The 72,089-nt window shown below is 41.3% G+C and overlaps 1 protein-coding gene across 1 annotated transcript; it reads right to left on the bottom strand.

Annotated features, from left to right (window-relative positions):
* Positions 1 to 29,142: 29,142 nt before the first annotated feature.
* Positions 29,143 to 60,139, bottom strand: HDAC11 (histone deacetylase 11). Its single transcript, XM_068419931.1, has 10 exons — positions 60,078 to 60,139; positions 58,155 to 58,303; positions 54,919 to 55,019; positions 48,336 to 48,452; positions 43,245 to 43,287; positions 41,852 to 41,928; positions 39,787 to 39,849; positions 37,594 to 37,690; positions 34,424 to 34,602; positions 29,143 to 31,119 (listed from the first exon to the last, which is right to left on the bottom strand). Coding segments are annotated over exons 1-10 (1,071 nt in total). The 5' UTR covers positions 60,080 to 60,139; the 3' UTR covers positions 29,143 to 30,876.
* Between the last annotated feature and the right edge of the window lie 11,950 nt (positions 60,140 to 72,089).

Genomic DNA, 72,089 nt, shown 5'->3' with positions numbered 1-72,089 from the left:
CAGCAGTGCCTGCGAGAGAAGGGGGTGTGGGACATGTGGGAGCAACGCTCCGTCCCTCGGCAGCCTCCAGAAACTCAAACAGGGGAAAACACAGCAAAAGGAAAACACCCTTGGAAACCTCCCATGTCCATTCCGAGGGGCTGAGCAGGGAAGATGCTCGCGCAGGGTGTGTGTGGCCCCTCCTCGCGCCCGAAGGGCAGAGGGTCCAGCCTGGGAGCGGTACTTTGCCCGGTAAATCGCTGCAGAGCTGGACATGGGTCCCCACCTCCAGCTCAGGGCTAAATTCACGCAACCAAGCGACAACCGCAGCTGAGACCAGCTGCTGCGGCGAGTCTCGACAGGTCTCGTCACCACAAACCCAAGCGTTGCACCCGACAAACACCACCCTCGGTCTCACAGCCGCCTGGGAAAAGTCCTTACCAGCACTGCTGCCTTGGTTTGCTGTTCTGCTGTATCCCCCCTCCCCTCATGCAGAGCCGCCCTGAGATGAGCCTCCAGGAGCGGGGATGTACGGGCAGCAGGACCGCCTGCTGCTGCCGCCATCACCGGGGCCCCACCGGCCAGCGCCTGCAGGTCACCCATCATGTCACCCATTGCTTCCACCTTGCAATGCCTGGTGAAGAGATACACGGAGGTACTGAAACAGTAGGAGGAGGCAGAATCCCAATTTTTACTCTCAAAATAAATCTTTGAACAATATACCACAGTTCTTAAAGCTCCTGTTATCGTGCACCGGTGAAAGGTGTGAGCACTTGCATGTGGCTACAGAAGATCGAAGGCTCCGACAAAATTCATCTCCAGGCCCGCAGTGAAAAGGAACAAAACCATTTTTTCCCCCCAGAGGTGAAACTGGCACTTCAGAAACCCTGAGCCTGCATTTCTTCGAAAGGCTGCCTCCTGCTCCCCAGGAAACCCCTAGACTAGGAAGTCACTCTCTGACTACGTAACAGTGGTGATAAAGAAGAGAGGAGAAATTTGTTTCAGAAGACACATGAGCAGGTAAAAGCAGGTATCGGCTGTGCAATTGATCCACACAGTGAAAACAACTGCCCACGAACAAATCCCGCTACCTTACAGCCTGTTCTTCTACAAGCAGCAGGGTCTTTTCCCATCAATAACAAATTATATTTAGGGATAACTCCCAAACATGGAGGAACGTACTAGGAAAAAAAAATTACTTTCTGCAGTATTACCTGTGAACCTCAGCCATAAACCAGAGCACGTGGCACAGAGTAAGTATGGAGCAACAGCATCAGCAGCAGTTCTGGTTTCATAGAATCATAGAATCATATAATATTTCGGGTTGGAAGGGACCTTTAAAGGTCACCTAGTGCAACCCCCCTGCCATGGGCAGGGACATCTTCAACTACATCAGGTTGCTCAGAGCCCTGTCCAACTTGACCTGGAATGTTTCCAGGGATGGGGCATCTACCACCTCTCTGGGCAACCTGTGCCAGTGTCTCACCACCCTCAGCATAAAAAATTTCTTCCTCGTATCTAGTCTAGATTTCTCTTCTTTTAGTTTAAAACCATTACCCCTTGTCCTGTGCGACAGGCCCTGCTAAAAGGGAGGTGCCTCCAAGTGAGCTGCAGCACCGAGGGCACCTCTCACTGTCAAACTCTGCAGCCAACCAGCGGCTCTTCCTACATACCCCAGCAAGAACCAAAGGTTCCTCCTACCAAGAGATAAAAAGAAATCAGGAGAGCCCGATGTCAGCATACGTGGCGTGGGAGGGCAGAGCAGCCTCGTGCCTTTCCTCAGCACGTTTGGCTCGGCCAAGGTCCCTGCCACTGATGGACTGCTTTCTCCACCACCAACACGGCACCACATCCACACAGGTGCGCACAGGTTAATAGACTTCATGGCTAGATTATGGGGACCTGATCTTCAGGAGGAGAGATGGAAATCCGTATCCGCTTCTCTACAACGTTCTCCCACAGGATTTTATGATCATTTGCTGTCCCTGAGACCCTAAAGTCTACAGGAGGCTGCAGAAGTGCCCACGGCACAGCTGCCACAGGACAGCCCAGGTCCACTAACAGTAACACATTCCAAGATCATTTCCATCTGAAGAATGTCCCTGGGTTGTTTGGGTTTTTTTGAAAAAACAAGCTATCCATGTAAAAAAAATCTTTTAAATAGAGGGGTTTAGCTACAATCTTTGTTTTTCTAAGAAATGACAACATAAAAAAATATTCTTCATAGTAACGAAAACCAAATGGTTGACCCCTTTTCCCCACCAATTCAGTGTTTAATTGTCAAACTACTTTCATAATTCTGGGAAACCAAAATTATTCTGACACTTCTACTGGAAAAAACAAATTTCATTCCTAATCTTTACCCTAGCGAGAACCAGCCTCCTGGAGAGGCTCCTTTCCAGTTGGAGATTTGTACCTAATCACAACCAAATAACCTACAAATTTGGCAAACCCAGTCCTTTTCAAAGACGTTTTTGAGGATCTTTGTTCTTTTCTGCATTTGCAAACCCACTTCACGTATAGAGCATTTCTGACAAGGTAACCTGTTAGTCTCTAGCGACGAGCTTTAAGCACAGCGGGCTCTGGGAAGCTCTTGAAGACACAATCTTGGTTTGCTTCTGGAAGAACTCACTCTCTCTCCTAGAACAGGGGAATTGCTCCCAGCTTTCTGCCGCTCCGCTTCATTTCAGGGCTGTCCCCGCTCCTCCGGCTGGAGATGCAGCGCTGATGCGCTTCCCGGCTCGCTTTCCCATGGAACTGGGGTTGGTGCTGTAAAAGACATTACCTCCGCAAAAACAGCCCGGCAGGATTTGAGCAGCTTTATATCCTTGTTTACATTAGCTTGTTGGATTCTCTGAACAAGAGTTTTGCTTTTGGTGAATGATATATTTCACCTGGCAGAAGAACTGATGCTCTGTTTCTTACAGAGGCTAAACTCCCATTGACTTTAATAGCTGTCTGGCCAGCACAAGACCTGGAAAACCATTTAATGGAGCCATTTAGTACTGAAAATGGCCCAGTATATGCATGAAAAGAAGCTTGTTTAAATGTTGGAGCCGATTAGAGCATCCCTTAAATTAGTCAATGGCAAATCTTCCTCCCTCCCCTCCGTGACTCATGAGCAGCATGTTTGACATAGTTCTTTTCCCCAGAAACTGAACTGCCTGTTTTTATTCTGGAAAAAAAAAAGTAAATGTGTTGTATGTTCTAATCAGAATGAGCCGTGTAATAAAAACGTCTTAACAACTCAGACTGCGGAGTTATTTCCTCGGACTGTATCTAAGGATTTCTGTAAACGGTTATAAACCAGGCTGTATCATCCCTTGGAAGCTCAGAAGTGCTATAATCTTTCAAAGCAATTCAATGCAACGCTACGGCCTGCAGACATAGCTCTGGAGTCAACCACAGCACCATGAAAGCTTTAGCGATCAGCCCCAAACCGATACTGATATCTGCCTCACATCTGGAGCAAACTGCCCCAAACCATCCCATACCAGAACAGAAAAGCCACGTATGGAAAAGCGCAGGCTGCAGCGGGGCTCGGACTGCAGGTAACCCATCGCTCTCAGGACTAATCCTGCGTTAGGATCGTGCTTGGATGGAGACCATAAAAAAAATACCTGGCAAAAGGAAAACAAGGCAACAAAGGTCCCTGGAGTCCCCTGGCAGGGTGAAGGTGGACGTGCCTCCCTGCGTGCAAGTGGGTCGGGACAGAGCCAAAACAGAGTCCACCCAGAAGGGCTGCCCAGGTCAGAGCTCTTCCAAGCCCACCGCGCTTGGAGCCGCTCCGGGTTTGGATGAGTCCGGAGCTCAAGCCTTCTTCTGGAACTGCAGCAGTCAACACAATAAAATAAAGCAAATATTGTTCAACTATCAGGAGCAAGTCAAACCGAGCAAACTGGTAGCCTTGCTGCTCTGGTCACTGTCCTGCTTAATCCCAGCTGCACCCTGCTGTGCTCCAAATTCCGAGTATTTTCCGTCGGATGCGTTAGGGTCATGGCACCGAAACTCCCAGAAAGCGACTCAGTGTGAGCAGACAGCGGCAGCCTGGCTCCATGGAGCGAACGCAGAGACCCGTGCCTGGAAGATAACCTTTGGGTATTTTGAGAGCACAGACTTGCAGCCCTGAGGGGGGGAAATAAAAGTCCGGGGACGCACTGTCTCTCGTTTTATCAAAATGCTTCCGATGGGGATGAGGAAGCCGCATTCTTTATAGCTAAAGCTCCTCTGCCCTGTGAGGACAGGGGCCTTCTCTTTGTTCTTCTGACATTTGCTTTACACTGGAAAAGACAAGAGGGACTGAATTTCTTAGGCACCTTCAGTGTCCAAGCTACGAGCCAGCTGCTGGACCTCTAATTAACAACAGTTTTCAGAAAACTCACCTCGGGTGTTTTCCTGTATCGCAGAATATCACGAGTCTGCAGCGAACCCCCAGCTCCAACACGTCACCCGGCGCCATCCAGAACGAGAAACAGAACACACACATTATGGATACAAACGTGCAACTTCTGCTCTGGGGTCGAGAATACACAATAACGCTTGGACTCTGCGTGTGACTGAAAATGAAGATGTCCGGTGTAAATACAAGAGACGCTTACGCTGCTGTTCAGGTTTTTGAAGCCTGCAGGGTGTTGGTTAGTTAGAGATTACCCTCCATATATTTTTACAGCTGACCCCTGGTCTTTTTGCTCTTCGCTTGTTCCTTTGATTTATTTTTCTCTTCCAAAAAGACAGAGCAATACAGGTTGGAAGCCCTGGGATCACACTTTCAAAAGTTGTCAGGGGTACAGAAAAATCCATGTTAACTTCTCAGCTTGACCCTCTCCAACTCACACGCGCAGCTCCAGGTTATCTTACCTGATCAAAAGAGGTTGTGTGCTTTAGGAAACTACATTATTGCTGATAAATAGAGTTTTTTTCTTTTTTTTCCTGAATAAACTTTTAGCACTGCTAAAAAGGGAATTGATATTTCAAAAGTTAAAATCTTCTCTGACTGTCCCAGAGATCAGAAAATCTCGCCCTACATGTACAAAACCACAAGTGAAGCACTGTAAGTATCAAGAAACAACTGAAATGCCAAGATGACAAGTATTTTCTGTAGAAAATGTTTCCCCTCCCTTGTTTACTAAAAGCTTAATGATTTCCTAAAACACACACAACCAAAGCAAAAGACACACCCCCCAACCTTCTCTTACAGAAGTGGGACCTGTTGAGCTCAGAGGCCCCTCTGCTTCGTCCTTCAGAGCACCCCCCGGCCTGCAATCTCTCCCCGCTTTGCATCTCTGACTCCCGACAGACTCGGGGTTCCTGCGTGAGTCACAAAAACCAAACAAAGGTGCCTGAAACACCTCCCCTGATGTGCAAATGCAGCTGGCGCAGCGATAATTACTGAGGACGAGAGTCAAGGCGTGTGTGCGCTCTCACCCTCGCAGCCGCTGCGCCTTTGGCCTCCCCTTCAAAGCCCCCTTATTTTCTGAAAGCTGCCCAAGTCCTACACTCAGCTCTGGCATTTCACAGAAGGAAATACAGCCAATGCCATGTGGCACGAAAGGGGAAACGGAGGTCAGCTTTTCGGTACTGCATACCTCTCTCTTAAAATTCTTACATATTACTTTTGCTTTAAAACCCTTCAAAGTTTACGTATTTTTCCAGTTGGGTGTAAAAGAAGACAACTACCTGGGGTACCTTTGATGGGAAAGGGAAAAGCCCCAACGCAACCGTGTTGTCCCTACAAAGAAGGGACAAACAAAAGGCTTTTGCTGATGAACACGGCACGTGAAGGACCGCAAGGTTCAGATTTCCTGCCAGAGTTTCGTGTCGCCCATCCAGCCGAAGCCAAAGTATTGCTTTAATAAAAAACAAACTCAGGAACTCTGATAAAAACCTGGGTTTAGTTGTGACCAAGGTAAATGTAGACGTGGAACAGAAACAGTGTTGTCGTTGGACTGGGCTGTACGGCCAGATCACCTGAAAGCAAATCCCTTGCAGCTATTGTGGGCATTTTAAAACGTGTTTGTTAACTTTGAAACGAATAATGAAAAATGTCTCTTTTCCTAAAAAGACAGCTATATTGTCGTGTAACGAAGAGCAGATGTCAAGAAGTATTTCAAAGACTTGGAAAAAAACCCTTAGAAAAACAGCACAAAGCTACCCTCGCTGGCTGTGCCGGAGCTCTCCCTTACAAACACCGACGCTACATGTGTTGTTGCTCTGCTTTAATTCGAGAGCGCGGCCCTGGGAGCGCCGGCACGGGCTGTCCGTGCTCGCCCACCCCTTCTGCCGCACCGGCACGGCGCGAGCTGGGAAGCTCTTGCCAGTAATGGGAAATTTCCCTTAGTGCAACACGCAGCAAACGGCCCGTCCTTCTGAGGGGAAAGAGCGAGCCAGACGTGCAGGGAAACCCATCGCAAGGAGTAAAGCGCGAGGCAGACCAAGCCCAGGAGATGCACAGCGGGGATGCGAGTGGCGCTCAGGGACGGGTGCCCTCCCGGTCGTACCGCTGGCCCCACGCAGGGGCTCCGGGCAGCCTCCCCAGCAGCGCTCCTGTTCCTCCTCATCCTCGTCCTCCCTCCTCCGTGAGCACAGCGGGGGCCAGGACAGGAGCCAGGACTCTCCCACCAAGAGGAAAGGGCTGGCTCCTCACCGGACGCATCGCAGCGGACTTGCTTTGGCGTTAGCCAAGATCACCGGTTTACACCGCTGAGTAACCGGCTCATTTTTTAAGAGTGTTTAAACTGCAAAACTGAGTTCAAGTTTCATGTACAATTTTATGAGAGGGCAGAATTGCGGCCAACTGCTTGTCTGGTGTCTGGCCTAAGTGCTGATAAAGACTTGGCTGAAATTTATATAATCTGCCATTAATAAATGCAATTTATGATAGTCTCAAGGAAAGACCTGACCACTGCTGGCTCCGTTAATGATACACTTAGCAGAGCCCAGGGATTTAGTCTGTACAGAGACAAGACTTAATTCATTTGTTGTCCCTAAATGCTGGTGATTTAGGTCAGGCCCAAGACAAGAGACTATGTAAATCTAAAGGCTCCACGTCAGAACTGCCAGGCTTTGCTAATAGGAGCTCAGTTGCTTTAATACAACCCAATGCCCTACTTTATAATTCCAGCCACCCATCTAAAGCAAATATTGGCTCCAATAACCACACTGCAGTTAAAGTGATAAGCCCCGGACCTGACAGGATAGATGTACGAGCTTAATTTTACACACTAAAAGTAGCTCTGTCAAAGCGCAGCGGGACAGAGCCCGGCTCATAAACACCTTTCAGAACTGGAGGCATCGAGATCAGAGAAAACCTATCACATCGTGTAGTCCAGGACCCCTCTCTGCTCTCTCCCCTCCCTGTTTTTTCCTGCACTTTGGTAATTTGTGAGCTGGCACAGACTGCCTTTGTGCTTTACCTTAGCCCAATGCCAGGATCCCAGCCCCGGACGGGGTCTGCTCGGTGCTCTCTGCGGGGCAGCTGCTGAACACCCCACTGCAAAACCCTGTAAGGAGAAATAGCACACACAAGGTGACAAAAAAAACCCAATATACAGAAATAACTTCAGTTTCCATTCATGATGCCTGATCAGAACAGAATTAATTCAAGGAAATCCATGTGTCTGGCAAATGCTGTCAGATTTAAATCCAGCTTAATATAAAGGTGCATATTCCATTGCCTATAATACATTTAAAATTCACGCTTACCTTTAACAGAACGTATGCAAATCTGATCCTCACATAAGCCCTGCATATTTAAAGGAACCTATATTTAAATGTACATACTTTTTATAGTTCGAATTCATCCTTTGAAAAATTCCATGGCCCTATCTGAAAGCCAAGAGACGTTTCTTTTCAAGATCCGTGATGAATGAGATCCAGACACAGGGCTGTTTCACAAAGTATCATCCATGCCAAAATCTTTATCCAAACTAAAATTCCAAGAATAATTATGATGATCTAAATATCAAAGACCTAGTTCTGCTCAATTCCAAGCAAAAAAGAAATTTATAAATGCATGGATAAATCACTTTAAAAGTTCATGTCAGAAGACATTAAAAGGCAGGCACCTAAAATAATTCCTAAAATATTACTGAGTAGTTTTTGGATTATCTTTTCAGTGTCTAATATAACATCACTGTGATTTAGTGCTAAAGGATCCCAATACGTTTACTCATTTTAACATGGAATTTAATCATCAGAGTTTAATTCCTCTAGATAATTTGACTCTGCAACAGGGTGAAATTCAAATGAGACAATGCAAGTAACAACAAATGCTGCAGAATTTCACTGAAAAACATTTTAAAACTCATCTAGGCTCTTTTCTCTGTCTATCCCCACCTACTCTGAACTACTCCAATACTCCCAACCAGACAGGACAAAAATTCTTGGCATCAAAGATGAGGCCACTGCTCAAATTTGGCTCCAGGTATGAAGTTGTCCAGAACAAATTTCCTCTGGCAGCTCTTGCCAAGAGACCCAGTTCACACGGCCTCTTCCTGGGCTGTCCACCCCGCTCCCCACCTCCGTCTCCTAAATACCTTCAGGTGGTGGGATCCCTATGCCCGCTGTCTACGGGTTGCAATTCAAGTCCAGACATTTCCAACACGCAGTCCCACCACTGCTGATCTCCAAAGGAAAGGGACCTGAGAGCAGGCAGAAAGCTGAGCTCCATTAGGCAACGTCTGAAACACCAACAACAGACGAACTGCTGAGCGTTTAGGAATTTGGGAGACCTTCTGCTATCAGTTGCACCTAATCCACAGCACTGCAAATGAAGCAGTGATGGAGATTAACCCCTTTTACAACCACTAAAGAGAGACGAATTTGGCCTTTTTTGAACCCAAGACAAAACCTGACCGTGCAGGGGGTGCACACGGTGTATCTGCTGCTTTCCAAGGAACTGTGCTGCTGCCGTGGGGTTTTCTGCCAGACACCTCGACCCCGGCGCTGCTCAGCCGTCCCTCACCACAGCGATGCAGGTGAAACGTCCAGTGGAAAAACTGGATGGACCAGAGCCCTGGAAATCCTCCTCGATTTGGGTCTCACACACGGGGGTCCCTCAGGTATTGAGGTGTGACTGAGACAACTCTCATTGGCATCCCAAGCAGAACGGCCCAACTAGTGGGTATTTCTGGGCTAAAAAACCCCACAACTAAACTTTGACGTACCTATAACCGTTTTTGTTAACATTGATGAGAACAGACCTTGATTAAAGGACAGCAAACATCACAGTGCTGTGGCCATTAGCCAGTGACTCGGTGACGGTGTCTAAAGAACAGAAACATACGACTTAGGTGAACCATAATACTCATATATCAAATCATTAAAACACTTTATAATAGCACTATGCTTGAAAAAACATTCCACCACTTCAGTAGTGAATACGCTTACAAAAAACTTGCAAAAACCAAGATTATTAAGTCTGCTTTGTAAGCTTTTCTCACACATGGCATAGGTGGTTTTCATTCCCATGCTGCACCCACACGGTGTGTTCGCCTGCAGCAGGTGGGCACCTCTTGGTAAAATGCACAAGAGAGAAGCCAGGACCGTGGTTAAGAGAATTACACGTTGTCTTGACCCAAAGGGACCAAGAACATGTTTGGTTACACAGAAAATAGATCACCATAAAGAAATGAAGCTGCTTCGACGAGAGCATAGAGGGAGAGAGCCTGTTAAACCCTGCCAGGCCCCCGCTGGCGCTGGCCGGTGGTGGGTCCCCCCCGAGCAGCCCAGCTGCCGCACCGCGGCGTGGCCGAGGGCGTCCCTCGCATCGTCCCTCGTATCCCTCGCTCTGCTCCAGGGGTGGCACGTCAGCATTTTACAGCTCATCCATTAAACGGTGCTGATCTGGGCGACTTGCCCATGTCTGTTTGTGGGGTGATTTTATTGTTTTTCTTTTAATTTTGTGAGCATATGCAGAACTTATTGAACATACCCGTTTAAGGCTGTTTTCACCACAGATTTAACTCGAGTTTGCTGCTCTCAAGTCAACCCCCCTTGCACTAGCCGCAGATACAGCACTACTATTCAAACCGCACGGCGATGGCACTGGGGGGCCGCGCTAGCTCAGCTGTAAGTGGCATCCCCAGAGAGAGGAGCCAGCTCCAGCTCAAACACACAAATAACTGTTGGCGTGTGCAGACGGGCCCGAGGTGTAACTAGAGGTAAACCTGCAGTGAACGCCAGCCCCGGCAAAAATCACCCATCATCGGGTTTGACACAGAAGAGGGTTTGATGCAGTCCTATAGCAAGTTTTAAAGACAAACCCAAATGCTCTCCTAAAAAGATGAACACAAGAAAAATCTACATTTATCATCGCTTCTGTAATTGATTTGGGCCTCCAGCTGTATAAAAGCGATCAAGCCCTATATATTTCCACACACAATTACTAGCTACCCATCCTTGATGTTCCCTTTTTCCAAGCAGCAGCGTGTTCTGAGCTCTCCCCATTTTTACCAGAAGCTTTAGGGCTACAAACCTCAGGCATCTGTCAGTCAAAAAATCTGTTTCCCATCTGGCTGTCTGTCAGTCAGACTCAGGCTTCAACAGACCTTTGCACTAAAACGATTCTCAAAACAACAGAAAAGCTGTTCAGCGTACGAGAAAAGAATTCACCGCAATTATAACAACGGAAATTAATGAAGCTATCATGCATTTGTAAGTGACGTCGTGCTTGCTGGCAGCATTCAGCAAGGAAACCTGCACAGAGACTTTCTGACTGAAGCACAGAAATGCTTCCTAGGAAGTGAAGAACGCGCCCGTTTACCTCGCAGATACAGACCCGGCCGTGGTGTTCACCGGGGTCATACACCTGGACTGCAACATTCATCTACCTTTAGACAATTCTACTATTTTTATTCTTTAAGTTCCACGAGGTTCTTTGCATCTCCGTTATTAATATAACAATACCACATTTTCCACGTAAAAGGGGCAGTTGGGATAGCTTGCGTTTAGGGGGAGCAGACACTAGTATGAGTGCTCCTCACGGAGGGAGCTGCTGGAAACCCGCGAGAGGCGCTGCAGATAAAAGCGGGTTTCATACAACGCGCACGGGTACACCAGGGCTGATGCTGCGTAGGAACTGACTGATGAATCCCTTCCAGACTGTCCTATCTCCTCATGGTTATAACACCACTTTATCACAGCTGAATTCACTCTCAGACACCTCAGTGCTTCACAGCGACTTAACAGAGCCAGTTCCGTAACTGAACCCAGCAAATCATCCCTTTCCAATCTGCAGGGCATGTGATGCACAAGGCACAAGGAAATAAGCAGCTCTCAGAGGAGATGCATTTATCTGATTCATGAGGGACAACTTCCCACCTCTGTAAGTTCATGATGCAATGGAAATGAGTTGTGGGATTTAACACAAGAACATCTACTACTATATTCAGGTATTCCTCATGGTTATAGCAGCTCTGTGAATGTAATCATGATACTTAAAAATCTAGAGGCGTTCCTGCTACCACCATGGGACTAGGTTACAATTAAATACTATGATCAGCGAAAGCAGCACCACATTCTATCAATTTACCCTGAAGCATCTCTATATTTTCCTGTTTTGACCCAACTACAGAAAAAAATGCTTTTTGAGGGACAGCCTACATCTGAAGCTCTTCTGAGCTGAAGACAGAAAAAGAATTTGTACCTTCTTCCTCCCCTTCCCAGAAGAAACGAAGCTCTGTCCCCGATGCCTTCACATGCCAGACGTGCACAACAGTCCAAAGCACGGTTCACTTGGCCTCCTGCTTCTGCCACAGGCAGCATCACAGGCTGGTAAAGCACGAGATCATCACACCAGCTCTGCCATCACCAGTCTGCCCTTTCAGGAGAACCCCAAACAGGGAGAAAGGTCCATGCTCCCTCTCAGGCAGCTGCCCTCTGCCTGTGGAGCTTCTCATGGGAGAGGTGGGGGACCTACCTTCTCGGACAGTCCTTGTCACTGTGCTTCAGAGCAAAGGCCAAAGCTTACCACACCCGAAAGAGACTGTAACAATAAGCGTGAGCCTGACCGATCGCTCACAGATGAGCTCACCCAACCGATGCACAGCTCTTAATATTGCAGGGTCTTCTAGTGTTGCTCTGCTTCCTTCGAGGTACTGAGCCATAAGATCAGGTATTTGCTTTCACCTGGGGAAGGGCAGCATGGCCGTCTTTCTTGGGACACCGACCCAGCTCAAAATAGAATGTGAGCATATGGCAGCACTGTGGATAGTTATGGTGCAAAATTAAAAAAATAAATCTTATCTGAGATTAAGTTAAACCAACAGAAAGACAACCCCTGTAATTTGGCATTTTAAACGTGCAACGATTAATTTCCCTAATAATAACGAGGCAGTGTCCTCTAGTGGTTAAAGCACTGGACACGGCGTTATGAGCCCAGCAGTCCACTCTCTGCTCTGCAGGTAACTCCTGCGTAGCCGTTGGCAACTCATGTCAGATGAGCTCCATAAAGCCACTGAGGTGCTTAACGTGCCTTTGATTCAACAGGAATCAGGAACTAACCGAGCCCAGGGTTCCCAAATATTTTCAGAAACTTGGGTCCCAGACAACACTTACTGATGACCTACTTGCAACATTTAGGACTTTTTAGGACCTTTTATTTCTTTAAGAAGTCATGAAGACACAGAGACACCTCCCAGTGCTAGCATGGCACTTCTGTAAGGACAGAACAGGCAGGATATTGAAAAGGGCATGGACAACCCTTCACCACATGGGGCCACATGGAGAAGCTGCTGGGAGGCCCACAATGAGGAATATTCTAGCGCCGCTTCCCAAATTTCTCCTTAAAAAAAAAGGGACATCAAGCCACTCACCGTGAAGACTCATGAAATCAGCTTGAATCATGCACGTCCTAGAATAAGGGGGGTCTAGGGGATTCAGCACATTGTGGGATCAAAAATATTGAATATACTGAGACGCCATGGAACATTAGTGCCCCGTTTTACTATGAAATTACTGTACTAACAACATCTTTAGACTGGAGTGGTAACAAAGGAAGAGCTTTCAGGTTCTGTATGCAAATCACACTGCTCCTTCAGTTGAAAATGATTCATTAAATAATTTGTTGGACTATCTCTTAACACCTTTCTCAAAAACCCCGTGCCAAGGCCAGTAAAGGTCCGTTGTGAGATTTCAGTTACACCATCAGTCAGATTTAGAGCAGAGAACAGGTGCAGTGCAAATCTTAACTTTGATTAAGTGAAGCTTTCTGTATTCTCACTCAGAAAAGTGATATCCCATAAAAAGACCAGCTAGATACAGTTCTTGCAAAGATTTAAAGATTAGATATACTGAAGTGAGCCATTATCACAGAGTTCCCCATTAGCTTGGTTATAACAAGATGAGTAGCTCAGGGATTTTTAAGATCTCCCATATATAATGTTTTGAATTATGCCAAGTACACTTCTGAAAGTACAGCTAATTTCTGCTTCAGCCCAGACTTAAGTGACTGGATCCTGAACATATTATACCAGGTTAGATTGATTAAAAATATTATAATTAATAGAATTAGACTAGATCAATACTCATGTAACTAAATTAATCTCATCCAAAGCATGTAACATACTGTAAAACTACAGCATGTAACATAAATGCAGTCTGAAACCAGAAGGGCTGGAAATTATTTTAATCAGACCTCTCTACTAGAGAATGCCATCCAGCACATAGAATAAATACTCTCAGCTCATTGCAAAGTTGGGGGATTTCCAGGCAATAATGATGGTGATACATGGAGACATGTTACTAGGGAACTTGATGAAATGCTATAGTTGAGAGAAAATTTTTTGACCTAGTGGGAGTCCTGGAATTTCTCAGAGCATTGCATATTTCTGTCTACATTTCAGCCAAAACCAGCAGGCCAGCCTTCAACATTAAATGTTTCTCCAGAGCACTTACAGCCTCTACGATGGAGACAGAAAGCCTAATCACATTTTAATTGAGCCAAATCAGACTTCCAAATTCAACACACGTTCAAGAGAGATTTCCTCCAGTTAAAATATAAAACTGTTAGGCCCTTCTGCAATAAGCAAGTAACTTAGAAAAGACAGATCGGAGGGTTTAAATAGGAGCACGCGCACAGATGAAAACACATCTTCTAATAGCGTTACCATACAGAGGATAATTGGTATTGCCTTCTCTTCAAGGCACTGGATTTCCCCCTCCGAGGTTATGCAACCCCTCAAAACAGCTGGGTTTCCCATTAGCTTATTGTAAACACTGGTCATCTTTCCCATTACCGTGTTTTTTCAGGCACTTCCCTGTGGAGTGAGGCTGAATAAGGGATGGCGGTGAGATTGCCACGGGGCCAGAGAGGCAATTTACTGGAAGCAAGCTGGACCACACAATTACGTTACATAAAGCGATGGACCAAGAAATCACAGAATCACACAGAATCACAGGATGGTTGGGGTTGGAAGGGACCTCTGGAGATCATCCAGTCCAACCCTCCTCCAAAGCAGGTGCACCTAGAGCACATGCACAGGATCACGTCCAAGCAAGTTTTGAATATCCTCAGAGAGTCCCCACCCTCCCTGGGCAGCCTGTGCCAGGGCTCTGGCACCCTCAAAGTAAAGTTTTTTCTCATATTCAGATGGAACTTCCCATGTTTCAGTTTGCGCCCATTGCCCCTTGTCCTGTCACTGGGCACCACTGAGAAGAGTCTGGCCCCCTCCTCTTGACACCCACCCGTAAGGTATTCATAAGCATTGATAAGATCCCCCCCCTAGTCTTCTCTTCTTTGGGCTGAACAGCCGCAGCTCCCTCAGCCTCTCCTCTAAGAGAGATGCTCCAGCCCTCTGACCATCTCTGTACCCCTCCGCTGGACTCTCTCCAGTAGTTCCTTGTCTTTCTTGAACTGGGGGGCCCAGAACTGCACACAGTTGCTCCAGGTGTGGCCTCTCTAGGGCAGTGTAGAGGGGGAGGAGAACCTCCCTTGACCAGCTGGCCACACTCTTCCTAAAGCACCCCTAATGTTCCAGTGCTTCTCCACCCCCAGCCCACAGATCCAGCCTGTCCAGACCCCTCTGTAGAGCCTTTCCACCCTCAAACAGATCAACACTCCCACCCGCCGCCTCCAAAGCTGCCCCACAGCCACTCGCAGTTTCCTCCCCCACCAAGGAAAGGCTCACACTGACTCTGAAAGGCCGTTTATTGCCATGGAAAAAGGCCGTTTCCGCCGTCACTCCCCAGCTCATGGTCCCGCTGCTTTTGTTCAGGAGGCAGCACATCACCGAAGCACTAAGGAGTTCAAGAGAGAGATGTTGGGCCACCTGTGACATCCTGAGATCCCGTGCTGTGCCCCAGCCACCCACCGCGTCTGAGGGATGGGATGTGTGAGCCCAGGCCAGGCTCAAAGCACCTTTCGGCCGACAGTGCCACCCTCGACGGCCGGCCCGGGGGCCCTGGCATTTGGCTCTGCACTGGCTGCAGGAGCAGCCACCCCAGCTACGTGGGTGCCGAGGGCTCGGGCCCCTGCCCTGGCACTTCACACCCACCCAGTGATGCCACCTGGGAGTGTGACAGCTGCGGTGGCCTGGGCACCGGTAAGAGGCAAAGCAGCCGGGTGGCCGTGGGCTGGGGGCCAGGCAAGGCCTGGCAGCGGGTACCCAGGGTGGGCTTGGCAGAGCCTCTCTGCTTCAGGAGGGCTGGGGGCACCGCTCTGGCCTATCCTGCCCCGGGCTTGGAGTCCGTGCCCTTGACCTTCCTGCTTCCCCTTACAGCCTCCACTGCCAGCTCGGAGCTCGCGGGCCCCAGCATCAGACAGACAGTATCAGGGTAGGCTGTTGGATCTCCAGCACTGCAGACCAGCAGCCCCAGCACCGGCAGCCATGCGCCATTGGGGTGGTCCTACGGCTCCCCAGTGCTTGAGGGCCGCAGCCGCTGCAGACCACCTGGGCCTGACCGCATGCGGCACCGCTCCCGCATGCAACGCCGGGCCCAGACATGACCCTACAGCCGGCCCCGAAGACTTTGGGCGAGCAGCCGCGCACTGGCACCAAGTGCTGAGAGCAGCACCCCCAGCCAGGCGGCCCTCCACCGACACAATGAAGTTGGCCGTTGATCTCTGCACTGGGAGATGCCACGCTCATTTGTCAGTTTCCTCCTCCTCCTCCTCTCCCTTTCTCGAGGGGCAGCATTAGGGGCTGGGCCCAGAGGATTGTCCTCGCCCCGGGGGTTGGCAGCACCTTCCCCGCACCTCCCTCCTTGCTGGCTGGCCTTGGCCAGCTGCCCAGCGTCATGGCCGTGTGCTTCGGGCCTCGCTGGCCCCACAGCCTGCTCAGTTTCCCTGGGGGAATTTCACACCCACCCCGGGACCGGGGGTCTCTGCCCTGACCCCCGGGAGGGTGGCCTGACCCAGCCCACTCAGCACCACCGCCCGTCTACCGGCAACGTGGGCTGTGCTCACCCACCCGGCCTGGCCCTTGCCGCTCGCCCCCCAAAACCACGTGCCCCGGCCCCAGCCACTTCTGACACGCTTCAGCTCTGTTTCCTTCTGGACAAGGTTGTACTCAATGTCCTGTCCTCGTTGCCTCCCTTAGTGAGAATTGTGGCAAAGTGGCAAAGCTACTTTAAAAGTTCAGTTCAGCGTCTCTTCTCTGCTCGTGCCAGGAAGATTTCCATAGATTGTGTCCGTACGGTAGCCCAAGGGCATTGCTTCACAGAATCACAGAATGTCTGGGATTGGAAGGGACCTCGAAAGATCATCTAGTCCAATCCCCTGCCGGAGCAGGATTACCTAGATCATGTCACACAGGAACGCGTCCAGGCGGGTTTTGCATGTCTCCAGAGAAGGAGACTCCACACCCTCTCTGGGCAGCCTGTTCCAGTGTTCGGTCACCCTCACTGTAAAGAAGTTTTTCCTCATATTTATGTGGAACCTCCTGTGTTCCAGCTTGCACCCATTGCCTCTTGTCCTGTCAATGGATGTCACCGAGAAGAGCCTGGCTCCATCCTCTTGACACTTGCCCTTTACATATTTATAAACATTAATGAGGTCACCCCTCAGTCTCCTCTTCTCCATGAAAAGAGCTACACAGTAGCTCAACACTTGTTAAACTGAGCACTTCCTTTTTTTTTTTAACTGCAGAGTACTTCATTTGTTGTAAATGTGATAAAATTTTAAATAACCTAATTTTATTAATATGCCTCTTACTTTATTCTACCTGTTCAATAGACCTGCAACATCTGTGTTATGGAGTAATGCTAATCCAAGACTGCACGCTTCTGACCGGCTCCATCCTATAAACTTCTGACTGCTCCTGACATAACACATACAAAGATATTTTTGACTCTCAACACACAGATGATCCCACTGAGCTGAGGAGCAAGGAATGCTTTCCTGGGAGCAGGTTTTAAGTGGGCCACTGTAGTCCATTTGCTTCAACACGATGTAACTAAGCCTCCCAAATTCAAAAATCAAACTGGACTAACCCTTCCCTTGTACAAAGCCAGGAGGGAAACCTGCCTAAAGCCTGTCACGTTAACTCCCGGCAGAGTCACTGTAAGCATGAATCTTGCTTGTACACTCAAAGAACTAGCTGCTTCCATCTTAAGAGGACACCAGTGCTGTAGGCATCGCTCCTGAGCGGTACACCAAGGCTCAGCAACCTCCAACGCTGAGCAGCTTAGTGGCCTACAAATTTACTTAGCATCCCCCCCCCAAATTTTCAACACCCCATGCAGCATCAAAAGATCTTTTTTTCCTCAGGCTGAAGTAGTAAAAAGGACAAGAGCTATAAAGGCAGCGATGATCATTATTGATGTTTAGCTGTATATATTCTAAATCCCTATCACACCTAGTTATGATCCTGCACTATTCCATGACTTATCCAAAGCTCTTCCCAGTTACATCCATTTTTAGTGCCACATGGAGAACTCAAGATGCATTTTATTGTAACAGAAGTACCAAGACGCAGTGTAGATTTCTTCCTGCCACACTTCTGTACAAGATGCAGTTGGAAAGGTGTATTACACGCTGAAGAACATACGTTTCAAAAACCATATGCTGTCAAAAAGCTCAAATGCAGACACATTGATGATACAGCACTGCCCCCCAACTCTGTTACTTGAAGGAACAAGTGTGGTTTTGTCCAAGAATAAGTGATGTTTACAATTGGTCTGACAGTCCAGTGACCACAAACCCAATTCAGATTCTGATAAACACTTCTATTTCTTTTTCTGGGGCTCTTATTAAACTTCTTTGAAAAGAGGAAAAATGCAATCCTCCACTTGTTGACTAATTTAACCACGTCCTCGTAGATAGCAGATTAAAGACATCTAACTTTTCCCTCAACTGCTTTGACAAAAGTTTAGAGGGAATTTATTTCCCTGATCATCATATGACTAAGTTTAAAGGAAATTTACCATTTGGTTCAAGAAAAGCATTGCTATTTCCCCTATGGAAATGGAAACACTAAATCATACATTTTTCTCACATACCAGATTTTGAAAGGTCTGCATTCTTTCACGTTTCAGGCTCAAATGTTCCCACAACTAAAGCTTATTATAAAAGCATTCACTTTTAAAGCACTCCCACCTCCCCTAACCAGTCAACCCAACACACACCCCAGTTTTACATGCAGCCTCATTCATCCAAAACAAATAACTTGGCCTGTTCACCAGAGATTTATTATCTTAATGTGCTCATTTCATTGTTGGCCTTGGCAGAGATGTCCAGGTTTAGAGTGAAAGATAGCAAAAACTGACAAACCTTAAAGCCCAGTGCTACAAAATTCTATTAGGTAACAGATGGAAAAGGTAATTAGCCTACAACTCAACCATCACATGCTTAATTAGCAGCCCTACTCCTATCAGAAACACACTCTCAGAGATTTTATCTTCATGACAATAATGGCTATTGTTTTCCACCACAGGTCTTTGAACTGGCAAAAAACAAGGCGAGCTCTTGACATCTGGAAAAGAAAAAAAGCCCATATTCTTCTCTCAATGCAGCGGTTTGCCTACACATTAGTAATTTACAGCCGTAAGCTGGCCCTGGCGTTGCTGTGAAGGAGGATATCTTGGTGACAAAAAGGCCAGCTCAAGAGTTTCCTAGCCAGCCTCTCTTTGCGAGGGAGGAGGAGTTATACAATCCTTGGTGGCAGCAGAAACTTCTTGAACAGACACCACGCAGTGCAAAATAAATACATGTACGCATACATACACCAACAATGCTACTTTCCTCTAATTTCCATGCAGTCAAAATGTAACCAGAGCTACCTCTGCTTCCGTTCATAAAGAAATACTGGAAAATACTTGTGCACCTTAGTAATGTGTTACACAGCTCTGCACTTAATGAGAAAGTATTCAAAGTAGGTGTAAATAGATGAAATATCTTTTAACACTAAAATGGCTTGTTGAAATTTGTACATTATTTATCTAGGTCAGACCAATTTTCCTCTGGAAAGACCTCTAGCAAGAGAAATTAATTTCTGGGATTTGCGGCCTCACTTTCCTTTGACAAGTTGTTTATTGATAAGACAAAACCTCGCCAGCTGTCAGACTCGAAATCCTCAGCCCCTGCAATGTCTGTATCATTTTTGTGATACTCTATATTACTACTGATATTTTCACTCCATTTATAAACAGTTAAAGACTAATAATTACATCTTTTGAAAGAACTGTGCACTGATTTATTCATACAACATACAGATTACACGCAGCAGAGGAACCCAATTACAGCAGAGCAGAATACCACATACATCTGGTAACGCACGGGAACTTTCAATGACAAACTTCCACACACAGTGTTCTTCCTTTTATGTATTAAGTCACCAAAAATGACCTGACTTCTGGTCGATGACACCAAGATTGCATCCTCCCCTCTTCCACTGAAGAACAGCTTGAAAACCACCCATACAGAGTGCAAAAGAAAAGCAAACCATTTCCATAGAAGCAGGGGAAGTATCATTATGAAAGCAGCATATTTTTTTCAGTTCTACAATTTTATTCTCAATGGAATTCTTCCAAATAGCCAAAGGAAGAAGAACTGAGCCAGCCCTTTGATTTGCAAAATCTTTTCCACCCCCTTTTAAGTAGATGAACTGCAAAACAGCTACGGCAGAGGAAGGAAGAGATGAACTACAACCAGAGCCCTAAGTATTAGATACACCAGGAGTCCAGTTTGGCAAACCCAAGATGCTGCCAACAATGGAAGGGAAAGATTAGAAACAAACAAAAAACCCAGAACATTCCTAAGCATTTGAACTATCAACTTCAACTCTAAAATCGGTGTCACTAGTTGCCAGTCCCTGGGTCTTCCCTCTGTGGAGGACTGTTGACTTTCCACCTCTAGACAGCACGTATTAGCAGTTGCAGGTCAAGGGTGAGCAACAGTATTATTCTTCTCCCAGAGGTGAACTACCATCAAAATATACCTGCCTGGATATTACTCCTGCTTCAAACCTTGAACTGTTCCTGATGACTGAAATGACCCCACGATTCCCTGTACACTCATTTAAAACACTGATGAGCATTATTAAAAAAGTCCACTTCCACATTTCCAAGTGTCCCCCAAAGAGCCGTACTGCGTGTCCCCAAGAGGATGCCATCCTCCTCCCAAATGCCGTAGGCTACTCGCCTCGTGTGCTGCAAGCACAGCGTAAGGAGAAGGTGTAAGGGTGTTTGTAGGGACAGTACCATCCCCCAGTGTGGAAGCAGCGTGCATCTCAAAGGCAGCATTTTACTGACACATGCTAAAAGATTAAATTTCCCACACTCTGGAAAATTTCAAGGTCTTTCAGTGTGCCTCAAAAAAAGAAACAAGAAGCGTATCTCTGTTGTGTGACCATTATTGATTTGTAACTTGGTAACTTGTTGAGTTGTAGGGGTTTTTTTCCCTAGCAATACCTCAGTGCTGAAAACTAAATCAAATCCAACCCTCTGAACTGCCCTTCTTGTAGAAATGCACAACAAGTTAGGCCCAGCTTCATTAGCACGGACCTTGACAGTTCTTTATAGGTTTATATTGTCCACATCTAAGACTAAATATTCCTTGTCCTTAGCTGGGAAAGGACTTGTACGTGAATTAAAGCTTACAAACTGCATTTCTTAACAACTATCATCTCTTGCCACACCTCATCATCTTTTTTTTCTTCAAATAAAATTGACCTTAATAACAAATAATTCATTTAGCAGTGTACCACATGTAGTTATTTGGTTTAGACTACATTAGGTGGGACCTAAGCAAGGATTGCTCACCTCTATGGAAAAATAAAAGGTTCATCTTTGGTTTTATCTATACCCTGAAATGTGTCATTTAAATTTCCTCCAATTATTTGCTTAAGAGTATGAAAGGGAGACAGCATGTATAATTCTCTAGTTGTGAACAGCATGAAAATGGCCATGCTTCAACACAGGAATGCCTGATTTTTGTTGTAGCATTTGGGAAAAAAAAATCAGCCTTCCAGTTTTAATGAGGAGGATTATTAAAAAAAACAGATGGCAATTGTTTTGAATGCCGTTTGTTGCATTCTTCATTTGGTGACTCAGCTTTATTTCTCAAGCTGTGCAGGCTCATTACATCAAGAGCCTCAGGTATTTAAAAATAAGATAGAAATACTGCAACTACACCATGAAGAACAGATCTCTTACAGCTTGTTAACTTTCAGACATACACATTTACTTTTCTGAGGTCAAAATACAGTAAACTTCTGGAATTCTTACTATTGTTCTCAAGCAAAGAGAGTTTCTCAAAGAAACCACGTCTGCAGTTCATCAGCACTGCTGCTGCCACACTTCATGCCACCCTTTGATTCAAGCAGTGTGCTGACATGGAAGGCTGCATGTTTATACTGCAGCTCTCACCTTTCCCACTTCTGCTCTGCATATGCTGTTGGTCTGTGCAAACAACATTTTGTGAGCAGATGGAATGAACAACAATTTGCACATATTAAACAAGCAGCGCCAAAATGAAAAGGCTAACAATGATTATTCGAGATACCTCTTCCTCTATAAACCAAGAATTTCTATAAAATGAGGCTTCCTAGCCCTTCTTTTTGCAAATCCAATACAACATCTTAGTTGCTACTTCAGACAGTTCACTACTTGTTAAAGTAGTTACTGTTCAAACAGTTGTTAATAACCGTCATTATTTCCACATTGCAGCGTACTCAATTTTCAGTTCACACTAACATGAGATCACAACCGTGAAGTACGTTCACTACACTCAACATTATTCCATGAGCTGCAGCATTCAGAGTGATTGCTACACTGCTTTCTGGCCTGTAAGAAATTGTCTGTCTGGAAATACTGTATAAAACCAGATTAATTCCTGAAGTAACTCGTGAGGTGATATATCAGCACAGCAGGAGTCTCACCTTTACAGCTGCCATTCCACTCTGACCATTATTTAAGACACTACACACTCAAATTCCATGGGTGCCATAACGTGCACAAGTGGCTACAGGAAAACCCGATCGATACAAACCGGCTGCTTTTGGGACTCAGTCACGAAGATGCCTTGCCTACGGAGTGGAGAAGTGGGCCTTACACTGCTTCCCATGGAAGATCTTAGCAGAAGTTATCTCCTGCTGTAGCACTTCAGGAAATGTACTGTAACTTCATTAATGATCAACTCCTTTTTTGTGTAGCCATGCACGGATCCTCAACACCTACACACAGCATGCTATAATTGCTACTGACGCACAGCTTCTGCGAGAAAGCAAGAATTATGGAAAGAGTTTCTAAACAGCATTAAATCAAGCTTCACTTTTCATCCTTGTCTTACAGCTTAGCAAACGATACATTCAGAAAAATGTCATCTCCATACAGCTTTTTTTTCCCCACAGCAGATCTTTCTTTGAACTAGTTTTTCTAGTTAACCAGCATAGAAACACTTCATATTTTTAATAACCAAATGAAACCAGTCTACAGAACATCAGGAACTTTCTGGATTTTTATGACAACATAGGGAAGATTATCCCTAGCAGCAGATACTGCTAAGGCAGCGTTAGGAGTTACAGAGAGTTGTGTTCATACTCACACTTAGATACAGTTTTCAAATTAATTTATCAGCATACGGTCTTGCATCTAATCACAACAAACAGTGTGAAATCTTGATGGACTATGAAACTTCTCCAGCTCTGTCACTCACCAGTTTTGTTTCAATATCCTACTCCCTAAAGAGTAAATGAATGCAGGCTAGAGAAAATACAAAAGACTTGTCTTGCCTTTTAATGTAGCCACTGCACATTGTACTTATTTTTCTGTCATAATACAGTTTTTACTGTGTTATTTGTAAAACATGCTTAATTAAGGATTGGTAAAACATGCATCTATTCTACAGATCAGTGAAAGGACTCAGTCTGAAACACTCCAGGTGTTTCCAACTTGCTAACAGCATTAAAAACCTAACTCTTAACTGGGAACTCTTAAAGCTTTCTAACACTATCAACAGTAAATAGAAGAAATCACAAGGAAAGTTGGCTTGAGATACATTGGTTGGTTTGTCTATTATTTGTTTGAGTTACAGTGAAGGGCTGCTTTATTGTCTAAAACTCGATGTTTATAAGTCAGTATATATAGGACAAGGAGAAATTGGAGGGATTCACCTGGGAAGCAAATCCAGGGTGATTTTCCCTCCAGCAATCAAAACACGTCCGTTTTACTATGGCTTCCACTCCAAAACTGCATCTTTGTGACACCACGTTTACATCTAGAAACAGTAACGGGGGGTGGGAAGAGACAAAAGAGTAGCATCATTTACAGAGCTGATCATACTCCATACTAGAAAAAAATGAAAGCCCAAGTTTGGCTTTTCTCCTTGTCAGACATCTTTGTTTTTATACAGTCCCATCTATTTGTACCATCTAAAATAATTATTTGATTTTCAGTACTTATTGGTTGCCAATTCTGTTCAATAGTATGATACCAAGCTCTAGTCTGGCTTCAATCTCATCACAGGATATCTCTTTGTCGGTGTGTGAGTACATCTAATTTCTGTTCGCAGAATTTTTTTCTCTGATCTTAACATGGTATCAAGAGCTTTAAGTGTATTATTTAACTGTATGCCTAAGTAAAAATCCTTAGAGCATTTTCTCATAGTTCCTGTGATACATTTAGCACTGCTAATACAAAGTTGCCCAGAAGTTTCAGGTTTGGTTTTTGGTTTTGTTTTTTTTTAACAAAAGGCACCTTTGAGAAACAGTGGCCAAGATAAAGAGAATTAACCTCAGAATGAATTTCAGAGACAGCATACCATGAAGCTGAAACAATTCATCCAGAAAAGGCTAATTTCATCACTATTTCTGTCTGCAACTTCCAATAGTTTAAGCACCTCCTCTAATAGTATTTTAGGAAATTCTTATAAACTCTATTAAAATGGATGGATGGCAATAAGCAGCGCATTGTGTGATCTCACAGGGCTCCCTGAAAATAGACACAAGACATGACTGAGATCAGAACTGGCTGCCTGGTGTTCAGAGGTGTTACCAACCAGCCCTCCTTACAGAGCCAGGCACATGTCACAATACTCCTCCACACTCCTGGGCCATAGCCTGTGCTCAAGCTCTCCGTTGGACTGCAGCTGAGCTGTGGCCATTGCTTACGATGCCATTTTTAAAACTCTTATTACAGAATCTGTATGAATCAACACATTTCTTTTTTTAAAAGAGCACTTGAATCTCGCAATGCTCAAATAATTACATTTTATTTGTTCTAGAAAAGTAAACAAATAGGAATTAGAACCTTTAGAACCACTTACCTGCTTCAGAACTTCACCCTCTTGCTTATGTCCACAGAGCAACAAGCGGGGCTGCATCTTATTATGCCATTACTTCCTCTGCTAAGCAAAACAGTGCTATCATGGAACTGAGAATGGTTACAGCAGTGGCATCACGTCACCTGCAGCTATGCCTTTCCCCCTCTGCTTACCATTAATCTGCACTTCTGTGATTATCACAGGATGTAGTCTCGGCAAAGACCAACTCATCTAATTTACAATAATACTTCAAGACAATCATAGTATCTTGAAATTAAGAACCATCAGACACTAGTTTTTGGACATCCCTACAAAAAAAACACACACATCTACTTCTGGTATTTGTCAACTTGTTTTGATTTGTAAAGGAATCAAATTAAAATCTGATTCTATTTCCATTCCTGAACAAGCTCTTATGAATCACTTCTACTCAGGCAGCAATCAAACATCTCTTTTCAATCTGGGACCCTATTGAGCTGCTTATCCTAAAACACAAACAATTGTCAACAGCAGTTGCTGTGTATACCTGCCACTTACTCAGATCCTCAGGTGCACGCGCAGAGCCTGCCTCGACACATCCATTTCTGAAATTCTCATACGCTAAACAAGATCCAAACTCTAATGTAGCCACAGACCAAAACTAGTAAGCCCAAATTCCACTAAGCCCTTATGCTGAGAATTTCTAAGCAGCTGGAGGCCTCTATAAAGTGAAAATCAGTCAGGGGGAAGCTGTACTGCAGCTGGGGAACAGCGCCCACACAGAGAACGCCCTGGTCACCAGCACGAGAAAGCAGAATGTTAGTGACACTTTTGGTGGATGGTTGCCACAGGGAAGATTAGCGAAGAATGAAAAGAGAAAGAAGGTAGCATACAAGGTGGAAGAAGCAAATAAATTTGCTGATACCTACACGTACCAGGAAAGATTCTACTTGACTCACACAGAAAGCAAAGAGGCTCTTGCTGGCTGCAGCTCCAACGTCACATGCAAGGAAAGCAGAGAGCAGGCTGCAGCTTTTCGTTTAGGAATTCAGTTTCCTTGTCTCATCTCTGCTGTAGACCTAAACAGACCTTAAGACTATTTTGCCCTCTTCTGTACCTGTAACAAATACAAGGGGAAAAAAAAAAAAATAAAAAATATCACAGAACAAATGACAAGCTTTTGGCTAACAGGAATAATTACAATCTTCCTTAGGGGTCAAAAGTGGAAGAAAGGAAACATCTCTTTGCTCTTACAAAGCATTGCAATCTGTTATAACTCTACTAAGGACTAAATTTAAGACATATTAAGATGCATTATTTTAGATTGACCTTGAATACATTTTTTTTTTTTTGACACAAATCAAACACGCATTTCCAGAATAATTAGTTCCAGTCAAGCCCAAAGATTGTCTACTCTCAACTGCAAAATAAAACAAGAGCTTGGATCTTATTAGTGAAGTATATAACTAGCCTTATATTTGTCAACAAATAGTTTCACTAATTATCTGTAAACGTTACTTTTGAAGGAAGAAATGATCTATGGAAGTATGCCATGGCTCCACAGACCACTGCGCTTGCAAAATACAATACTGCAGGACTTGTAACACAAGATGTGCCTAACATTACTGGCAGTCTTTTCATATTTTTTGTCCTTAATTCATCTCCAACCAGAAGTTTAATCTCAGGTAGGCTGTAGGGAGGGAGGTCAGAACGGCACCAGGCTGGTAAGTCAGAACCACAGCCCCACACCACAGTAATTTCCTACGCCTGTTCAATCTTTCCAGTCATGATGGCATTTTTGTCATACCACAATATTCTGAATTCAGTTTCAGGAATTCAGTGCTATGTGCAGCACATGGCATTTTTGCACATTCAAAAGGCTGTAGGAAAGCAGGGCGGGAGTTATTTGCTTTGTCCTAAGGACCATCTACAGGTCAGTACTGTACTTGCATTGAGTCAGGCACTGAGCAAAAGAGACCTGCTGTTCTCCCTGCCATGGTAAGCCTGGGAGAGAAACAGGACTAGTAACAGGAATTAGTCCTTCATACAGCTTACCAAAACATCACTTCTTTTTAGAAGAAATTAATTCTATTGACCTGTGGTGAAAAGCAACTGGCTGTAGCAAAATGGCCTGTATAAAGGGTTAGATAAAGAAAGGAAAATGAAACGAGCAGTGGATGGGGAATCTAAGAGATTACCCAAAGTGTCAAGATCAAGGAAAGACTCAAAACCTGAAAACCACACCTATTTAAAGTCTAAGCTAAAGGCTGGCACATACTGAACAATTTGCAAACTTGCCTCTAGAATGGCTCAGGAATACAGAACCCGAGCTAAATTCAAGGCAAGTTCAGGAGACAGCATCACTTGGGATTAGGCCCTTTGGGATTATTGCCTCTGATACGCTCTGCATTTCAGAATCAGCCTGGGGGTATAAGGAAGATCATCTTCCATTGGGCAAAGATAGCAAGTCAACTTTCTTCTTCACCAAGGGATTGCAGTTTTCTTGAAAGAATGTTTTCAATTATTCAAAAACTGGCATAGCACACAGCACCAAGATCCTAGACCCTGCAGCTCTCTGAACTCAGCAAGCTCCTTAGCTCCTGGCAGCACAGTGTGAGCAAAGTCTACATCCAGGATTACTAACTTCATAACTTCTGGATTTGTCAGAGTGTTCTCCCCAAAGTGGCTATGTTGCATGCAGGACACAATTGTATAGTACAATTTGTAAAGTACAAGGAATTCCCAAGTGTCACTTCGCAGATCACAAAAAAACATGCAGCCAGCACTGAAAAGAATTGTTTGCCTTGTTGTATGTGCAGGAGGAGGCAGAAACACCGCTGAACAACTTACTCTGGTAGCAGGACCAGAAGGTATCAGGATCATTAGGTTCCTCAAGCTGTGAGGAGCAGCAAGGAGTAGGGAACCTGGGAGTATGGACATTTATTACTCAAACACAAGCACTACCCGCCTCCCACACAATAATCTGTCTACCAATTAATTTTTGTAATATCTTTTTTTTTTAATTACAGCTGTCTGATTATAGAATTTCTCAAATTCTTCCTTGTATTCATGACACAAGTCAGGGGCTTCACCATGCAGGGTGTTAAAAAAAAGTCAAACAAACAAACAAAAAAATCATACCTTCAGTTTGAAAGAGATTGATATTACCATCTAAAGCTAAAGTTTACTCAATGTAAGACTACGACCCCAACACCCAGTCTTTCTAACACCAAGCTCTATACTGTGTGTCGACCATCAGAGACAAGGGGGAGCTGGAGCTCGATGCACCAATTGTCAAATCAAACAGATGAAAAGACCAACTCTTCAGTTTTTTATATATGTTTCACACATGGATTACTAACAACACATACATGTTTGTACGTTAAGTATAAGCTATTGAACAATCCTCGCTATTTCTTACTTGAGCAATAAGAGTCAAAACTAATGTCTGTCAGTATGAAAGACAAGAGCTACTAGGTCTTTCTTCAAGATAGCTCCTTGGTCATAAGGTAGGGCATCAGTTGTGAAACACTTTCCTGTTATGGGAGGATTTTATACTTACAACTGCAATTAAAAAAAAAAACAAACAAACCAAAACCCCACACTTCTTCCCCATAAAATCTGGGACTACATGGCATTCTCCTAGCAGATTTACACAGGTCTTTGCATTCCACAAAAGTTTTTGTCAAAGCTAAAATTTTTGACAGTGGTAGGGTCAAGGGAAAGTTTCCATGATAAAATTTTCAGTGAACCTTTCCGAATGATAACAGTGTATTAACTATGAATCATAAATGGTTTAAATTCAACTTAGAAACAGCTTCACTACTTCTTTTTGAAAAAGAGTACACACTTATCTTGGAATAGCTTCTTAACATGTAGAAATTCATCTTTTGGTTTTAAAAACTAAGTCAAATACTATATTAAATTTAAAAAATGAAAAATATGAAGCAGGAGTTGTCTGTCTGCCAATTCTAACTTTACAGCAAACACTGAAAATACAGTCAACAGCTCAGTGGCTTAACAATCACAAATTTTACAGACGAGTCTTTGAAAGCTAGTAGGCTTTTCTTCAAACACGTAGTTCTCTCTGAAAAGATACTGACTTATGAAAGACCTCTAACGAACTATGGTGGCCTTAACAGAAGCTTAGTTTACAGTTTAATACCTGTAATGATAAAACACTTAAAATAGGAGTTACAATATAGGTAATAGAATGTAACTTGGAATTAGAAAATTACTTTAATCCCTTACGATGAGATCGTAAAAAGTATTTGGATACAAAACTCCCAAGGTCCCTTTAAGGGGTCAACACCTTAACTCAGAGAATTCACCCGCTGTTGACAAACCTTGTACTGTTCACCCTCAAGACTCACTGCAGTTTCAGTCACATTTTTAAGTACGAAAACCACATCTTGTCTTTTCAATAAACTGCTCCATTCAAAACTTTTGACCGCCAAGATACATGTGAAGTGAAGAGAAAAGTCAGCCAGCATTGTTCAACATCATTTTAATCTCCACCAAGGGAAAATAATATAAACATGTTAACAAACAGAAAATGGAGAAGACCATATGGTACTATGACAAGGGTTTAGTTTATAGAAATGTAATTTATAATTTTATAAAAATTATATGAAAGAATAACAACATCTTTCAGTAACATCAGACAGTATAGAAAAAATAAACTTCAACATTAGTCGTACTCTGATGGTCCTTCTAGTAAGAAATTCGAAAGTGCTTTTTAATAACAGTGTTGCAACTCAAGACTAGTGCAATATGTCAAATCTGTTTTAAAGCAGATATTTATAGCAACTGTGCAAGTCGTTACAATTAACAAACCCCATCCATCTAAAAATTAACACTGAGGTAAGTACTCTAATTAGAATTAAACATTCCCTAAATAGCTTACACACCAGTGCTACTACAAGGAAAATATTGGTGCTCCTTCATAGAAAGGCTCAAACCTAAACATGACACGAAACTCGTACTACAAATCAGTGAATACTTGGAAGTTATAAAAGCTCTTGCAAAACATACAGTTTAGTATGTTTGTGACCCAATGCTACAAACAGTACCTAATGCAAAATATACCAACTGAAATAAACCCAAATTTTACAGCTAGTGTACTGAGTTTGCTTTTGAATACGCTATTTTGTTCCCACATCCTCCTAGAAGCTCCCATATAAAGTTAGCACATTACCTTGATGCAGAAGTTTCACTGTATTTTTATCTGTAAATATGAACAATTTGGTTACCAACTATGACTGCGACTACGAGTCCCATTACTCTTCAAGCAAGTGAAAAACAGCACTAGTTGGAAAAAAAAATAAAAAATTAAAATTTACTCTTCACTGTTTCACACATGACAAGCTGGCAATAATAAAAGGTACCCTATATTCCTGCATAATATTTTCTGCAAGAATTCTCAGAACTCTAAAATTTGTCTTCATTTTATTGTAGTTTCTTTACTCTGATTTACGATGCATAGTAACTATTGCCTTTTATATGCAGGCCTCATTTTGAGAGGCAAAAACCAGACTGTTAATATTGAGCACTTATGGCTCATTTGCATATGAAGCCAAAGGCATTTCATATTCTATTTCTTAAGGTGTTTTTAAGTAGGATTTAAGTCACCATCAACAACAGGAACAAAACAAATTAATGAACTTTCATTCTAATAGGCTCTGGTTTAAAAGCCTACCAACTGAACTGGTTTTTATAGTATTGCACTTTATTATTAAACTGACAGTTGAAGCCTGCACAGAACTCGTTCTCTAACAATATTTCAATTAAAAAAAGCAATAAATAAAATTCAGTATCTAAAAAAAATAAAAGGCAGTAGGTTTAGTCTGTATTTCTCCCACCACAGTCTGAACTGCACCATTTGACATAGGTCTGGGACAGTCTTTGGATACCAACTGCATAGTTCTTCCAACATAACAGACTACCCACAACAATAAGAGAAGCAATTAAAGCTTTCTACAGTAATATAAACCGAAAGACAGTACCCTTGAGTATAAGTCTCAATTAGCTTAAAAGGATTTGTTGCCTTTGCTCAAGATAGCATCAGGAGTTAGACACAGTTATTCTGTGACTGCATATATCTCTACCGTGTTATTTTACAGGCAAGGTGTGTCCTTTTTAACCGTGTTATATTAACCCTGATAACGGTGTGGAGACTTCCTGCTCCTAAACCAGGAAGCTGTTTCCTAACATTGAGTCACTTGTCATTGCAGTGACAACTTGTTTAAGCCCTTAGCAGAGTCTCTAATCATCTGTTCTACCCTGGGATTTCCAGCTCCACTGGCTGCTAGCTCCTTGTCAATGAGCCCCAGGTTGTGCAAATTGAGGATGGAATCAGCAATAATCCGCGCTGTCCTCCTCTGGTAGCCTCCAGACGTCACCATCAGGATGGGGATTCTGCGGCTTCTGGCAGCCTTGAAGACGACTTCATCTCTCTTCACAATTCCCTGCAAGTTTACAATAGTTACAAAAAAAATGTATATGAATATGATATTTTAGCTCTAGCCTATGGTTTATGGATTTATAGTATTGGATGCTTGGTAAGTGATTAAGCCTTACATTTTACAATAGGAATAAAACATTCATTTAGAAGTCCTGTTAGCAGGTTTACATGCGTAATCATTAAAAAAAAAAGGAAAAAGAGCAAATCAAAGATCCTTGACTTGATTTTAGAGGACACCACAGATAAGTCTTTATGATAAATTCCTAGAATTCCTGCTCAAAGGCCATAAAGTCTAAACTGACTACTAAGTTTAGAAATGTTTACCCTATTTTACAGGTGAGGAATTGAGACTAAGAAAGACTGTCTGAATTCAAAGTGCTTTAGTTTGTGCTCGACTTGCACAGCACCCTCTGACAAAAGTTTAGCAACTTGATCAAGATTTCACAAACCTACAGAAGAACCAAAAATTCAGATCAGATTTTACGCATTCACAATCACGAGCTGAATCACAAGCTTCCAGTTTCTGTTGTTAATACTAAAAGGATCTACGGCTGAAGGGGGAGTTGCAGAATGTAAGTAATGGTAAATCCATAAAAAAGAAAATAATTTCTAAATAACTTCTTACTAATAGAGAAGGGTATGGAACTAAAAAAATAACAAAGATTGCTGCCCAAGAGGCACTAACTGTCACTGAACCCGCAAACTGTAAGACTTTGAGTCTCTTGGTTTTCCAATATGTACATGTGGGGAAAAAGAGAGAATTCAGAAATAAATGAGAACAGAACAAAAATCTACTTTTGTGGAAAAAGTAAAAATAGAGAGTTCCAGAGATGCGTAGGAGGCATAAATAATCCATTACAACTCCTCAAAAAAACCCCAAAAGACTAATAACATAATAGACAACAGCTTACAATGGGCAGCTCAAAATTTAAATAACTACAAAAGGTGGAATATATAAAAAAATATACAAAATTAATGAAGCAGCAGCAAAAGTGTTACAACAAAATGAGTATGCACTACTCAGACTGATTAGAGGAAGACTGTAAATACATCAAGAAATATTACCCTGCCATTAAAAAAAAATTAGACCACAAACAAATGGTAAAAGGAAAGAATAAAATTCAAATGTAGCTGAAAAAATATTTTGTAAAACCATACAACAGTAATGGGTTTTGCATAGTTTGATACAGCCCTATAAAAGAACAATGGGAGGAAGGAATAACAACTGAAAAATAAGACAAAGGAAATTGAAGAATTATATTAGGAACAGATCCTCAAAGGAAGTACCAGAATTACAGGATGAGCTGTACGTCCCTTGGGAACCACTGCTGGATGCAGCAAACATACCACACAAGAACTGGAAGCAGTCACTATGTTCATAGGAGTCTAGCTACCTCATCCCTGCTCCAGCATCCCTAGTGGCTGAGCCTGGAAGAACCGAGGGGAAAACATGGGCTTATTCCAGCACTTGCATGTTACCAAGAAAGAAAATACATCAAACAAAAATGACAGCCTGATAGAGTTCCTGCTCACAAACAAAGGTAAGAGGGACTTACCCACTACACCTCAAGTTTTTTGGCTATAGCCTCAAGCACTGAGAAACTACCCCTCATAGCACTCTGAGGAGGCATAATTTTGAGTAGAATTAACACTGTAGCAAGATTCAAAATATGAATGACATCTACAACTGCAGGGCTGAAGACTGGACTAACAAACGTTGAAGAGATTAATTATCCAGGCTCCATGCCTTCACTTTTGCATTTCCAGTAGCCTGGGATTTCAAGCTTGGTGAAACACACCATTCATACCTAAGCCAACGAGATCAGAGAGGCAAGAAACCCTGCCCTCAATGCAGAAACCAAGGGCTTGAGCTACCGAAACCTTTTCTCCATCAGGCACCTGAGACACTGGTTGCACAGAGACATGGCACTCTGCCTTTCACCTCTACTTGTGACCAGAAGAATCATTTCACCTTTCTTTCCCCATCCCTACATTTTGTCTCTTTCCCTACACAGCACCCAACAAGCTCCAACAACCCCTTTTTCTTGGCAATTAACACTGCTCCTTCTCAAATGGCAGAAAAAAAAAATCTGCTTTCCAAAAAGCCCTGCTCCACCAAATGAGATCTTATACCTCAGGTCATATCCTCTCCAAGGTCAAAACCAGAACACGCCCAAGCCCCTCAGCTCTTCCCTTCTCCTTAGAGACTTTTACACAGCCAAGGAAACAAAACCTGGAGATCCAGAGTAGCTCCTAACTCCCTCCACCTTGGGTCCATCGAGGACTTTGCAGGCAGTCAGAAAGCAACAAAGCAGCTGCTCAGTGCCAGAGACGATAAGAATGAGGAAATACATAAGGAAGCCAATAAAGTCCAGCAAGGAATGAGAGCTCTGTGCAAGAGGAAGCGTTTGAGAACTAAAGTACCGCAAAACAGGATGAAAACTGAACAGATTGAGTGATGGCTCAATTAGAAGGGAATTCGAGAGCTCACAAATCAAGAAAGCACTTTTCTACATTGAACTGGTGGACACTAAAAGAGAACCAAATGTGAAAACAGGAGCGAGACAGAACCAAGGAACTGTCAGAGAAGGAATCATTAATGGAAGAAAAATGAGATCTGTAAATTTTTGTTGATTTTGAGAAAATGGAAGGTGAAGACTTCTATGAAGCTATACAGAATAAATCAAAATTTAAGTCTGGTATCAGATCTGGGAGAGAAGGCAAACTGAACTGAAAAGGGTAATGATATTTGTACAGAAAATGTGGAAAGGAAAAAAAAACCTGTTCATTTGCTAACAATACACAGACAGGCTGCATAAAATTGCTAGAACTGGAAGATTCGAGAAGAGCAGTTTAAAACAGCTGGGAGTGCTACAGAGGAAATTAAGTGTAAGATACATACTGGGGGCAGGTGACAGAAGAAATATATCACAAAATGGGTTATGTGAGGGGAAAAGAAACAAAGAAAGAAAGAAGCAAACAGGAAAACCAGAAGCGAGGTGAAGTGTGAAAATATATGCCTCTGTGGTTACTGTCTGGATGTTCAAAATCAGTGTATTTTAGAGAGAAGATGAATGATACTGGAACAAGCACCTGACAAACAAAAATATTTAGAGTCAGGAAGAGACAACAAAAAAAACATATAGACATGTATCTATATGTATCTGTAATGGGAAAATGCTCTGGTTTATCGTTAAGCATGCACCTCACCTTCACCTAACGAACTGCCACAAGTCACTCCCTCTCAGGACTGCCTTCAGCACGTACTGAGGAGTGAAAGGCTGTAGGTATTTTAGCATTATACAAACCTGAGGCGAAATAGCAAGTCCTCCCAACGGATCGCCATCCAGAATATCAGTCCCAGCGTTATAAACAATGATGTCCGGTTTTAATTCATTTAATGCTCCTTCCACGTGAGTATGTACCTTCTGAAGGTATTCCGTGTCCTCCGTACCCCACTCTAATTCCACCTTGCGTTTTATGGCACCTAAAAAAAGAAAAAGTTTCAATGATACTGAATAAACAAAGCATTGCTTTGAAAGAAAATGCAAGGTTTGGGTAAGCGAGAGAAAACGATAACATTTCTGGAAAGTCTGTAAATACACTGCATTTTCACAGAACCTTGAATTGAAGAAAATTACTCAACTACTTGTTTTCCCAGCAAATGTAAGCAAAATGACCTTGAAAAAAATTCCATTGAAGAGAGAAAATTAGATTCAGGGAAAAAAAAAAAATATCTGAGACACAAGTGGAAAATGTTACTGAAAAGCAGCTGATCTACATGTCCATTTACCAATCTGCAAAGAAATCCTAAAGCAAATTATTAAAAGTAACCTAAATAAAGCATAAGGGAAGAAACAACTGAATTGCTGTTGCAGAAAAACAGCTGGGAAAAAAACAAGTATCACCAAGACAAATTATTAAGATGTTTTATTTTTATTACAGCATTCAAAACTTAACAGCAAGGGATCATGAATTTATGTGAACTGCTTTATGAATGTATAACAAGATTCAGCTTTGCCCTAAGCATTTTCAATTTAATGTTCTTACGCTGTAATCCTACCAGAAGAGCAAATATCTATTCTTAATTTAAATCAAATTATTTCTAATGCTTCTAACAAAGCATTGGAAGTAGAACAGGAGGGCTGAGAAGGTAAAGAAGCCCAAGGCTATGCAGCCTGGCTTTGGGTTATGTGTAACCCTAAATCTGCATTAATCAAATCTCTGTCAGAGGTGTTTCAAGGTATGACTTCGACCTCACCATACCCTAATGCCTTGAATTAAATGAGTTGGAGTCTTAAATCTTAAGTGTGGATTCAGCACCCACCAGTGTGCCTGAATGCATTCATCACAGAATGATACTTATTTATTCCCATGATTGATGGGTAGGTTTTTTTCTGCTTTCATCCTTGTTCAACATCAGTGAAGCTTCTTTTTCCTTCCCTGATTTTATTGCATGAACATTAGTTCCAAAGATTATGATATTTTCCCTGAATTCTTTTCTTATTGTTATATAAATGTTCATGTAAGTCTGCACATCTGTGCTCTTCTGAACAGCACTTAGAGCCTCTTCAGGGTGAAGAATCTGCTAGCTGGATAGAGCTTTAGAGAAGGAGGCAAACACATTAGCGTGGGGAACAAGTAAGCATTGTCCTGATAAAACCATCAAAAAGTCGAGACAATTGTGAATAAGATTCCACACCTCTGCAGGTCTTGTCTTCATCTCCACCACAAAAAACAGAACTACAGCGATTAGTTATTGCCCAGATCAGGGATGACTGATGGACACAGTGATGGATCTTGTTAGAATGAACACAGCTTTTGCATTTGATAGCCTTTTGTCCACCTCTTGCTAATTAGTGAATATACTTCTACAGCTTCGCAAGCAGGTAAAACAACACTCAGACCAATAGCAATGCTTTTTTAAGGCCGGAACTTTGAGTTCCAGCTGTCAGCTTTTTATGCTCACCCTTCAGTGAACTAGTCCTTTTCCCCATCCATCTTCTCCTTTCTCTTCCTAAGCTTCTGTGTAATTCCAAACTACTTCCCCTTACAGACTCAGCATGCTTACGGCTAAGCATTAGGCAATGCTAGCTAGTCTGTCTTTCTCCCTAATGAAGTGCAAGGGGAAAGAAATGTACAGAAGAGACTCCTGTAATAAAACATGGAGAAAATGAATAAGAAGTCCAGGGAGTTTACCCTAAAGATTCAAACTCTCAGGTTCAAGCCTCTACCTCCCTTCAAAAAGAGCCCTCTCTGATGTGATCTTCGTCTGGTCACCTAGCACGAGGAAGTTTAAAGGATTTAGCCACTGAACTCCTATTTAGACACCCTTATACAAACTATAAGGAACTACATATTCACATGCCTTTGGCCACAGCCTTCGGCACCTCACGCTTCATCTGTAGAAAGGGAAAGGCAACATTCCCAGCTTCTCAGGAGAGGGGCGAGTTCAGTATTTCAGATTTGTAACAAGGGCTTTAATCCATCTGTTCAAAGTGTTGCCATCTGATAGATGAATAAAGGGATGCTTTTCTTAGAAAAATCTTCATTCACTTGCAATTTGTCTGCTTACAGATATGATGTGCTTTAAATAGTCATTTTATAGTTTAATACCTTGAAATACATACACTACAATTTTCAAAATCTTTACTAGTTAAAAACCAGAAGTACAACGCACTGAACTGTTGCCAAGAATCCAAATTAAGTAGGCTTTGCAGAGCGACAGCGTCACTGAAGAAATTCAACAGCAGAAGAACATCTCCCCCAGTAAACTATCACGCAGTTAAATTAAGCCTGTAATAAATGACAGTGTAACAGAATCAAAGATCAAATAAACTTTGGGCTTTTGCATTCCGATTTAACCGCTAGCAAAAGCCCACTAATGAATTGTGACAGGTCACCAGGCACAATAGGGAAAAACAAACAACAAAACAATCAAGCACCGGCCCTTAACATTTGCATGACTTCCTTTTGCTTCCCAACTTGTTTCACATTCAGATGCATCTTGTTTTCTAGATGCTCATAAAACAAGTTCTATTGGAAAGAAAACACCTAAGTATGTTTTAAATTATAACTTTCAAAAAAACATGAAACCTTTTTACACCATATTAGCTAATTCTGAGTGAATTCTTTTATAAATTTAGTGTAAGGGAAAGATTAAATTCTAACAGTTAACTTCAAATCGAAATATTATTTCCTTGTTCTAAGCATGGCACGAGCTGTTGAATGGACTGCTAACAAAGCCCACCTAACACCCACACCCTGCATTCCAGAAATTCATTCCAGAAGTGAGGGAAAACACTACAGTATTCACACTATTGTGATGTATCAGTGATCATTGAAAATTGTATGTGAAATTAAAAAAAAAAAAATCTAGTTAACATTGTTGCAAGGAAACTTATTAGTAAATGAAGAAATTATTTAACAACACAGTAGGTCTTTTATATTTTGGAAAATGAATTTCAATTATACTTACGTTTAGCATCTCCATCCCCTGGATAAATATATCTATTGTATGCATCCATAATATATACCCGATGATCATCCATAAAGTCCCTCTCATGGCCATTTCCCTGAAGGAAATTTACAGTTAGCTATTCCTAGCACACTAACACAGAACTAAATAATCTACAAAATCTAAAGTAATTAAGACTAAAGGATTAATATTTAAAACTTCTGTGTCATTCTCTTATTTGTAGTCTTGAAGGTTATTTTGAGGTGAGGTGTAGCATTGAGGGCTTTGAGAGTATCAGTCTGAAGACTGCAGGGTATTATCAAAATCAACATCCTTATATCTCTGTGAAGGTAATTATCATAGCTCTCATTGCACATATAAGAAAAATAAATGAAAATGAGAAGCTAATTGTCCTCAGCAGCATCACAAAAGCAACTGTGACCACCAAATAGATCTCTCATCTTCCAATTGTGCAAAAAAGTCACTATCAGCTGCTATAGGGGTACTCATATTCTTATACAAGTATTAAAAAATAAATAAGTAAAAACCAGACTACAGCTCTTCTGATAATTCACGCCTTGGTGAGAGAAGCAACCCTTGGCAAAATTACAAACACTAAAGACCCAACAGTTTAACATTGTGTTTACCACCAGAGATTCTGTACAAAAAGGCTGTACTGGGTGTAAATACGGACGCTTAAGAGAAAACTCAGATTTTGAATATTTCCCCCTCGCCCATTTCTGAATTTAAATAGTATTCTTTTTTGCTCTCCTTTAGCCTTTTTTCCACTAGTATAAAAATAATCGCAGCAACCACTGAGATAATTTTGTTGAAATCAGTGTATCATACAGGATCCCAGCCCCAACAGAATTTCATTTAAACTATAGAAACAGACATTTCCACAGATATACCTCCTGTAACTCAGTTACATAATTTATGTCCCTGGACAGTTAAGCTGTATTTCTGCTACAACTTCCCCTCCTGGAAACAAACAAACAACAAAAAAAGAAAGAATCACTGAGCTAAAGCTAGTTAATGTGTGTGAAAAAGGGGATGGGAAGCACCAGAATTGCTAAAAAATGGCAGCTCCTACTTATTTCTTCAGCACCTTTGGTCCATAAATAAACAGTTGAGGAACAGAAATCTAGGAATATGAGAGCCTCTTGGTGAACTATTTTCTTATGAAAGGTGAAACTCGCCAATGCCCCAGGAATTGGAACGCTTACAAGATGAGAATATCTGCATACTTAAAAAGGATCTGCTGAGCTACTGCTTCACACACCTCCTGTTCCCCAAAGAAAGGAAGCAAAGGGGTGATTTAGTGTGCAGGCTGAGATCACCAGCGTGATATCTGAAACTCAAAATACACTCCAAGAGGTTTTTAAAAAGCAAAACAAAAAACATCCCAAAAAAGCACAAGAAAACCCACACCCTGACAGAGATGGCTGAAGAGAATCACGACAAAACATCTCTCGATTGCATAATCTATGTCCTTATTTCATGGTAATTTTAGGCCTCAACTTGCAGGTAAGAGAAATGACAGAAGATGGAAAATTTGCAGCCATTAGGCTTCCTCACTGCCATGGAGCTACTTAAAAATGGTTTATTTACACAGAATAAATTATTTTCAATGCTTCACATTGGACATAATTTTGGTGCATTAACTGCTTTTCTAAAAATACTATTTCCCTCCTTCCAGGATTTATTTTGGAAATCCTACCAGAGATGAGATTTGTTCTCAGTACCTGCAGCACATCACTTTACCAGGTGAAGAGTGATGTATTCTTTACTTCATCAGCCTAAAGCCAGGCCTTCCATTAAAGCACTGATGGTCAAACTCATCCCCTGCAAAGGTTGCTGCAATGATCACGCGTGCTGAACTAACTGCAGTTCTGTTTCAAGAGATTCTTGTTCCTTCTGGGATACTGATCTCCTCTGGAGACTCTCATGCCTCAGGTCAGTATGCAACTCAAATATTTTTACATCTAGCCACATGATGGAGCTACAACTCAGTTTAATTTTATTAAACTGGCTTAACAGCCTTTTAGACCATCAAATAATTAAACAACTAAACTGTTCAGTTTCCATCATCTATGATTGATTTTGATTTCTGTGAGTTGACAGTTTCTACTACTATTAGAAAAAATGGTATTTATCACACACTTGTATTTCGAGTAAAACATCTGCAGCACTGAATACAGGTAAACTACTCACCTGATGAGCATCCAGATCGATTATCGTGGCTTTAGATACCCCTGGTACTCTTTCAAATAAGAACTGGATATATAAGCAAAGAAAAAGATGGAGAAAGTTATGAAGTTAGGTGACAGGTTAAACTGGAGGCTTGAAGCTTGCACACTGTATTACTGTTCTGACTTGAATATAGTGCGTGTCTATTCATTTAATTCACCAAATAAATGGCTAAATGATTCTAATATATTTAATTACAAAGGCTCTAGTTATTTCACATAAAAATATTATTTTTGTGGTTATACAACAAAAATCCCTACACATTTCCACCAGATGACCTGTGCAGGTATCTGCCTACCTGTAGAGAAAGTTGATGGAGAGAGAGAAGAAAGATTTCTACTCATCTTCTCTTTCTCCCACAAAGTACCAGACACGACATAGGATCAAGGACGTGTCTTTCTACAGCAGACTTGTGAAGTGGACTCCGCAAACGAGGCCTAAGTCCAGTGGCACTGAATGATGCAATGGAGCCCAGGGTAATGAACCCTGTTGTAGTACAAGTGGCTCTGCACAGGTGTGGCTGGTACATCTCTGCATCCCACCCTGGCCAGACAGAAAAGGACAGGTCCAACTAGGGATGATAAAGCTGGTCATGGCATTGGTGCTGTCAGAGGCTGGAGTGGGCACAGAGAAAGCAACAGCAACAACTGTGGGCTGGGACAGGGTGATGCAAGAGCTGCACAGGTCCCAAAGCATCGAGGAGCTCACTTCATGAGACATGAACTGCAGCACAAGTGAGGCTTATCAGCAGGAAGGGAGAAACAGTCCACTGTGATGGCATCCAACTGTACAAGCATGAAGTGCACCATTCAGGAAAAGCTGCTGTAGGGACTGTGTGCATCAAAGCCACTTTTAGTAACAGAATTCATTTCTTATTCCACGTCCATGAAGAAAAAAAAATATTTTAATTCTTTGAGTTTTAACTTTGACAATTTACTCTCTTTAATATAGACATGGCAAACCCCAAAGTTTTTGTACAAGCTGTCGCCCGCTATAATTTCTCAATCTGTATTTTAATGATACGCAAAATAGAACACTGCGGATTATTTTTCTGCAAATTACCATGTACAGAAATTAGGATGTTATGTCACAGTGTGCTGCAATCATTAGAGCTTTTTAATGTTTGATTATTACTGATACTTTATAAATATCCTAGTATACAAATATACCATAGTACATTTGATAAAAATAAGCCCTAATTGCAGAAGGCTCTTGCCTCAGCCTGTCAACAGCTAAATACCAAATGTATTCATTCACATTCAGTGATTATTTTGGCGACATTCACATTTTTATTCATAAATTTAAACCACTCTGAGCACTGTATAGTGCAGCTTGATTCAGAGAGAGGATGTCTGTCTTTGCATTCGTCTTGATTGTAACCACTGAAACTAGTGTGGAATTTTCAGGATCAACTGCAAGGCCAGGATAATTAGCACTGAGGATATTAAAAGTCAATCTAGTTTGATTTTGAGGGGTTTTTTTGCAAGAAGACATTACTAATGCAATTGTAGTGGTTCATATTTACATTCATAATTCTGATCCCTGCAACTCTTCCCTTCCACTTAACAATACTGCATATGTGTTATGTTCTGCAGCATCGAGTACCCCATCCTCTTCTCCCAGGCAACTAGCGACAGGACGAGAGGACACAGCCTCAAGCTGCGCCAGGGGAGGTTCAGGTTGGACATCAGGAAAAATTTCTTCACAGAAAGGGTTATTAGACATTGGAAGGGGCTGCCCAGGGAGGTGGTGGAGTCACCATCTCTGGAGGTGTTTAAGAAAAGGCTGGATGTGTCACTTAGTGCCATGGTCTAGTTGACACAGGGGTGTTAGGTCAAAGGTTGGACTCGATCCCAGAGGTCTCTTCCAAGCTAGTTGATTCTGAGTCTGTGATCATTTTCCTATTCCTACCCATCTATAGATGGCTTTATTTTCTCCTATTAAGATGTAAATTAGTTCTTATGAATTTATGTGGATTTTTTCCATTTGCACAAATAGTAGAAAATACTGGTTTAAGAGTCCTTCTTACCTTTATGGCCAGCGTAATATCAGCGTATGCACAAAATCCTCCACCTTTGTCACTTGAACAGTGATGAAAACCACCCCCTAAACATAAAAATGTTGAAGAGGTGAAAAGCTAGATACTGAGGAACACAGGTGGTCTTTAAGCTATCTGTCTCTTTGCACATGAGGCACTTTTTTTCTTTAGCAAATACCACACCTAGAGCTGTTAAACCCTTACCTAGCAACACAAAACATCTCATAGGGTTTCTGTACATATCTTAAGTGTGGCCTACCAGACCATCAGGCAAAGGATGTGCAGATGCCCAGATTAAAGGGAATTGTCCCTTTCATCTAGCAACCACCCTCAGAACTGAGACATGTACATATGTAACCCATGGTGCCTCCACGACAAAGCATACCGCTTTGAAAGTTCAGCTCCCCCACGCACGCTGGGCTTGTGTAATTAACAGCATGGGGCAGGTGGAAAGGACACATGGAAAGTTCTTTCCTATGCTGAAAAAAAAATACCAAACTAAGAACTATGGTGTTATCATTATTTGGACATGCCATTGTCTTTTGCAAGCACTCAGACAAGAAGAAACTTTAAGAACTCCTCTTTAAAATACACACACACTCTTTATATGAAGAAAGTACTTAGATCTCCCCCTCCCAAAACAGAATTTTTTAAATAATAAACCTGAACTTTTTCATGAGAAGCCCACTACAAATATCTAAACAAGAAACTTAACAAGCTCCCTTTAGATACAGTAAATATGACAGGCTTTTGGGTTTGTTTTTAATGCCATTTAATTTTTAATATCGCATATTCACTTTGTAGCAGATGTGTGTAAGAAATAATGGAAAAACCCCAGAATTGATGAGCTGTACAAAAACAACAAGTTCAGTCTTAAAAGACACAAAATATTGCTTCAATAGTTTACTGGTTTTGCATCGCTATTTGCTATGAGCAGGAGAGAAGATTTATAGTCACTATATTCTTCATAATTCATTCATTCAAGTCTTTTTCAGGAAAAACTGCACAGACAAAAATAGACACTAACTGGTCTCAGCCCTGATCTCCAGCATATCAACCAATCCCTTGATCTGGTATAATATATCAATTAGCTCATGATAGGATCTATGAATATTATAATTTAAGGAAAACAAAGATTTTCTTGAAATATTTAAATAAAATATTTTTTGAAAGAAAAATGTAATTATAAAACTGCAATACGGGTGGTAGTGGATGAGAAAACAAATCCAGTACTTTTTCCATTTTTTTTCCTTTAGACTTGATTTTACTTAAACACAGTCCAGTCACTTTCTGTTATTAGAAACAGAATACACATCATGCTGAACGACAATAATATGATTTTAAGCACACTTTCAAGTATCATTTAATACACATTTGTACTTACCCACATTGATCGCCCAGCCTCTATCAACAGCAAGTTTTCCTGCCTTAAGAAAATTAGAGTGAGAACGTCATGAAGGAATGAGACAACCATTCAGCACTGTCTGCTTCCACCCCAACTGCAACCCTCGGCATTCAGACATGCCCATTGAATTTTCAGATCTTTTACCACTGCAGGTCATTCTGAATCAGATCACTCAATATGAATAATACAAAATTATCCTCAGCATAATTAGTTGAAAAACTATTTGCTCTCTCATCTGTATTTCATTCTCTGGCAGTTGAACAGATCTAAACCTAACTGTGCTCTGCAGAGATGAACACTGACCTCTAGCAGACAAATGAAAAAGGGAAAGTACAAGTGTTGGTACGAGTGAAAAATGAGCAAGAATCTCCTAATATCCTTCCTGTTCATGTAAAAACAGGAGGAACAAACTCAAAATCCTGAAAATACAGATTAACATCGTTTCAGCTGGAGGTGGGGACCAAAAAATGCTACAGTATGAAGTGTCCTGTGACTTCTTGTATTTTTATATTATATAACACGCATAGTATAGAATATTACCAATCTTTTTCCCTCCGATAATGAAAAACTGTGCCTGTATCTCTACTTTGAATTCAAATGACATTCAGGGAAGAGAAAGTATTGACAGAGCAGACATATACAAAGCTTAAATGATGAAATCTGAATTTAAAAACCTGACTTATTTTGGCCAGGAAGAGTCAAGCAAGGAATACTGCAGTTAAATGCTTAAGTGTCGCGTTAAAAGAAGAAGATATTACTCACTATAATTGTTTTTTTTTTTTAAAAAAAAAGGGAGGAAGAAAGGTAAAACCAGATTATTCCTTTCCATAATCACAGAAAGGACATATCACATCATATATGAAAGGAAGTTTGGACAGTTGAGAATTCTTCATCACCAATATTTATATTTGAACAGTTCTAATTTAGTATGAAGAAAACTACTGGGAAGGTAAACATCATCCTGTTATGAACACACTAACTTACACAAATTAGATCTTGAGAACAGATTATAGCTTCTGAACCATTAAGTCACAGGGAAAGCACATTATCTGTGATTTAGCGTACTTGCTAGGGATTCCTCACCAAAAAACAATCTTCCCATATTGCTAAAAAATCATTAAAAGTACAGAAACCCAACAGGAATTTTCATGATAAACAGGACCATCAGGAGTAGCAGAAGATTGTCTGTACTTCTGACTCGTACTATACAAGTTTTATTGTCTGATAAATCAAAACTGCTTTTAAAGTACCTACCTATTTCCCCATAATGGAAAATAAAAAAGGTAAAAATAACAGCATATGGCACCAAGATCAATCCAAAGGCGACCACTGATGTCATCTGTATTTCAGGACACATGATACAATGTCGCAATCACAACTAGTGGCTCTCTTCTACATCACCACGTTTATAACTAGTGAACACACATTTACGAAATAACGGTACCACAAGCACAACGAAAGACATCACAAAACCATACACAAGTATTGACTAGTTAGAACCAAGCTGAAACAGATTTCACACACATCTACTGTCAAGAAATATCAAATGTAGAATATTAGGAAACTCTAGACTCTTCCCAATTATTTTTCTCTTCTGCCATTTCTTTCATTCCTCATTACTACCATCCAGAAAGGCAGCGTGGCTACACTGAGAGAAGACTCTGCACGTTCCTATTCAGACAGGACTTTGCAGACCACCATCCCTCATCTCAATAATCACTACTGACTGCAGTCAGAAACACAAGAGAACAGAGAGCTGAAGTGATGCTGAAGGACTAAATGGAGACAGAATGGTGCTACTTCTTTGTCTGAGAGTGACAACCAAAAATTTTTAAGCACTTTGAACTATATGAACCACATGAAACCAGAATTCTCTCTCTCTGCTACTACCCAGTCTACAACATAAGGTTTAAGAAAGAAAAAAAACAGTGAAACAACCCCCAAACTTCCCAGCAGACCACTGAAAGCAAGATGACTACACAGCTATCATGAAAACCAGTTTGGTGCTACCTCCAGCTCCTGCTGGTAAATGGCCAGGAGAAAGTGCTCCCGGTGGTTTATGCAGGTCTGCATTAGGGAGACGCACTGTGCTCCACTGCTATCATCTCCGCTTCTGCCAGCCAACACCTACTAAAGGAGGTGGCACTTTGTTATCTAGCCTATTACTGTAATCCAGTAAGTCTAAAGGTTTATCCAGAACCTACCATGTTCTTTCCAAACTCATGCACTTAAATTGTCCCTAAAGGTTGGTCTGACCTTTTCAGTAGTTTATCTGGTTTTCTCACGATTCTGCAGACTTTGAGGCTTCAACAAAAGCATCAGACATTGCTACACTGTACAAACACTTTCACATATTTCCTTACCTCACTGTTCTTTGACTTTAAACAACATGTACATCCAAGAAGACAGAGCAACACAAGAGAATTAAAGCAGAATTAGGAAATGGGATTTAAGAGGTGAGAACAACAATACTTGGAGTAACAGAGTCCAAGGTGGGCAAGATACACACAACTTCTATTTTATAAGCGAAAGCCATTTCCCACTCAACGAACCTGAATTAAAACCAGACTCAGGAACTTGCAAGGATACTTAAACATGGTAAATGTCACAGGACTCGCTATTATCCTAATGATTTAGGAAGAAACCACTGGCCATTTTTATTTAACAGCTCAGAGCAATAAGCAGCAGTTAACTCACTTGACACTGACGATTTCAGCATCAAGGAGGTGACTTTTTGATCTTTCCCTCTACTATCCCCGTGTTCGAAAACTTTCTGGAAATCTTCCCTTGCTACTTCTCTGCTATGATCACACCTCTCACCTTTTCCTCCAATCATAAACAGGATTATTCTGAACTCACGCATACGTATGTCAACACATTTTTCAACTACACTGAGTACTTCACAGCATCATGAAGAGTTACATAAACACTACAGTCCCCGCTATAAATAATAAAATGCATCAGTTTGCAACACAGCTCAAACATGATGATACGCTCAAACTTTTTGAAGAGCTCCAGACTCTTAAATATCTATGAACAGTGTTCTAGATATTACAAAGGGAGTTAAGATGACATGCTTAAAACAATTAAATTGCACTGTTAGAAGATGTTTCTGAATCTTAACAGTAGATAGTTAAGCCCAGTCACAAGTTGTCCAGTCCATTCTATTCATTTCTCTACCACCTTTTGGCAACAAAAACACAGTAACTCGCAGAGAGTTAATTATACATACATGCTTGCAAATCCAGCAGCTGGATGGGACACAGATTTAACAACAGAGTAATAAATACTGAAAGAAATTGACATTTTTTTTCCAATAAAGAATCAGTCACTGAGGAGTTTTATCATTAAAAAAATAAATACAACAGAAAAGCAGATTATTTCATCTTGCCTTAAAAATTTGATAACAACTGGCTCTCTACTTTCATTTCACATAGTAAAACCCAAGAGGGCTGAAACTTAGTAGAGCCCAGATCCACTTATACACACAAATGACAGTAGCAACAGTTGATCTCAGGTCAGCCCCAGGAAATTAAAGAAAACTTGGAGAACTGCTTCACCAAACTTCTGGGCTTACTCACGTCATTCTCACAGGTCAGACACAAACAGATTCAAGGCTTTTCATTGTTTCTGAAAACTGTACTGCACTGCCTCTTATGCACTAGTCATAGAAAAGCTCTTTATATGATTTATGTCTTTAAAGAATTCCTGATACATTCATGAAGGCAAGCATTTAAAAGTAAGAAACCTTGATTCCAGTGCACAGATTACTAAGTACCTACACTTCTGTTGACAGAAATGGTAAGCCACCTATTAGGCTATTTCTGAAAATAATGCCATTGCTTTATCATTCATTTATGGCTCCCCAGTCTCGCTCACCTTTACTATCTAGTGGCTGCAATAAATCATATTCTCATATCTGGCACAGACGTACTCCTGAAAGGTTTGCCAGCCCACAGAATAGTGCTCTTCAATAACTGGCTTCAAATAGATATAGAAAAAGCAATATGGGCTTCTAGCCTTTCCGCATGCACCCACTGTAACAGCTAGCTTCAGGAAGAGTAGCTAAAAATGCAGCAAAGACCCATTTGTACCATAATAGTAATGATGTCAGATAGGAGTATTTGTCCTCCATTTTATGTAACTGTTAACAGCTCAGCTCAGTGCCTGTGAAGAGAGATTGGGACCGTTACCTCCTTCTCCCAGCACCACGCTGTACAGTTTCTGAACTGTAGCTCTAACATGACAAGGAATAATAAAAAGGGCAGAAAAGGTTCCAGTAGTTATCAGTTTACAATTACGAAGCATCTTTTCCTCAATACATGGTTTAAGTAACTCATTCCTGGCTCCAGCTATTGACTGTTTTCTTTCCTCCTACTTCCTCAACATCTCTAAAGGCAGTTCTCAGGCAAAATTAAATGTCTGGCAACACTTACACAGCTCTTCTGACCAGAGCACTCATTTAACTAATTAGAAAACAATTCTGCTAAGGTGGAACAGGCTACATCTCACTCGAGTTCAGCTGAGCTGCTTAGGTAGTATTTACGCTAGAAGTAGTAGACAAACTAACTTTAATCATTAAAATGAGCAAGGTGATACGATTTTAAAATTTAAACACTTACCTAGTCTCAAGAGCAACCAAACCATGCATCTCTTCCCATACAACACCAAGGCCGTTTGGTGAATATGTGCTTTAAAAATACCTTCTGTATTACCAATTTTTAAAACTCCCATCCCTAGAATTTGCCTGTATTTGAACGCTGTTCTAAACTAATTCAGTTCCTGTATGTGCCATAAGTCCTGTCATATCTATCATCGTTTGCCCAGGCTGCCCCTTACTGTGTCTTTCACTTCTGCAAATTACAGACCATAAAAATCAGATACGACCTTCACCTTGGTAGTTGATAACAAGTGGCAAACTTTGCTCATGTTTAGGGCTGTGCACTAACTCACTTCCCTCCACGGGCCTCTAAAGCCTTTGAGTTCTACAAAAATATTACAACTCACAGGTTTGTAGTGTATATAAACACAAGTTTAAAATGTGATAAAAGTGAATCAAGAGCATCTTACCATTATTGTTCCTCCTGTCTGGGTTCGTAGAGGTTTCAAAACTTTTCTCTGAACAAGGAAATTGGGAAGAAAGGCAACTGGTGGAATTTCTGTGATTGTAGCCACAACAAATGACCACTACAAGGGGGGGAAAAAAAGTTCCAATTAATGTAGCCTGTCTTAATGATGACATTTAGATCTCTCATCAGTTGCTATTTACTAAAAAGAAGCTCACGGGTCCTTAGCAAGATTTTTAATATTTTTAGATTAAGGTGACCACAACAGCCCTTATTAGTAACCTCCAACTAGGTTCATCCTCAAGTTGTTAACTATGAGAATAATCACTTGGGTTTTCAGATTTTAGTATCAAATGGTAACAAATCAGCAATTTTTCAGCAAGCTAGTATTTTAGAAAATCTAATATCCCTGGGATGGGGAAGAAGAATTTAAAATGTCCTTCAGCAGCATTAATAGCAAGCTACGCTTGATATATTGTTCAAACCTAAAATATCTTTTCCCTTGTCAAGTCAAAAGCATGCAGCAAGGAGAAAGCAGAAACAATCAATCAACTCAACTAAGAAGTTCAAATACTTAATTGAACACACAGTGCAAATTTTAGCATGGAGAACTGATTAAAATTTATTTAGCATATCAAACACTTCTGGAAAACATTTCCTTGAAACATTTTGTAACGAAGTTACATCATCAAGAATACGATTTGAAGGTTAGAACACAAAATATTTGCAATATGTAAATAGTTTTTATATAGATTACTTCAAAGCACTACTAGTGTTGCTACCAGCGATAACACTTCTAAATATATTTCAAAGCCTAAGTCACAAGCAAGAATATACCTCTTCATCCAATACTGAAACATTCAGTTAGGAACTTGACACCCTGTACAAAGATTCTGAATAAATCCTATTTTCTTCAGCATTAGGAAATTTAACTAGATTCAGTGCATTCGTTGCCCAATTATTGTTAGCTGTTTGTTTACAAATGACTGGATGTACAAGTGGTCAATTTTAACCAAAGACAATCATATGCCAGTCTCAGGGTCCTCTCATAGTCACAAAAACTGAAGCTACTTTGGCTTCCCAGTTATCAATGTTTCAACTACAAAGGACTGTTGGGTGAGGTGGAGGGGTGGCTTTATTCATAAAGTTCTTAAGTACTAACTATATTTTGTCACCAGTTCATTTTAAGCTGCTAATACTTTTATATTTGGAAGATATTATTCTGTTACCATACTATCAGCTCTCCATCATTAACAAAGAGCTTTAATTATTTTGTAATAGAGTCAATCTTGAAAAAGTGCTTTTGCAAGGTATTTTAGCTTTTAAACAAGCACAATGTAAAAACTTAGATTCAATCCTGTTGTTCTAAAATGGAATTGAAAAGGTCACATTTGGGTAAAATAAATTTTGATCTCAAATGCGAACGATGATCACAAGATTTCAGAGAGTTTTAACACAGTTTAAAAATATTTTAATGTCAACAGGAAGAAGTGGGAGCAAGAAAGACTCAAATCAACACGTATGCTGCTGCAGATTTTTAAGTGAATGCAAGAAATCCATCCGTGGTACGAGTAAAGAGTAAGCACAGCTCTGTTGGCAGCTGAGGACAGCTACAGAACAGTGCCAAGCCCAGAGACACTCACTGCTTCACACTCAGGCCTGTACTGTGTATGTAACCCCTGGCATACAGGGGAAAAGTCATTTGACTGGGAGGAAAGTCTTAGGGCTCAAGAATGCAGCTACAGACTAATGAAAATGCTTCTCAAAACCCACCACTACAATAATTCAGAAATATATTGCCTCAAACCGTGGACAGTTTTGAGCTTTTCTTCTTCAATGTGTTAATTTTGTTTTCCAACATTTCCTGCAATAAATTCTCAGAACAGCTACATACACACTGCAAAAAAGAAACCAAAAGGAATTTGTTTTATATAATTGTATACTTTTTCATGTTGTAAAAATAAAAAAAGATTTTGAATAGACCAAGACTACGTTAAGTACATTTTCCAGGCTGTCAGTTGGTTGCCATAACACAAGTCTTCACACATATTAATTTCCTTTGATACAGAACAAATCCTTCAAATTTTCATTTAAAAAAAAAAACCCACTTTTTTTTTTCATTCAAATTGCATATGTCATAGAAGAGTATCAGTTACTGTTTCTTTTGGTAGATACTTGCTCTCACTCAGCCATCATCAAACTAACTGGTTCTCTAGTAAAGTTTTGTAGACATGTAATCATGTAGCTTAGAAATTAAAACTTGGTCTGGATTCAGGAAAGAGTAATCATATATAAACACTATTCAATAACCTGCCTTTACTTGTTCTTTTTAGTTATCAACTCCATTTAACTCTGTCTTTGTTTCTATTGCTAATATAAGATTTTTTAAATTATTTACCTTCCTGTGTTTTGGATAAATAATTCTATGTATGAATTTAAGTCTCAATTCTAAAACATTTCACTCCCTGTTTTCTTAAAAGGAGTAAAGAAGTCAAGTTAACCCTTAACCAGGTATATTTTCCTTTAATACATGCCTACTATTAAATTAACTGGTAGGCAGTATCATTAAATTTGCCTACATGAAACACTATATCAAGACATTACATCCAAAAAAAAAAACCCAAAACAAAGCAAAACAAAAAAAAAACTTCACGAGTTCTTTATTTTCCTTGCTTAAGCCCAAGCTCTATAACAACATATACGTTTAATGAGGACATTCTTGCAGGACTTTAAAGTATTATCACTATTAACTTTAATTCTTTAACTATAAAAACTCCATTCTTAATAAGGGTAAAAAACTTTACAAATTATTTCAAATTATTGGTGTTCAAGGACAAAAATTTAAAGTGAAAAACTAATACTAGGAAGATAAAGCTGAAGTAGTTGCTTTTATGCTGCTACATCCCGGATTAATACAAACAACACATCAATGATTAAAACCAACCTCTGATGTACTGCCTTTTATGTTGTGCATTCATTGCATTCCAGCATTTCAAAATAGCCAACAAAACATCAAATTTTTTTAAAATACGCAATTTTGTTCTTTAATACCTAAATTTAAACTGCATTTAAATCTTTGATAAGTTTCTGGAGCTAGTCCCAGCTTCAAGGGAAAATTCACAGAGTTACAAATCCAACACCAAGCAAGTAACGTGATTTTATATTTAAAAGCTTGCTAGGGACAAAGCTGTTTGGGTCCATCTTTAATAGAGAAAGAAAGTATGCTTTTAGCTTGAATTAACATATGATAAAAATCATAAAGGAGAGTAGGAAGCTTGTTATTTTCACAGAGCTTTCTGGGTCAAGGTACATGGGCACTACTATCATTAGGAATGACTCTGCACTGGTAGAAACCGACAACAGCCAGGTGATACACCAAGAAAACCAACCAGCCAAAACCCAGTTTTGATGCATCAGTCTCCCAACCAAGAAGTTGGAAATATTAAAAGGAAAACCAAATCACTGTTACCTTATCCTTAAGAGGTTTAATAGTTGCTTTGGCTGCGAAGAATGCCCTACAGCATTCACGCAGCGGTGTAAATACTGAGAGCTGTCACACCTTGTTCCCCATGACTAAGTATTCTTGTCTTTTCTCCAAACATACTCAAATATCATTACCTTTACAATAACATTTTTGTATATTCCTGCAGACCTTTACCTAACACATTAACATTTACAGGAAAATTCACGTGGAGAGGATCAAATTCATTTTTCTGCTCTCATGACTTTGTAAATGAACATTTTACAGCAAACCACCACTCGCCCTCATAAATTTTTCACCAATGGAGTTTGAAAAAAACTGAATGATGAAAAAGCACAGTGTAGGAAGCAAACAGAGACAGCAAGTGACAGCATGAGAACTGCATGAACTTGAACTGGACAGGGGAATTTTAAGCCCTTCTGAAGGTGTTCATTTTATCCAAACCAAACCCACATGTTTTCAGCTGCCGAGTCCCCTGTGGTCACTAACACAACACACAGCCCAAGATGCACTCTGAGCTGGTTTATCTGAACGCCTCGAACAGCCAGAAGTACCACAGGCTGAACCGATTACTTTATGAGCCTGCTTCCACTGCCTTCATTCCTGAGATTCCTACCGCCTTCCCAGGCACGCTGCCAACACCAGCACACGACAGAGGCAGGCACCTCTGGTCTCAGGGCAGATGCACTCACGTGACCTGGCAAGAGTCAAAGCACACAAGCACTTGAGCACCTGACAACACTCCCTATGATCAAATCAAGCCACTTTTCACGAGGCATAAAAATTTACATTTCTAATAAAATGATTAACTTATTTTTAAACCTTACATAATTTGCAAATATATAAACCAGATTAAAATCTGTAAATCCAAGTGATCAATCACCTGTTTCAGATCACTTTCAGAATAGCACATCTTGCATTCCACTGACACATAAGCACTATCCTCACCATTTGCATTTCAGTATTCACTCACATATGTTATCATAGAACCTCTCATAGATAAAAATGGTTCAAGTGAAAGACTTATATGGTCTGAAACTAGTTTTAACCTCATTGCCCATCTCCTTCCAGAATTTCAGAAGGCTGATATGCAGGAAATTCACTGTTTTACATAACACCAGAAAAAGGCAGTAAGTGGAGAAGTACTGAAAGCAAATTATCCAAAGTCCAGTCATTACCTCAGAGACCTAAATCCTTCAAAGGAATAACTGAGGGGGAATCACCTCAATTCAAAAGGCCCAATTTTGTTCTAAGGACTAGTCATGCTACCTAAAGCAGGAAAACAGGGAGACCCTTCCTTCAGAACTGATTTCCAGTACTGTTTGATCTACTTTGTGCACACAATTTTGTTTCTCCTCAACCAACCTCCAGCCAGTTTCTTCAGCTGCTGCTACGATACCAAACACCACCTCTTCTCACAAGTGTATGGCATTTCCTACCAAACTCATGCTCAAATTTTACATGAAGAATACTCAGGTGACCCATTACTTTAAGAGACCCAGGCACTCCCAGAAACGCAAGCACCTTAGTAGCCTTCAGAGCTGATCTAACATATAACTGTGCCGTTTACAGGTAGATCTGTAATTTTCTGGATTTTAAAACGATAGCACAGCAGACTTTGGATAAGGCAATACAAAGGATACCCAGGGCCTTTTCGTGTCTAGCCATGATATTTTTCAGTTGCAACTAAGGACTTTTATCTTTGCTGCTTGGCAGGAATTTGCTGGCATGACCAATACAGTATCTTCTAGTTTCTACAGCTGCAGGAAATACTCTCTTAAGAAAAGAGGAATGAGAACTACACAGTTAATCACATCTGAATGCACACAACAGTGCTGGTTTTGAACAACAAGACACAAGTTATACAGACAATTCCCTGTGAAGCCATCCTGCAGGTACTGAAAATATTATTATGGTTTTCCAAACTGAGCTATGCACATTACACCCTGCTTCAAAGTGATTCAGTAAAAAGAGGTGGGTCATTCTATGGAATTAAAAGCTCAGTATCAAGAATAGCTACAATAAGATCAAATCTAATGATGTATGAAATTGCATGTAACTTTATAGTACAGAATGAATAAGCATAAGAGAACTCACAAGGAGTAAGAATGAAAAAAGTTCACACAAATAATAAGATCCCTTACACAGAAAAATAAAACATTCCAGAGATAGCAATACAAGGACTCTTTCACTGTGGAAGGGCAAAGATGACTCAAAATAACTTCTTTTGAATTATGAAATGGAAGATTATTTCTAATACAAATCCCTTCTCTGCCCTCCAAGTAAAGAGCTGCAAAATAAAAGCAACGCCACCTGCGCTTATCTACTATCCAATTCCACCTACAGATGACTGAATATATTCAGAAACAGAGATATCACGTGTTTATGTTTTAAAGTTACATTGAAGTTTAACAAATGGATGTTTCATTTAGAAATATCCAATGAATGCTCTTTATCCCTGTGAATACATAATCCTGTATGAGCTGGTATTAGAAACCCTCACACACAGATAACATGCAAGGTTATGCCCCTACATTGATCTTTCAACTCTCTCCATATTCCACTGATACAGGCAGTGTCTAAGTATGAAGCCAGTATGTACCCCCACATAAGATGACAACAAAATCCCTACATGGATGCTCTTTTGAGATTACATAAACCCCAAACCCATAAAGCAATCCTTGAATTAAAACACATCCAAAGAAGTACTCCATTTTAGTGCTCTACAATGTATTTTCATTTTCAGAACCATATTTTACTAGAGTAAATCAAAACTTACACTTTTGAAGACTAAAACCCTGGTACTAAAGAGAATATTATTTGCATCTCAAACATTAAAATTTTCCTTATGTTCATTTAATTTTGCTGAAATATCATTCCCGGTCACCTATACAACATGTAGACCCTCTTTCCCCTCCACCCCTCTACACTGTGAATTACCCACTATTTCTATGTTTTTCTTTCAGTATTCTCAATGACAATGTTGAATTAACAATATACAGTTCTATAATCTGTAAAAGATGTTTCTGTAACAAATCTGTTAGGATATCTGTTGCCCTTGACACTAATTCTAGACAGTTTGCTTGAAAAACAGTAAGTACAGCACCTTTAATTTATTAAGGTAGCGCCTTGTGTGAACAACCAAGAGATCTTCATCGGTAGCTTCCCGTGCCTGTACAATCAAGTCATCTGCAACCAGTTTTTCTTCTGAAACAGGAGAGAAATAACAATTGGCATTGTATACCATCGCTTAACTTCCCATATTCCACCCTGCCAAAGCAGCTACTTTGACACTGATGTAATAACTTCATGTCATGTAAATCACTGAAACAACTTTGGTTTACTCAGTGTTTACAAATTTTCCAAATACACGCCCTCTATACATGTAAGCTATTAAGTTAGTGTCCATATGATAAATACTGTTTACAGAAAGTTTTCACAATGTAATCGTGGTAACTTCTTGTTTAAACTAAAAGAAAAGACAGGTAGTAACAGAGGATGGACAGACACAAAGAATCCTTACAGTCTAGGGCTTGATACACTGGGGAAACCTTGGTGCTCATACCATCAAATATTCACCACTCTAACGTGCTTTAAGAAATTCCACTTTTGATACTAGTATTTAATTCCCTATATCAGAGGAAAATAAAAAAAGAAATCAGAATTCAAAACAAAATAATTGCTTGGATGTTCATGGAACAAATGCTTACACTTAATTAGGATATTTCTGTCACACCCCTACCTCCATTTAATTTCAAGAAATACCAATGACCAGCTATTAATTCTTCCCCTTTGAGACCAAAAGACAGTTTATTTAAAAATCTAGTTCTACAAGAACAAGTTACAAAATATCACCCCAAGATTTCAGAATGTGATCAAAGATAATACGTTCCAATGCATGTATCTGGATATACTTGCCAGAAAGTTCAAGTTAGGGTCAACTAAAAAAGCCAAGCAGTGCAAAAAAACGATGTTGCTTTGCATATGATCACTACAAACAACAAATATAAGGCACCATGCTGATCTTTCCAGGCAAATTTTGATATTTAATTGCTGCACAGCTACAGTCTTCTAAGACTGTACCTTTTCTCCAATTTATACTTGGAGGAGGAAGAAAACAACTCACAAATGCAAGAGATTTTGTTCTGAAGTGCTATACAAGAACAGCACCTGCAACAATATTTGTTTTGGCAAGCTGATGTTTCTCCTGACTGAGGCTTGAGAGACATTTCATTCAAGCATCGGTGTCAGACAGAAAGCCAAACTGCTAACAGTTTCATTCTGAGGAAGGAGAAGGTAAGCGCAGAAAGATTTTCACTGGTGATTTTGTAGAACATTATAGGGGATAGTGTAGGTCAGCTGCTGCCAGGAGTTGCTACAGAGCCAGAAAAACCAGGAGTGCCCTGGGGGATGCTGTGGCTTCTTTCTCCTTTACAAAGCAAGGGGAGTAAACTGATTGGGAAAACTAATTTTCTGTGAAAGACCGGACACTTCAGGCAGAAAAGAGCTACAGCAAAAGACTTCACACAGAGAAGGAGAAGAAAGGCAACGGTTTTGATTAATTAAGAAAATTGCCACGGAACCCAAGATGTAATTATTTAAGGTCATTAGAGGGAAAATCCAAAACTCAGCTACTAAATGGAGTGTTAGAATTCTTTAACCATTGTTAAATGAATACAAGGCAGCCCAAAGTCAGAAAGGCAATACCCAACTGTGAAAGATCATCAGTTGAAGGAGTCATTAGGACCATATAAATGGAAGAGGCCTGGCTCTTGGACAATCTTTGTCTTGGCAAGAGAAAAAAAGCTTTTTTTTTCCTTAAACTTGACAAGCAAGCTTAAACTTCAGAAGAAGAGATGCCAAGACTTTATAGGCCCTGATCCTAACCTTGGTTCTTATATTCGTATTTCCTTAATGTATTTCTGCCTATATCTTCTAATTTGTTTAAACAGCAATACTGAGCACCACCACAAAAAGTTCTGCCTGTCACCAGAGGCGTCTCAAAGCTCTTCCCAAACATTATGAGAATAATGTCATGAGGTTGATAAAGAATGGATTTACACAAGCTGCACTGATCTTTCAGCCTGAAAAGCACTATTTGCCAGGAGACTGTCTGCAGTCTAAGTTGAGTAACTCATACCTCGCAGCAAGCCGGTCATTAACACCTGTAGTTTCACAAGCCACAAGGAATGCCCCAGTTCTTGTTTCACCAGGTGTAAAGCAATGGAAGCACGAGGCTATAGGAAGCTAGACCCAGCACTCCCAAACTGCAGTTCAGGTCTTGCAAGCTAAACCATTTGTAAGTTTGCAGCTAGCAAAGGAAGGATTTTCCATTCATCGCTACAAAACTGAAGCTCTGTTTTAGATTCAGGCTTGGTCCTCAAAAGAAAGAAGAAACTAGAACTGCAAACAGCAGCTACCCTCAAGAGGACACTTAAAGGAAATATTGTCCTCATACACTAATCCAGAACTGAAATAAAGTGTTTGAATAATTAAAAATCTGCCGAGTATCGAAACACGGCACGCTGAGCTAGGCCCACAAGGCTCTAGCATTCTGCACCTAACTCGGGCTAAGCTGAAAGTCAGATTCTGGTGCTCACTTCAGAGGTGGAAACAGTTCTCAAGTGTTCCATGTGAACATTTCTTGTAAAGGCCAAGCAATGAAATTCTGCTCACCTCATGCTTTCATTCAAATTGTAAAGACCAGAAACATTTAAGATGGTCTAAGACATTGCTATGCTCGTGTTTCTCCTTACTCCTTTTCACTCACAGTCTTGTAATGCTCTAGGCCAGACTGAAATGAACCAAGCTAGTTACTCTGACTAGCACTATTCATGCCTCTTGGGAGAACAAATCACTTAATGAGCTTGAATTTTCCATCACTTTTCATGAATTTCACTCTACAGAGACACCATAACTGAGCCGAAACCAAAACTGTGGGTTTATTTAGTGGAGGGGGCTAGAACATACATTTTCAAAGGACTGTGAAACAAACCTTTGCATGAAAAAGCCCTTGTGTAGGATGTTTGCTCTAACATTACAATGTCATCTTTTAAATATTTCATAGGCAAGAGATTCAACAACGTGTAACACATGACATCCAACTCACCTCAGAAATCCTACAATCAATTTAACTTGCTAAGATTTAAGTCTGCAAATATATAAAAATACTAAAGTACTCCAAATAGGATTAAAAAGCGTAGCCTAAATCTACACAATGAGAAATGAAGCTGTACAGTCACTATTACATTGGCAAATATTAACATAAGTTTCCACTAACTACATAATATCTATTAGCTTTTGTGCAGATGTTGCTCTAAGAGGTACCTTCTGTTATTTTACCTTTCAAGAAATTGATTACTTTGCCCCATTTCCCCGCATCAAATGGGTGCAGTTTCTCAAGTCCCACGAACGTGATGTTGTAGTCTGGAGAATATACGATAGGCCAGCATGTTGATGGAGGATCCTCATACAGCTCCGTTCTGTGAGGCCTTGAAAAGCAAAACACAAACTAGTCACCATTTTTAGCAACTATTTACAAAGTCGAATGTTTTTCACTAAAATCCCAAATTACAAATTAGTCCTTATTAACACCAACTTTACATTAGGAATGATTCCTGAAGATGCTATTTCCCATGGTTACTGAAGGGAAAACTTGGTGGTGTAACCGCTCTTCAGTGGTAGGGTCAGGGAGAATCACATCCCTCACTTCCAACCAGTAAAAACTCTTGAACTAACCAGTAGCGGGGAAAAGAAGAATAACTGAAGACTGAAGAATGTACACTAATTAATTATGCATACAAAGTTCATCATAGACATTAATTAATGGAAACATTTGCTTCTCTCCCCTGTCTTTCCAAGTTCATCAAGCAGCACCTCTACCTTAGAAGGTGCATCCAGTTTTACAGACAACACAACCTTCAACAAATACATTACTAGACTCACATTTTAAAGTCTGTGGCAAAACACGATTGAAAACAAACAAACCACGCTGCTCCTACACATGATGCTTCTAACAACACAAGGTTGGAAGCTTGGGAAGATTTCTAGGATCCTTTCCTAGGAGCAAGAGATTATTTTGTGACCAGCTCAGCAAAAGTAAAGAGGCTTGGTTCTGTATCTGTGTAGCATACAACCACAGGTCATACTCTCAAGTCCAGATCTCATGCTTGTAGCCCTTCACCAATACTTTCCTTTACCCTCTCTCCAAATTCTTGTATTCTCCAAAACTCAGCGGCACAGCCAGCTCAGAGCCCTCCTTCACAACCCGTTCACGGAACAGGCAAGAATGTTGTGCTCTGCATCACAAACACACGCCCAGTACTCCATGGACACCTGTGTGCAAGGCCAAACCCCTGCGCTGAGCTGTGTTCACACCCGGCCTGTTCCACCAGCTGCGGGCTCCCTCCTCTGCCCCAGACCCCTGTCACTGAGGGATGCCGAGACCTCTCTGGCTCCCCGAAATTTAGCTGAAGTTTGCAAAAGGGTTCACAACTTACCGAGCAAGACAGAAGCGTCCTTTGTGAGGTGAACAATACAAACAGTATCCCCTTTATTTCCAGCATAAATATGCTCCAAAATACCCTTTTAAAATCCAGTCAAAAACAAAACAAAACAACCCCAGACACGAGGACAATGAAGGTTTTTCACCAGCGCCTGCAGTCCCGCTCCCCTCACACCGCCCACCAACAGCCAGGGCTCCCGCACCCCTCCCTCCTCCCACCCTGCCACAAAAGGCCGCTCTTGTGAAACGCGCCGTGCCACCCCCGGCCCTGTCACCCCCACCCGTCAGCAGGGGCTCGGTACCGCGGGGGCTGCGGGAAGGGGACGTTTCCCCGGGGTCCCCCGCGGGCGCTCCCTCCCTTTCCGCGGGGCACCTCACGCCCCAGGCCGGGCGGGGAAGGGGCCGGCCCCGCCGGAGCGCAGCAGGTGCCCCCAGCGCCCGCCCGGGGGTGGCTCTGACGCCGCTCTCAGGCGGCCGAAGCCGCCCACCTGCCGGGGGCGGTGGGGCGGGCAGGGGCGGCGGGGCCCGGGAGGGAGAAGCGGCGCTGCCGCAGCCACAGGCCGCCGCCCCTCACCGCTCCCCGGGCGCACCTTGCGGCAGGGGCGGGCTGCGGGCCCCGAAGCCGGGCAGGCCTCCATCGGGCCCGGCCAGCGCCCGGGCCCTCCCGCCGCCCCGAGAGCCGCCTCCTGCCGGCGGAGCCCCCTCCGCCGCAGCGCCAGGCCCGCGGCCCCCGCCCGCCCCTGTGCCGGCGCGGTACTCACATCCCCCCGCCTTCCGCGGGCACGCTGGCCAGGCCGCGCAGGGCTCGGGTCGGGGCGGCCCCAACGGCCCCGCCCCGCCGCGGGGCGGAGAGGCGGAGGGGCCGGGCGGGGCGCGGCGCTGGCGGCCGCCCCCGGGGCCGGGGAGCGCCAGGGCGGGGCTGCGCGGAACCCCCGCGGAGGTGAAGTGACAGAGGGGCTGAGGGCGAGCGGGCCGGGTGCTGCCGAGCAGCGGGCACGGAGAGGCCGCTCGCAGAGAGCTGGTGGAGGGACCGGTGCCACGCGTGGAAGAGCCGCGGGTGGGCTGACACGGCTCTGGGGACGGTGTTTCTAACGGCATCTCACCCGTGGGATGCGTGATCGTCCTGACGGCCGGGGTGATGCAGGACCGAATGCAGAAGGCGTTTGGCGAAGGGAACTGACAGGTCACAGGAAAAGCATTGGTCAAATGTTGGGGGAGTTAGAAAAATTCAACCCCGGTATTCAGGTCTGCATGTCAGCTGGTGCTGCGATTTTATATCGAGGGCCTCAAAGCGATTCCACACAAACCGTATCTTTGGATAGGAAAATATGATTCTCATTATAAAATAAAATTAACAAGATACCAGTAGGTGAAGAGAGATAGCAGGTCAGCTGTGAGGAATGAGGAAAACAAAGGTGAAAAAGGGATATTACCTGAGCTGCAGAACTCCCGCTGATTTTGTCAGGCCAAGATTCACCCCAGGAACACCATCCCTACAGTCAGGCACACAAGAAAAACAAGCTAGTTTCAAGTTCAAAGCCAATTTCGAAGTGTACTTTACCAATCCTGCTTGAATATAAACAAAAAGCATTTCTTATGCAGTTGTACAGCTAAATCAATAATACCACCACAAAAAATGGTCCATCAATAGCAGCAATATCTATCAAACCAAGGATAAATGTACAGAAGCACTCTTTTCTCATGAGGAGCAATGTCTCTTTATGAGAGTTCTAGATAAATGTCTGTCTGCTTAAAATATGCCGGCTTTGGCTTGGCATTCAGTTTTGATGGATGCCTGGACTTCACCTTGGTATTTATTTAGCAGCGGGAGACCGTTATCCCAAGAAACCATTCTATCCCTTTGACATTATCTTTTAATTAACATTTCTTTTTGTTCTGGCCCTTTGTGCACTTGCCTCAGTATTAGTTCGGCATGTCTACCTTTTATTCCTTGCTGCTGACTACTTAATGCTTGGCGCTTTATTAGAGTTTGAGTGTTGTTTGGTTAAATAGATACAAATATAGCGTGGTGTTATTTCATTTTCATTTAAAGTAACTTTTAAACTTAAATAAAAATAAGCTTGCAGACTAGTTTCCATATTTGTTGGATGTTGTAAATTTTTTTCCGTATGTGCTTTCCAATTAATCATTCATATCTAAACTATGACACCCACACTTCTCCAAATGGAAAGTTTGCTTAGCCATTCCCTTTTTCACCACCAAAACTCAAATGAACACATCTGCTCCTCCGTTCTGGCTAGCTGTAATGTTTGTTGCTTTCATTTTCCTCCTCTTGTGCCACAGTAAGTTGGATTCTTACCTGCAGGCTGATTCCCACCAGGCCCCGCGAGGACACCTTCTCCTTCCTGTGTCAGTGGCAGAGACGTGCTCTCTTGGAGGCACCCGAAGGAAGTGCTGTGCGTATTTAGACCAGTGCCTGTTCACTCTTGCTGGGGTACCATTGTTTGTCTCCAGCAAAAAAAGAAATACAATCAAGATGTGTATCTATTCTGTCTAGGACACACTGTCGAAGAGATTATAAATTCACAGTTCGTTTCATTACTGCAATGAATTTCTCACAGTTTTTAAACAAACCATATGGGCCATAACGTTGTTGTTCAGTCTTACCCTTTTGTGTAGGAAGGTAATTATTTCCTCATGAATTAGGCCCAAGGTACGCTGGATTTTGGATGTTGTCTGCACTCCAATTTTCTGCCAACAGACTTTTCAAGGTGAATGGATTAGGAAACCTTACAGCGTGGTCGAAGAAACAGAGCTGAGCAAATAACACCCTTTTTAGTTCACTAGTCACTCTGAAAAAAACTTTTTTTGAAGAAAAATTGGGGTTCACATTATCTTTTTATGACATTGCAATGTTTAAACCAAAGTGAAATTTCAAAAAAAAAAGTCAGTCTGTCCTGAAATTGTATTTTAACTATGTGTAAGTGAAATATGTCCATTTAAGAAAAAATAAAATCAGAGTCAAACAAATAATAAACTTTTAAATTAATATACATTCACAAAATGTACTGGAATAGCTGAATCCATACTTTTGGCCTTTAAAATTCTGCTGAGTTCTAATCTTCTCTTTACAAATTTGAAAAGCAGAGCAACAAACATAAGTCAGCAGCAAATATGAGAAGATGACCTAAGTCTCTTTAGAATAAAAGCATATACTCATAACAAGAGAAAATAATTACAGACCCTACAGAACCCAGCCTTCTCTAAATTTCTTAGAATCCTTCAAAATTAGGCCCCAAATACACCAGAAAAGTGAGAAAATAATAGATGAATTACACCCCGGCTCGTGCAGTGTACTGATGTTATTTCTCAACAGATAGCTCTATTTTCCCAAGACAAAGGAAATGTTTTCTCCTTATATGATTTTGCTTCTGTTGAGACAAAGTGCAACTTGAATGGTTTTGACAATATTATGGATAACGCTGGGGTCCTGTGGTCGAGGAGTTTATTAATTGCTGCACACTTGAAAGCACAGCCATATCCTTGTTGTAATAAATAACCACCAACCTATCAACTCTCAAGGTTTGGCCTGTTTAATGTGCTCTTTGTCATCCAGGAGATCATTCATCTCATGTTGAAAATCACAAAAAGCACCTCTGGGAGGACACACTGCCTTCCAAAGAGAGATACTTTTTTATAACGTGGCTCCAGTTTGAAACCGGTTCAGATAACAGCCCTGTCCTTCCGGGGAACTCTTTTCAGGCTGTTCATGTGATCGGTCTCTTTTAAAGTTCAGGGACCCACTTGTGCAGGTCCATTTGAAGAAGGTTCCAGAGTCCGAACCACTAACAAAACCAACTTCTAGTCAGACTTGGTTTTCTGTTTGCTGATGTCCCATATGAAGGAGACTGGATGGTCAGGCCTGCCAGTAATTCTGCCAGCTTATTAAATCTGTTCAAGTGATTTGGTGCACGTCCATTCTTCAGTAGAAGGAGGGAATTTGGCAAAAGCCCTTCATCAGGTTCTCAACCTCCCACAGAATAGAAAACGACTTCTTAGTTCTGACATTCCATGATGGTGAAACTACTTAAACATGATGAATGGTGAAACATGAAAAGGGTTTTTCCATATCAAGAAACAGTGAAGTTCGAGACAAAAGTCAGAGATAGCAAATTCATGATACTCGGAGAATTGGGATTATGGATCTGGTCATCCATAATCTATATCAGTGATGTAAACTTTGGGTCACCTGCCTCACAGGTGAAGCAGTGTGATGCCAAATTAAGACTTACAGTATTATTTTAACCTTCTAGAAAGCTTCCAGTTACTGCCTGGAGCTGGAACAACACAAGAGTTAAAATAATCCCAGAAGGTTTGATCAGGCGTGACACTCACAGCTATCCTCCTCCTCCATACGGAGGCAGCTCAGCTACCTCCAAAGTCTCACCCCATCTCTTGTCACGACAGCCTCTTCTCTGTAGAAAAAAAAAGCACTGTGCAACTCAGCTCTTTTTGTTTCAGTTGTGAGGTGCAAAATATCCTTCCTTAAAGGGCAAGATACCCTCAGGACTGAACTAAGAGCCACGTCACAAATAGTGTGCTGTCAAACTACTTTGAGTTGAGGCTTTTGGTAACAAGAAGAGATGTGCTACAGATAGAATCAGGGATGAAACACTTTTAAAGGAACATAGAGAAAAGGTATTTTTTATTTACATTGGGACTGACTTTTCCTTTACAAATTTTTAAAAGTAACTCATTACATGAATTTCTACAGAAATGTTAATTAGTGTTTTTCAATCAGAAAATAATATTTTGAGAACCTTTATCTTTAATCTCTTTGATTTCTTTGATCCTGAGGGCTTTGATCTGCCATGTGGTGACATGACTGAGATCAGGCATTTACTTCCGTGGCGTGCAGAAAATGTGAAATTATGATTCCTGTAACCCAGCAGAGCAGAAGAAGGTCTGTGCTTTTTATTGCTCAGGAACTGATACAGTTTTGTTCCCTTGCTGTTGCTCAGAGCAGCTGGAAATGCAAGGCCTGAATGTTCCTTAAAGATATAAATATTCTCCTCGCAGTCTTATCTTCACTCTTATCAGCCTAAGTCCTTCTCCCTCGATGAATTACATCTAACTGAAATCCTCAGTTTTAAAAACAATAGAGCATGATGCCACTAACCACCACTTTGTGCCTTCAGCGTCCTGTGATTTCAAATGAGAGAACGTAGGCTATCGCAACAGAATTCAGATTATACAAATCCCAGCAAGGGGTTATCCAAAATAGACTTTAAATATCCTTTTCAAACTCACTAGAGGGACTCGGCTTAATGCCTTGAGCCGATGACCAGCGAAGGAAGCCGTAAGACTTGATTTTCTCTCGTACACTGTAAACATCTGCAAGTCAACATCAACATGGAGAAAATTGTATTTAACACAACGAGGTGCTTTCTGAAGCAAGAAAAGTTTTCAAACAAGTGACTCATTTGCAGGTCCCTTCAGAGGTGCAGCTAGCTACTTAATTGGGTGAACATGAGCACAGGAGAGAAACACAATTAAGTTAATTAATAACACATACCCTGTTACCTCAAGATTTGTCTCCAAATTAATTTGTATCCATTCTCCCAGAGCATATTTGTAAATGTATGTATGGTGTATGATTTTGTAATTTCATTGCCAACTACAGAGACAACCTGAAGCCTAGTACTGTTATCTAAACAGGGTTGTGTATAACATGTAGTTTTCATAATATTCAGTCCTAAGAACAACCAGATACACAGAAACTGTCTTCATCTAATAATTAGCATGTTCAAATGAACACATTTAGTTGATATTTGCTCTGTTCTGATTTTTAAGTGCTTTGATAATGTGAATGATATTTAGTGTGTTTATAATACACAAGAAAGTGGCAAAGTAAAACACAAGTTTCTGTCCTGCATTTTCCAAGTACATTCAATAGAAATACATTCAGACATCTGGTACTCAGCTGGTGGTAAAAGTGTAATAAACATTGGCAAAATGTTTACAAGTATACTACTCCTTATGCTACCAGGGCAAGATTAAATCTCAGATTTCAGGACATCTTTTGGTTTCTGATGGCCTCACGCACCTTTTGCATTAACAAGGTAACAATTGCTACAATTTTCAATGTAACAATTTCCTAGTAATTAGTATTGGTACTTAATCAAATTACGGGTGGAGGGGTGGGGAAGGAAATGCAGGTTTACTGCATATTTCTAAAGGTATCAATAAGTAGAAAGGAGAATTCCCACTGGAATAAAGTCTAGGAAGGGACTACAGTGTCCAGTGCAACAGTCTCATGAGAAAAGATAATCAGAACCATTGATATGTCCTTTATATAAGCATTACACATTTCTTGGCATTACAATATTCTTTAGAAAAGGTACTGGACAATAAGTAAGGACATTCAAGCTTATGCTGGAAAACAAATACACATGAAAATTCAAGTTCCCTTGAAAGAATCTTCTCTAAAAAGATAAGTTAATATAGAAATCTGGCTTAAATATATAGGGCAATTATATTTGACTATTGCTTTGTTACAGGTTAAAGCCAAGCACATAAAGCATAACCATAACCCGGAGTGTGAATTTTCTGCTACCAGCAGCACAGGTAGCATTTGCAACATCTAGGAACACTTCTGGTGTCCCCAGAGAAGTCAGGTGTGAAGAAAGTCAGAACAAAGTGAGGTGTGGCTTGTGGGAAGAATCATCATGACACAAAACATACTTGAAACATTTCCAAATCCATTATCCCTTTTCAATATTTTCACATTTCTGTACTAGTTTTAGATTAATAAATCGCGGAGTAACCGTGCCTCAAGAGATATCCTGAAGGAATTGCATTATCAATATTCACCTGAGCACAGCCAAGAAAAGCAAAGGAACTACAACAATATGAACCATTACTAAACAACCTGCCTTTATTCCAGGCTTTGTAGGTTTGGTGAGCTCAGAACTATTCAGAAATTCTCCTTCCCAGTCAAAGGCCTTCAGATGAAATTCCTCACCGGCACCATGAGATGTTTACACGTTTAGATAGGGATGTCTTGCAATAACTAGATCAGACATTTTATTTGTTCTCAAATATCACGGCACAACTTAGAGGTGAATTATCAGATATCTGGCACTCAAACTATATATCATGAATCAATATCAAAGTTTTGAATCACTTGTTTTAGCAAACAGGCAGCTCGTACAATCCAGCTCCTTGGTCTGGCATTAGTTTCAGTTGCTGAATGACGATGATGTAATGATCACAAGCAGACAGGTATGGTACAGCGTAGCTGAGTAAGGCCATGCAGCTCCCAAGACAATCGCCCTACCCCACTGCATTCAGCCAAACTGTGGTTATTGAAGGAAAGAACTAAACTATTACATGAAGCATTTCAAAAGAACAGTGGCATATGTGGGGGGATGCTAGGGATATTCAGTGTTTATTTTTAAAGGGCGAAGAACACTCCTTCCAGTCATGGTGATCAAATTCCCTAAGGAACTTCCCAAAGGTATTTTTAAATCCATTTTTCAGTCACTTTAAGCAATATTTTTTAAAAAAATTGACTTAATTACTATTGATCCCGAATTGGATACACTGCTCAAAGAAATTAGAGGGAGTAGACAGGACTGTGGAACAGTGCTTGCTCTACTTGTACCCAGGAAACTCTTAAGGAAGCCAGAAATCTGTGAAGTGAAAATAAACCCTACCAGAAAGAAAACAAAGTGCCAAAGGAGAGCCTCCATTGGCTCTGCCTAGCTACAGCATGACGCTGGGGTGCTCTGGCAGGTGGCCAGAGGAGCTGTCAGCCAGATCTACCCAAAATCTAGTTGTGACAAATATTGCCACCTCACACTCCCACATCTGGGACGTGATCTGGGTTTATTTTCCTCAGAGCAAAATAACATTTCTTAGTTGTATTGCAATAAAAATTCCTACTGGTGAAGAACCATAAGAGATATATACACATATATTTTTACATAAAAAGGTAGTAGAAGTAATATGGGAACAAAGATAGCCTTAGTGCACCCTGATGCAATCCCAGTTTAAGAAATCCTTGCTTTTTAGACAGTATCAAAGCCAGGGATCCTTCACAATGTCCACAGAGAAGAAGAGCATTTCAGAAAAAGATGAGCCCTTCTGTTTTCCTCACCATCTTCCATCTGATTAACACATGCAATCAGATCAAAACAAAAACATGTTTTTCAACTCTCTCAGCAAAACTCCTCTTAATGTGCAAGGAGCAGCTCTTTTCTTATTTTTATTCCACAGGAAGTTATTTTGACAAAGACGTGCTGATCACACAACGTGACAGTAATAAACCTCCCTCATTTCTAAGGCTAACAGGCTGCTCATCAGTTGAAGTATGTCGATGACCAGCAATTAGCACCCTTCTCATTTAGCTACTGTGATTACACCAATTCTTGTATTAGTGCTGCATTAATTGCAGCTTAGCTCATCTTGATTCGGGGTGTGGGGTGATTTAAAGCAGCAGCAGCAGGGGGACCAAGACTTTTCTTACTTCCCTCACTGCCAGAAAAGCTGGAAACAATCCCCAAAACAACAGGTAAGGCAGGCCAGCTCCCTGCCTGCTGACCTGCTGGGTGTCATGGGCTTCCCTTTCTTCCTACTCAGTCCTTCTCTCTAATCAGTGATACTCATGAGAGTATTTGCTGCTCTCTCAAGCTTAACTATTATTTTTTTCTTATGAAACAAGGGATTAACCTCAAGGTGAGTAAGTTCTGCTGGGTCAGCCTGATCTTCTCTAGTGCTTCAGTTAAAATTCTTTGTCTTTGTAAAATCCATACATCCCTGGGTTATATGGCTACTATGAAGGAGATAAAATCTCCCAACGGGGACTTGGCAGAGTCCCCAGGAGCTTACAACTTCACATCTATGTAAAGCTGAGTATGGTCAAACCAATATATGCAATGAAGTTTATTTTTTCTGGGCTCTCCCCATCTGAGAGCACTATCAACCTTGCCTCTGAAACTGAGTTCTTAATAATTAGGACCAAAGCTTTCCATAGACGCTAGCTAATAATGTGCTGTTTAAGGTGTGCCTGAGGTTGGCACTCTGTTGTTGGCAATACAGAATTATTTATACATAAAATTAACAAAAGTAAAATCTAAATGTATCAATGTCAGAAATCCTTGAGTGTGCCCCCAAACCAGGGCGTTTCAAATGAGTAGTTATTTGTGAATTGTGCATTTGTGGCTCCACCAGTGTATTCGGTATTATTAATACCACTACTCCTATAATTACGCCTAATACAACTTTTCTGGCTTGCAGAAATTGGTGAGGAGACCAGTTCACTAGTGGTGGCTCTTGGATGGGTGGATGTGACAGAAAAGGAAATTAATTATTCTTCTCCAGGGCATGGTCTGAATCATGTGCAGTAGATAAGGCTTCAGGGCACACGCTTGAGTAATGAGGAGAAAACAAAATAGCTAAGTATCATCCTTTCTGTGCCCTTGAGCAGAGCAGGGGTTCTGAAAGGTCCTGTCCATATACCAGCACTGTTTGAACAGGTAATTAAAGATTACAAAATCTTACATGTGAAAAAAGAGGCATATTAAGTTTGCTCAAGTAATCTTATTCTGGTATTTCCCACCTTTCAGTGTTCCTTGATTTTTTTATAATTATTAGCATATTTTTATTTGAACTTGTCTGTGTGTTTTGTAACAGCTTGTCTTCTGCCAAGCTGCTATTGGTTTATTTCAATATTTGCATGACTAAACAGTGGCATTTGGTGAAAAAGAAAGCAAAACTACATAGTGGGGTTTTTTCCCTGAATGGATTAGCCTCCTTATAAAACCCAATATTCCCCTCTCCACAGTGCAAAACTAACCCAGATTGGAGCCACCTTCCATCTAAGCCCAGCCGAACAGTTGCAGTTTGTTTCATTCATTTAAATTGTCAAGACATCTAAGCCTTTGGGGAGGCACCTCCTTCATACTTTCAAATGTGTTTAAGCTGAAGGCCAGAGGCAGGAGATCAGTCATCACAGATTACTTTTATTCCCCTGTAAATGCTCCATTCATCTGGTATGATGCCAGTGTCCTCCTGAGAAGACCACAAAACCTCAGAGCGTATTTTGGACTTAAGGTGAGCTGACAGATATGTCAAGTTACAGATAATTAGAAACAAACTCCTTAGTAAGTACCTGGCTCCAGAAACAGAAGATTGTGAGTTACTCTGGCTGGGTTTGAAATAAGCCACACATAATATTTACACAGATTGATGGCAGTGCAATATGCTTTGGGTTTCACTGTGCTTCATCCTTCCTTCTCCCTGGAGTACTTGTACAGAGCTGATTGACTAGAAGTGATGGAGTCAAGGACAGGTACTGTTTACCCCTTTTGGTAACATACACACTAATTTGACCCCTCTAGAGAATGTTCCTCCTTGGTGGTGTCTGCCTTGGGACACTGAGCAGTTTACCCACTTAGTTAATTATTAGACAATCACATTTGTCTGCTCTTTCTATAAACCAGGAAGCAAGGGATAGCTGGGAGAAAGGGAAGGAGGAAAAGGAGGGAAGGACAGTTCCCTGTAAAGACAAAGCTTTGGGCACCTTCTGTTTTTCAGTATCAGATATATAAGCTGTTGGTTCATTAATCAAAAAGTAAATCCTTACACTTTAGAAAAAGCTAAATTTCAGCAGTTTGCAAAGTATATCTGTTTATTTCACCTGCATTACTAAGCCAAGTGTATAATACCCAGTTGTAATACCATAGCTAAAATGTAATTAACATCAGTCATTCATTATCATTGTAGGCCAGTGCGCTGGAGATGTGCTCTGTTATCAGGCAAAAAGGCAACGCAGATGAAGAGTAAATGATGAACTGCAGCAAAACACAAACACATAACGTGTGTAAGTACATAATTGGATATAATCAATAGCCAGGTATGAATTCAGGTCACCAGCCTGGACTGGAAGTCCTGGCTCGCAGGGCAGATAAGCTCTGTTTTGGGAATGACGTATTGTCTCCCATTGTCTCTCATGTGTTAAAAGACAGACTTTTTAATTTTTCATTTAAGTAGAGAAAACATTAAAAAACATCTATTTTCTGCTTGGCAACTCATTACAGTCCCCTCTGAAAGAAAAGTAGATTTATCTGGTTCAAAAGATAACCTTGCTTGGCCTTCTAGGGCATCAAAGTGTTTCTTTCACACCAACTCAGTGCCAGTGGAAAGGACTGTAGAGTCTACAGCAGGACTCAAGACAGTATTTGCAAAATACAAGCAAATGTGAACTCCAGGCCGTATATCCACTTCAGATACACTCACCTCACAAATCTGGATCAACTTATAGCAAAAGATGCAATTTAAATACAACAATCCGGAGGGCATGCACTGTACAAGGACAAGGACATGCATAAATCTGCTGAGCGGCAGAGCACCTGTAACTACAATGATGCCATTTTAAAAGAATTGGCGAAGTCAATAAAATATTTAGATCCTTTACAGATACTCCTTCAGTGCAAAAATATCTTGTGCTCTACTGAACTGTTTTTAGTTAAATCATGTGCTTTACAAGAAGATCTAGGATAGAAAAGAGCATAGTTAAGTGAGTGAGATATTGCTTAATATTTGGATTCCGAGGCAAATGTTGTTTTTTGCAAATATAGTACTTGCACACACACACAGTCCTGCAATATAACTCCTCTGGTTAGTTCACTGAAAGATGAAAATCAGGAATAAGTTGGAAGGAAAAAGTCTTTATGGAGCTTTCAGCGTAATTTTTTTAGTGGAATAGAATTACAATCCCTAAAGCTAAGCAGATGCAAGATCAGATATGAAAGAAAACTCCATGAAGGTCAAACAGAATGTGTTCTGAACTCATGAAAACAAAGTACATCCTATTACAAAGATACATAACAGATAGTGTAGGGTATTTTTGTTGTTTGGTTTTTTTTTTTTGAAATTTGGGTTTTAAATTTTAAAATAAGGGCTATTCATTATTTATACAGAAAAATCTCATGTCTTCTGCTTTTCACCAACTGCTTTTCAATTTTAAAAGGTCATTTGTTTGTAATTAAGCCAAGTGTTAGTGAATAATTCACTACCTTTTTCTTTCATCCGGTCCTATTAATTAGTTAGAGCCAAAAGGCTCAAGCATTTTAATAATAACAAATCTTTATTCAAATAATTGTTAATAATCAAAGACTCAAAGCTGTTACAGCAGTCAGTTATGAACAAAGAAGATCCTGTTTGTGAAAGGAGAACTAATAAGTGAAATTTTTCATCAACTTCAATATTTCCAAAACCTTAGGCCTTCAGACAACATACGATTGGGAATCTCTGTGTAATTTAATTTGATAAACACGGAGCTAAAATTGGCATCCTTGTAATTAATTTTCACTATTGCATAAAAATATGGGGAGAATAATTCACAAAGAGAAACTACATGCTGCAGAGTTGCTTTAAATCTTTTCTTTTCTTTCTACAAATTATTGCAGATACCTAGTTATATGAAACAGCATGGCACTTTTGGGGGCTTTTATGATCTGAAACGCTTAAAGAATTTTACAAACTTGTGATTGTAAAATAAGCCAATATTGCGCTAGATGGAGATTCTTCTAATTTTATTCACGTGTTTCACACAAGTTGTTGCAAACCTCTTATATGAGAAAAGTAAGAGCAAATGTTGGTCCACTGTTACTAAAATGAGCCAAAATGTAAAAACTGCACGAAAACCTGTTGACAAACACCCTTCTGTGGCTTCGGTTCTGGGTTACCACCACAATACAAAGGCTGTTTGGCAGTTCCACTGGAGAAAAAGAAAAACTGCAACTTCA

The sequence above is a fragment of the Nyctibius grandis genome, chromosome 29 (genome assembly GCF_013368605.1).
Source record: "Nyctibius grandis isolate bNycGra1 chromosome 29, bNycGra1.pri, whole genome shotgun sequence".
Lineage (NCBI taxonomy): Eukaryota > Metazoa > Chordata > Aves > Nyctibiiformes > Nyctibiidae > Nyctibius > Nyctibius grandis.
Note: the sequence above shows the minus strand (reverse complement) of the source record. Positions and strands in the feature narration are given on the sequence as shown.

Coding starts and splice junctions, on each gene's coding strand:
- HDAC11 (XM_068419931.1), bottom strand. Junction 48,453..54,918: donor GCTACCTTAATAAATTAAAG/GTGCTGTACTTA, acceptor CCCCCCTTGTAG/TGGTCATTTGTTGTGGCTAC. Junction 37,691..39,786: donor TCGATCTGGATGCTCATCAG/GTGAGTAGTTTA, acceptor AATTTCCTTCAG/GGAAATGGCCATGAGAGGGA.